The sequence below is a fragment of the Oncorhynchus keta genome, unplaced genomic scaffold (genome assembly GCF_023373465.1).
Source record: "Oncorhynchus keta strain PuntledgeMale-10-30-2019 unplaced genomic scaffold, Oket_V2 Un_contig_9231_pilon_pilon, whole genome shotgun sequence".
Classification (NCBI taxonomy): domain Eukaryota; kingdom Metazoa; phylum Chordata; class Actinopteri; order Salmoniformes; family Salmonidae; genus Oncorhynchus; species Oncorhynchus keta.
The window spans coordinates 1-71785 of NW_026290443.1; the positions used below are offsets into that span (position 1 = coordinate 1).

Sequence of the window (71785 nt, forward strand, 5' to 3'; positions counted from 1 at the left end):
GATAAACATAGTAGAAACCTGAGGGACAGTCAGATGTAGTAGGTAACAGATAAACATAGTAGAAACCTGAGGGACAAACAGGTAAACATAGTAGAAACCTGAGGGACAGTCTGGTAGGAACAGATAAACATAGTAGAAACCTGAGGGACAGGACAGTAAACATGTAGAAACCTGAAGGACAGTCTGGTAGGAACAGATAAACATAGTAGAAACCTGAGGGACAGTCTGGTAGGAACAGATAAACATAGTAGAAACCTGAGGGACAGTCTGGTAGGAACAGATAAACATAGTAGAAACCTGAGGGACAGTCTGGTAGGAACAGATAAACATAGTAGAAACCTGAGGGACAGTCTGGTAGGAACAGATAAACATAGTAGAAACCTGAGGGACAGTCTGGTAGGAACAGATAAACATAGTAGAAACCTGAGGGACAGTCTGGTAGGAACAGATAAACATAGTAGAAACCTGAGGGACAGTCTGGTAGGAACAGATAAACATGCTAGAAACCTGAGGGACAGTCTGGTAGGAACAGATAAACATAGTAGAAACCTGAGGGACAGTCTGGTAGGAACAGATAAACATGCTAGAAACCTGAGGGACAGTCTAGTAGGAACAGATGAATATTTTCCTCCTCAGCATTTCCTATCCACCCTCCCCCCAGATCATTGTGACAACTGTAATGTAATGACAGAGGGGGATTTCTTCCTTCACCCTCATACCGGAAAGAACATGCATGTCAGGGGTAGAATTTCCTGTAAAACAACATTTGTGGTATATTTCCTGGCCATGTGGTTATTATTTTGGAAGGTATAATACTCCTCCCACAGATGAACAACTGGATTGAGATCTGGTGACTCGTCAGGCCACTGCAGTAAACTGAATTCACTGTCATGTTCTTGGAACCATTCCTGGACAAGCCTTGTGGCATAATCCTGCTGAAGAAATCTATTTGCAGATGGATACACTGCTGCAGTGAAGGGAGGCACCTGATATTCTTTAGATATCCTGTAGCATTCAAACATTGTTCATCTTTTATCAAGGGGCCCAATGTGTGGCCTGAAAACACACCCCAACCATCACACCACCAGCCTGCAATGCTGACACACGGCATGGATGCATACAGTGGTGTAAAGTACTTAAGTAAAAAGGATACATAATTAATACACAGAATTGCCCTGCCAACTACTAGTCCTCTAAAAAAAAAAAAAAAAATAAAAATGTTCTTGATTCGTGCAGGTGACTGATCTCCTCAGACCAATTGGCAGCTGCATTAAGTACTGCAGTGCATCTCCTCCTCATGGACTGCACCAGATTTTCCAGTTCTTGCTGTGAGACGTTACCCCACTCTTCCACCAAGGCTCCTGCACGTTCCCGGACATTTCTGGGGGAAATGGCCCTAGCCCTCACCCTCCGATCCAACAGGTCCCAGACGTGCTTAATGGTATTGAGATCCGGGCTCTTCTCTGGCCATGGCAGAACACTGACATTCCTATCTTGTAGGAAATCACGCACAGAACGAGCAGTATAGCTGGTGGCATTGTCATGCTGGAGGGTCATGTCAGGATGAGCCTGCAGGAAGGGTATCACATGAGTGAGGAGGATGTCTTCCCTGTAATGCACAGCGTTGAGATTTCCTGCAATGACAACATGCTCAGTCCGATGATGCCGTGACACACTGCCCCAGACAATGACGGACCCTCCACCTCCAAATCGATCCTTCTCCAGAGTACAGGCCTCATAACGCTCATTCCTTCGACGATAAAGCCGAATCTGACCATCACCCCTAGTGAGACAAAACCGCGACTCGTCAGGGAAGAGCACTTTTTGCCAGTCCTGTCTGGTCCATCAACGGTGGGTTTGTGCCCATAGGCGACGTTGTTACTGGTGATGTCTGGTGAGGACCTGCCTTACAACAGGCATACAAGCCCTCAGTCCAGCCTCTCTCAGCCTATTGCGGACAGTCTGAGCACTGATAAAGGGATTGTCCATTCCTGGTGTAACTCGGGCAGTTGTTGTTGCCATCCTGTACCTGTCCTGCAGGTGTGATGTTCGGATGTACCGATCCTGTACAGGTGTTGTTACACATGGTCTGCCACTGTGAGGATGATCAGCTGTCTGTCCTGTCTCCCTGTAGCGCTGTCTTCGTCTCACAGTACGGACATTGCAATGTATTTCCCTGGCCACATCTGCAGTCCTCATGCCTCCTTGTAGCATGCCTGAGGCACGTTCACGCAGATGGTATTTTTAAAGAGTCCGTAGAAAGGGCTCTTTAGTGTCCTAAGTTTTCATAACTGTGACCTTAATTGCTTAAGCTGTTCGTGTCTTAACGACCGTTCCACAGGTGCATGTTCATTAATTGTTTATGGTTCATTGAACAAGCATGGGAAACAGTATTTAAACCCTTTACAATGAAGATCTGTGAGTTATTTGGATTTTTACGAATTATCTTTGAAAGACAGGGTCCTGAAAGAGGGACGTTTCTTTTGTTGCTGAGTTTTTAAATCGGCGCCATCTTGAACAACCACATGAGTACATGCATCAATCATGCCTCGTGTCAACATTGAAGGCTGGTGGTAATGGTGTGGAGTGTGTTTTCATGGCACACATTGGGCCCCTTGATAAAAGTGGAGCAATGTTTGAATGCCACAGGATGTCTAAAACAACATTACCAATCAGGTGCCTCCCTTCATGGCAGCAGTTTATCCATCTGCAAATAGATTTTCTTCAGCAGGATTATGCCCCAAGTCTTGTCCAGGAATGGTTCCAAGAACATGACAGAGAATTCAGCCAACTTGACACAAGCGTGAGAAGCATTGTAGTCAACAGGGGCCAGCGTCCCTGTAGAACACTTGACACCTTGTAGAGTCCATGCCCCGATGAATTGAGGCTGTTCTGAGGGCAAAGGGGGTCCAACTCAGTATTAAGGTGTTTCTAATGTTTTGTACACTCAGTGTCTATTTACACACATTACAGACAGTAGCCAGCCTACAAGTAGAAAAATAGAACTCACTTGATTGAATATTACATTAAAATAGGCCTATAGCCAACTGATTATACACTACATCACCAAAAGTATGTGGACACACCTTCAAATGAGTGGATTCGGCTATTTTAGTCACACCCGTTTCTGACAGGTGTATACAATTGAGCACACAGCCATGCATTCTCCATAGACAAACTATTAAGGCTCAGGAGAAGACCCAGATGCAGACATTTTCAAAGTAACAAAAGTTTATTACTAAAACAAGGGGGCAGGCAAACGACAGGTGAAGGGCAGGTAGAGGTCAGTAATCCAGGGTGGTGTGACAAGGTACATGACGGCAGGCAGGCAGAATGGTCAAAACCGGGAAAACAGGAACGAGAAAAAAATAGGAGCACCGGGAAAATGGTTTTACGCTTGATGAGACCAATTGAACTGGCAACAGACAGAGAACACAGGTCTAAATACACTGGGGATAATGGTGAAAGATGGGCGACACTTGGAGGGGGTGGAGACAAGCACAACGACAAGTGAAACAGATCAGGGTGTGACACAAACATTGGCAGTAGAATGGCCTTACTGAAGAGCTCAATGACGTTCAAGGTGGCACTGTCATAGGATGCCACCTTTCCAGAAAGATAATTCCAATAGACGCCACCATAGAGAAGGTAATTCGTTATCACCTTTGTGCCAAACAAATCCATCGATTTTTTTTTTCATGAATTGTCTTCGAGCCTGATTTTTCCCCCACCAATCACAGCCAAAGTTATTAAAATGTTCTATTCATGCTATTACATGGAAGAGCTTGTGACACATGCAGAAGGAAAAACAATGGAATTCACTCATGTGCTCTCATCCAGGACCTGCTCCTTCAATGTGATTGATTCCTGACATTGGAAGATGAGACAGACTGACTGAAGTAAATGGATAGTCCAGGATCTGCTGTTTGTATGTGGCTGCTTTGAAAGTGAACTGTGTTTGTGTGTGATCAGGGGTGTATTTATTCCACCGATTCTGTAGAAAAACATTTCTTAAACGGAAGCAAACGGAATGAAACAGGGATAAACATACTGGAATTTGTCCAAAAGAAACTCTTTGTTTGCAACTGTTGGACTAATGATTACACCCTAGATCAGCTAGATACATGCAAGAGTGTGCAAGGCGGTATTGAATATGTCAATGTCTGTCTCACATTTCTCTCGACCCGTGCACCTACGTTGTAAACTTCCATTCATAGGCTAAGTTGTAACAAGCACAGGATGGGTATGGAGAAAATTAGAGTACCATGTAGTAGCCTAAACCTATTGATGTTACATTGAGCTGGTTGAATGGCAGTCATCCAACATACTCTTATAGAAATAAGGCCGTGGTCATGAAAAAAAGAACGGACCTCCCTCTCTTAAACTCCACCGACCTCCACTGGCATTTACTAATGGGCTCATGAAACCGGAACTAGCAAGATGTCAGCCTCCATGAACAGGCATATGCAACCGTGAGTAGATAAAGTTCAAAACAACGGTCGGCCATCTTGGAGGCTGTCTCTAGTTCTTATTATAACTTAATGCATTGTGGACTTCCACCATTTTAATGTAGTCAACTGTGGTGGGACTTCCAAATTCATTGGCTGATCCCTCCTGGTGACTCCGTTGGAGTCATGTCCAACTGGGTCATCAGTAGGGATAAACCAATCGTGAAGAAGAAAATGTACCACTTCAAATGGTGAATTGGCAGATTTGATTATGCTGAGCCACAGGGCATTGTTTTATGGCCTGTGATGTAAACGGTAAACAGGCAAATGCGGCAAGGGAGGAATCGCTCTTCTCCAATAGAACAGTAATCTGTGCCTTTCTGTCATTTAGTCAACAAGGTGCATCATCCAGAAACATACATCTCTTTCCATTAAATATTTGTTAGAATTTTTTTCATGTGAAAACACAGAATGCTACTCATTGCGCCAAGTGCTTAATTACATCACTTTTGTTTTGAGGAGACTTCTCTGTGGGCTTTGAATGTGGCATCTGGAAGGCAAAACAGTTCCAAAACGAATTACATCAATTTTCACCTCCTTGCAAAAACACGCCTATCCGGGAGCCCAGGCCAGATTAATTGAATCCCCTCAATGCCGCTGCGTATTGTCACAGACGCTATAATTACACAGATACAAAAATGAGTCCTCTATCCATCTCTATGGACATGCACCATTGTTCAGAATAAAGAAAGCAGCAGATGTGAAGACGATAATTTTTGTTTCCGTTTCTATGTATTACTACAGGTTGGTAATAGCACGTTTACACTTCCTAATATCGACAGAACGTGTCATAACATGATAGGTAACAAATCCGTCAAGGGATTACCAGATTTTGTGTTATTTTTGTGTCGTGATGAAAACGATTTTACAAGTCATATAATTTGAGATTTGGGGGTTGTCTGCGTTAATGTACACAATTTCGTCAAGGTAATTTAAAAATAATCTATTTATTTGAGATTTCTGAGTTCATTTTACATGGTTCTTGGTTGTGTAAAAAATAACTATCACGAGCTGGTAAAATGGCGGCGACCGCTGTCTGCGTTTTAAAGTCCAGATAGAAGACACTGGACCCGTTCATATATTTATTTAGTTGGTACAGTATATTAACTGATATACATTGGTTCTAACTTATACCATTATGTATTCGTTTACAATTGTACAATTTATGCTCCCTTCATATATAAACCACGTACAGAAGATGGTCATTTTGATGACGTGGGGAGTTGTGCACCAAATTGTAGTTCACATTTTGGTATATCAAACGGCTGTGAGGATTTTTCTTCAATATTAATCAGATATGAACATAATTACAGTCTTTAGAGAATGCAAATCTCATTTAATGTATGGAAAAACGTATTTGAGTGAACATTATCAAGCCAGCAGAAAGAAGGTGAAACAGAACCTGAATTATCTCCCCGGTTTTATCTTGCTGCTATCACTGTCTAGGTTTAGGATAATTAGTAGTAGAGATGAGTCGGTAGGTAGTAGAGATGAGTTGGTAGGTAGTAGAGATGAGTCGGTAGGTAGTAGAGATGACTCGGTAGGTAGTAGAGATGAGTCGGTAGGTAGTAGAGATGAGTCGGTAGGTAGTAGAGATGAGTCGGTAGGTAGTAGAGATGAGTAGGTAGTAGAGATGAGTCGAGTAGGTAGTAGAGATGAGTCGGTAGGTAGTAGAGATGAGTCGGTAGGTAGTAGAGATGAGTCGGTAGGTAGTAGAGATGAGGTAGTAGAGATGAGTCGGTAGGTAGTAGAGATGAGTCGGTAGGTAGTAGAGTCGGTAGGTGAGTCGGTAGTAGATGAGTAGGTAGTAGTAGGTAGTAGTAGAGATGAGTCAGTAGGTAGTAGAGATGAGTCGGTAGTAGAGATAGGTAGGTAGAGATGAGAGTAGAGATGAGTCGGTAGGTAATAGAGTAGGTAGTAGAGATGAGTCAGGTAGTAGAGATGAGTCGGTAGGTAGTAGAGATGAGTCGGTAGTAGAGATGAGTCGGTAGGTAGTAGAGATGAGTAGGTAGTAGAGATGAGTCGGTAGGTAGTAGAGATGAGTAGGTAGTAGAGATGAGGTAGTAGAGATGAGTCAGGTAGTAGAGATGAGTAGGTAGTAGAGATGAGTCGGTAGGTAGTAGAGATGAGTAGGTAGTAGAGATGAGTCGGTAGTAGAGATGAGTGAGTAGGTAGTAGAGATGAGTCGGTAGGTAGTAGAGATGAGTAGGTAGGTAGTAGAGATGAGTAGGTAGTAGAGATGAGTCGGTAGGTAGTAGAGATGAGTAGGTAGTAGAGATGAGTCGGTAGGTAGTAGAGATGAGTAGGTAGTAGAGATGAGTAGGTAGTAGAGATGAGTAGGTAGTAGAGATGAGTAGGTAGTAGAGATGAGTCGGTAGGTAGAGATGAGTCGGTAGTAGAGATGAGTTGGTAGGTAGTAGAGATGAGTCGGTAGGTAGTAGAGATGAGTAGGTAGTAGAGATGAGTCGGTAGGTAGTAGAGATGAGTCGGTAGGTAGTAGAGATGAGTCGGTAGGTAGTAGTAGAGATGAGTCGTGTAGTAGTGAGTAGAGATGAGTCGGTAGTAGAGATGAGTCGGTAGGTAGTAGAGAGAGAGTAGAGATGAGTAGGTAGTAGAGATGAGTCGGTAGGTAGTAGAGATAGAGATGAGTAGGTAGTAGAGATGAGTAGAGATAGGTAGTAGAGATGAGTCGGTAGGTAGAGTAGAGATGAGTAGTAGGTAGGTAGTAGAGATGAGTAGGTAGTAGAGATGAGTCGGTAGTAGAGATGGTAGGTAGTAGAGATGAGTAGGTAGGTAGTAGAGATGAGTAGGTAGTAGAGATGAGATAGAGATGAGTTGGTAGTAGAGATGAGTAGGTAGTAGAGATGAGAGATAGAGATGAGTCGGTAGGTAGTAGAGATGAGTCGGTAGGTAGAGATGAGAGATAGTAGAGATGAGTAGTAGAGATGATGAGTAGGTAGTAGAGATGAGTCGGTAGTAGAGATGAGGTAGAGATGAGGTAGGTAGTAGAGATGAGTAGGTAGTAGAGATGAGTCGGTAGGTAGTAGAGATGAGTCGGTAGGTAGTAGAGATGAGTCGGTAGGTAGTAGAGATGAGTCGGTAGTAGAGATGAGTAGGTAGTAGAGATGAGTAGGTAGTAGAGATGAGTACGGGTCAGCTGACAGAGGAATGGATGAGACTGAGGCAGGAATTCCTTTAACCATAAAGTGGTGTATTTACTGGGTAGTCTGTGTTGCATCACAAAGGAAACAGAATAACATGTATCCAATCAAATTCATAATCACAAAGACCCAATCATAACAATAATTCATTATTAACACAATTAGGTCATTCAGCAATTCAGTTCAATAAGAAGTCAATAGGAATAATCCTTGAGTCATTTAGGCTCGTCACTATTCATCATAATCATGAGAAGAATATAAATAATTCAGTCTATAATCCCCATCAGTTTGATATCAGAATTGATCAGTTCAGCAAACAATGACGTTTCATATTTCATCCTTTCAAGTTTGTCCTCTGATGTACATGTAATTTCATTACATATTAACATACATATATCGATGGCATAACTGGCCTGTGATGATCTGTAGGGCCGTGATCATTGACCATTTACATTACACTATAGGTTTGAAGCGTGCGCTCCAAGCCGCGTTCCGCGGTAATAACTATAAACAATAACTGATGGCCCGCTCTCCCGATCGCAACGGATAGTTCAGATGAAAGGTAACAGATTCGGTGGATTTACGGACGCACAGAACGTCTGGATTAGACGGAGTTAAAGAAAAGAAAGCAGCGAGCTCGGTTGATGGCGATTTCCTCCTTTTAATGAGTTGAGATCTGTCGGAGATTTCCACCTGACCTAATTAAAGTGCCCCTGGCCCAGCTGAGCAAGTGGCCATGAATGAAAGGATTCTTCCAACTCCATGGGCCTTTTGTACAGTCATTGATCAACAATCAAGACGTGCAACGTTTTGGTTCTGAAGCATGGATGAGAATGTATAAAAGACTTGCGGGCAGTGGGCTCAGAACAACATAATTATATATATATATATAAAACACACACCACCGCCGAAAATGGCATATTGGACACTGGAAGGGCAAAGGGGAATGTGCTCTGCAGAGGGAGAGCCCTTTCTGTGCACGTACCTGTCTTTATGCGTAAACATTAATCTCCATCGTGACCAAAACTACTATTTTGTCCCGTATGTTTGCACGATTTATAGTATGACAGCGCCAGAAGTTAGCTACCAATATCTAACAGACATGTTACTTTAGCGTTAACCAGTGTGGTTAAGGTTAGGTTTAAAAGTCACATTTTAAGAAGAGATGGCAAAGTTGATTTAGATGGAAAACGTGAGCTGAATGCGGTAGCTCTGTAGCTAGCGAGCCTTAGCATAGTAAACTAGCACTGCCACTTACCCGGTGAAACTATAATGATCGGTCTCTGCTGCTGCTGGCTGTTTGTGATACTTTCTAACCACGTTGTTGGTATGGACAGCATCCAATTTGAAAAGTAACGTTTTGCTGAAGCCCTCCTTCCATTGTTGATAGCCATGAAAGTTAAATGTCCCCCGCAGATTGACGAGTAGATGTGAAATTCGCCCGCATTGTGGCCACAAATGTATCCCACTTTTTAAAGCGTTTCATTTGCGTGGCCATTGAGAAAATCACATTTGCACAGCAAGTGTTGCTACAACCTGCTACCACACAAAGCTTGGTCATCTTGATGAATAAAAATGCAATTGCTAGCTAGCTCTATCCATAATACTAACCCACAAGGTTGTTTTGTTTACCCACGAGGACAGTGCATTCGAAAAGTATTCAGACCCTTTTTCTTTTTCCACATTGTTACGTTGCAGCATTATTCTAAAATGGATTCAATAAAATGTTTTCAATCTACACACAATACCCCATAATGACAAAGCGAAACAGGTTTTTAAGGATTTTTTTGCAAATGTAAAATCAATAAATAACAGAAATACCTTATTTGGGTACATATTCAGACCCTTTGCTATGAGACTCGACATTGAGCTCAGGTGCATCCTGTTTCCATTGATCATCCTTGACATGTTTCTACAACTTGATTGGAGTCCACCTGGGGTCAATTCAATGCATTGGACATGATTTGGAAAGGCATATGCCTATTTATATAAGGTCCCACAGTTGACAGTGCATGTCAGAGCAAAAGACAAGCCATTTGGTAGAAGGAACTGTCCGTAGAGCGCCGAGACAGTAGATTGTATAGTCATAATTTAGGCTAATAATATAACTCAATCTCTGCTTGCAAAAAAGACTGTTCAATGCATGGCTGAGCACGTAGAATAGAATAGTCGAGCTATATCAGATACGTTTCTTGGCCTTTTAGAAAGATATTTAATGCTATTCTAGTACACTCTATATGACTGGACACATTAGCAGAATATTTGTCAAATCGAACAAAATCCAGGGTAGCCTAGTCTACTCTGCTAACAATGACAAATAGATCAATACATATCACGTATCCATAAAATAGGCCTACGAGAAGGGGAGACGCACAACGTTGTCAATTATGTCTGAGTGTTGGAGTGTGCCCCTTGCCGTCTGTAAATAAATACATAACAAACTAGAAAATCATCAGCTTAATATTAGGAATTTGATGTGTGACATTTACTTTAACTTTTTACTTTCACTCAAGTATGAATATTTAGTACTTTTTCCACCACTGACTAATGGTTTTGAGTGAAACAATACAGTGTAGACAAGGTTATTCAGTAAAATAGTACATAGTGCTCCTTACAACATACTGCAACCTTGTACTAGATGGTTTGTGATTCATTTATGCATTATTTGAATGTAGGAAAGCTACTATAGGTTAAGTGCACTTACATTGTGTAACTTGAGCTGTTGAAATGAGATCATTGAAAAATGAAATATATATTTTTTAGAATAAGAAAGTGCCAGAACTGTCAAGAAAATAACTTTTGTGTCCGTTTCTCTTTAATATTACTGGCCAACTCAGATTAAGTCTGAGGCTGGTAACATCAACAGTGAGGACAAACCCAGTCACTGGGTCTTGATTGTGAGAGTGGAGCCCAGTTTGCTCTGCAGGATCCAGAGATGGCATCAGTGAAACTGGAAGACTGCAGTCAAACACTGGAGCTGAAAGTCAACATTAAAGATGAAGAAGAGGAGGAGAAGATTGGGACATGTGTTAGTCATGGTAAGAGCAGGTTCTATCTATCTATAAGTTATCTTCATAAGCTAGACCTCGGTATGCTATCACCCAGTCTATTGCTAGGTAGTATTCTGTAATTCTGACATCACACATGACCCCTGACATTCTATTGCTTGTGTTGTTCATTCCAACTTCCCACTGTGCATGAAATGTTACAGTAGAACTGTTTCATGATGAACTGTTTCAGTGAGAAGGTAGATGTTACTTCATTCTACTGAGACTTGCATGGTTTGACACTAGTATTGTCAGAATTTGTTTGATTAAATTCCAGTTATTTCAGGAAGATCACTGAAATTACAATTCTCTTCAATGCCTTTCAAAGAGGAACATTTGAAATAGAAATGTGGTTTATTGGAATTGACTGTAATTAAAAATAGAATTGACCTCAACCCTGGTAGTTACGAACCCTTGTGATAATGAGTGGATGATATGGCATGTATACATTTGACATGTATATCACACCAACTGACTGGTTCTTCTGATGTTTTTCACACAGGAGACCATGTTGAGACATTATCTACATCCAGAGAGCAACAGCAGGAAGATCACAGAGCTAAGAGGTCTCACCACTGCCCACATTGTGAGGAGATTTTCCCATTTCTATCAAAGCTAAAAATACACCTACAAATACACACAGGAGAGAAGCCTTATTCCTGCACTGACTGTGGAACGCACTTCACAACATCAAAGGCTCTGACCGTTCATCAGAGAGTGCACACTGGAGAGAAGCCTTACTCCTGCTCTGACTGTGGGAAGAGTTTCTCAGGATTGGGTCACTTAAAAAGACACCAACGTATACACACAGGAGAGAAGCCTTACTCCTGCTCTGACTGTGGGAAGAGTTTCTCGCAACAGAGCAGCTTAAACTCGCACAAACATATACACACAGGAGAGAAGCCTTACTACTGCTCTGACTGTGGAAAATGCTTCAGAGCAGCATTTGAGTTAAAAGTTCATCAGAGGACACACACAGGAGAGAAGCCTTACTACTGCTCTGACTGTGGGATGAGTTTCTCTCAACAGAGCAGCTTAAAGTCACACCAGCGTATACACACAGGAGAGAAGCCTTACTCCTGCTCTGATTGTGGGAAGAGTTTCTCTCATCAAAGCAGCTTAAAATCACACCAACATATACATAAAGCAGAGAAGCCTTACTCCTGCTCTGACTGTGGGAAGTACTTCACAACATCAGCTGAGCTAAAAGTTCACCAGAGAACACACACAGGAGAGAAGCCTTATTGCTGCTCTGACTGTGGGAAGAGTTTCTCTCAACAGAGCAACTTAAAAACACACCAACTTATACATACAGGAGAGAAGCCTTTCTCATGCTCTGACTGTGTGAAGTGCTTCACAACATCATCTGAGCTAAAAGTTCACCAGAGAACACACACAGGAGAGAAGCCTTACTCCTGCTCTGACTGTGGGAAGAGTTTCTCTCAACAGAGCAACTTAATAACACACCAACGTATACATAAAGGAAAGAAGCCTCATCAGTTCTCTCAGGCCAGTTAAGATTAGTCACTCCATCACTTAATTCTCATCTCATAAAGGAAGTGGTAACAGTGAATTTGATAACATTACCAGAGAGTAACACTATTGTAATCCTATTGTTTCTGATTGTGAGAGAACTGTGCAGAGAAAAGGGAGCATTATAGAACATTAGCTTCTCTTTACTTTACTGATCAGTGTGCACCTTGTCAGTTCTGGTGTGTTTTGTTTGCTTCTACTGTAAAGATATTGAGATTACCTTGGATTTGCCCTTATCATTGAAAACCCTCAGAGATCTCTTGTTAAAACAATGGAGGGAGGTACTGCTTCCCTCTGCAGTTTTCTGTGGGAATGAGTTAAGACACAACATGAGTCAGATAGAGATGGTGTGATGATCAGTTTTCTGTGGGAATGAGTTAGTAGACACATGTCAGATAGAGATGATGTGATGATCAGTTTTCACCTTTAGTTTGCGTGGATACTTTTATTCCTACTAAATGTTTTTTGTTTAATGATACACAGGTTATAAAACAAATGGGTTTATTCAATTGTCTTTTAAAACTAGATTCACTATGTTAGTCATTGATGATTCATGTATTTGGATAACTGCAATGAATTTAATTGAATTACTAATGAAAAATAAATGTTCTACATTCATTTTTGCTGGTCAACCTCTGGGTTATCTTTACAGAAAATACAATGTTTTTGTTGGCATTCAAAAAATATATTTACATTCATCTACTCAAAAACATGTCAATACACCTTTACACATCACCACGGGGACAAGCCACTTTGCTAGCCACCAGTATTTTTCTACAATGCATACAAATATATGGTAATCAGTATAAAGGACTTACATGTTTTCTTATGTAAAACCAGTTAAATAAAATGAAAAATGTATTTGTCTATTTTCATTTTCAATAGTTTTATAAAGGTGCCACAGTCCAGGGACAGCATTACCACAACAATTCAAGAATGGCCCACTTACTATTGGGGAATTAGAATTCAAGAATTCTATTTAGCATTTTGGGACAAAGTAGCTCCCTTGTTTACACATGACAACACATATGTCACTTAAATCAGTGCTTCCTAGTTTCATGTATCAAACAGTTATTTCAGTTATGCTAAAATCTGTCAAATCTGTAGGATCCCCTGCTGTTTACAAGGTGCAACTGTGTAATGATGATGCTGTTTAAATCAGCTTCTTGATATGTCTCACCTGTCAGGTGGATGGATTATCTTGACAAAGGAGAAATGCTCACTAACAGGGTTGTAACCAAATTTGTGCACAAAAGTTGAGAGAAATAAGCTTTTTGTGCATGTAGAACATTTCTTTACATTTTTACAATTGGGTTCTTGGTCACCTCCCTGACCATGGCCCTTCTCCCCCGATTGCTCAGTTTGGCCGGGTGGCCAGCTCTAGGAAGAATCTTGGTGGTTCTAAACTTCCATTTAAGAATGATGGAAGCCACTGTGTTACTGGGGACCTTCAATGCTGCAGAAATGTTTTGGCACACTTCCCCAGATCTGTGCAGACACAATCCTGTCTCGGGGGGTCTATAAGGACAATTCATTCGACCTCATGTCTTGGTTTTTGTCCAAGGAATTGAATTTACCACAGGTGGACTCCAATCAAGTTGTAGAATGATCTCAAGGATGATCAATGGAACAGGATGCACCTGAGCTCAATTTCGAGTCTCATAGCAAAGGGTCTGAATAATTATCTACATAAGGTATTTCTGTTTTACATTTTTTTATACATTTGGAAAAAGGTCTAAAAACCTGTTTTCGCTTTGTCATTATGGGGTATTGTCTGCATATTTTATCAATTTTAGAATAAGGCTGTCAAGTAACAAAATGTGTAAAAAAAAAGTCAAGGGGTCTGAATATTTTAAGAATACTATGAAAGACATGGCAGAGCCAGGGTGAACTTCCCCTCTCACCTGTAGTTGTTGGCTTTTCAGGAAGCTCCGCGCATGCGCGCATCATTCTTCAGGATAAAGGATACGCCAGAATTGTGCAGTCGAGACGAAACTTCTGTATCCGTTTCAAATGTATTACTACTGGTATGTAATAGCACGTTATAATATCGAAATAACATGTCATAACATGCTAGGTAACAAATACGTCAAGGTATTATCACGTTTTTTAAAGTGTTTTTTGTGCTATTTTTGGGTCAAACCGCGTGAGTGAACTTGATCACTTTTTTACAAGTCACATAGTTAGATACTTTGTGTTAGTCTGAGTGGATGTATATCATTTCCTCAAGGCAATTTCATAAAGGATACATTTATTTGAGATTTCTGGGTTCGTTTTTACATGTCGATTTTGGTTTTGTGTAAAATGGAGGCTCCTATCAGGTCTGCGTCAACACACTTCAGTGTCGGCACAGAGGGTGGAGCAGAGAGACAATTTCACGGTTGCACTACTGTTTTGAAGCTAAATGTAATGATTATCAGTTTTCTACATGTGTACTAATATTCAGAGACATTCAGTTGTTTCTGTCTATCTGTAAATGTTACTATGGTGTGAATGGAAATACTATTGGTTTTTGATTTGAAAAATACAGTGAAGAAAAGGTTATTCAGGAAAATAGTACATAGTGCTGCCTACAACATACTGCAACCTTGTACTAAATGTTTTTATGTTGTTGTAATTTATGCATTTATGTGAATTCAGAAATCTACTATAGATTAAGTGCATTTAAGTTCTATAGCCTAATTTAAAGTGTATACTTTGTCTAATGTGAATTAATTCATGTTTCATGATCTCATGAATTCATAATTCATGAAATCAGTGCTTGACTTGGACAGGAGCTCACCGGGGCTGAGTACCAGCACCTCTAATTTCTACTGTTTGAGCTCATGTTCCTCTTATAGAATATTAGCTCAACGGTGTTGTGGAGCTCCTGCACCTAAATATAAACAATATTTTTAAAGAAAGTGCCAGAACTGTCAAGAGTAACTTTTGTGTCAGTTTCTCTTTATTACTACAGACCGACTCAGATTAAGTCTGGGGCTGGTAACATCAACAGTGAGGACAGACCCAGCCTGCCTCTTATTGGGAATTTTCCAGTAAATGTGTGCACATTATACATCTTAGAGTAGTCAGCAGAATAAGTGCACTCTATATGTGTGTCTAGGTCATTAGGCACCATTAAACATGCACCTGTCTTGAGAGTGGGTGTGTCTGTTTATTTTTGTACCATTGCTATGGCCTAATATTTACTGTTGCTATGGTTACACCACAAATGCCCTACATGCAACTGTCTTGGGAGTGGGCATGTCTGTTTATTTTTGTACCAATGCTATGGCCTAATATTTACTGTTGCTATGGTTACACCACAAATGGAATCTATGCCCTAATGTGAAACCAAGCTAAAATTAGTGCAAGGCAATAAGATAAGGGTGGGTAAATGCCAGCGGGGATGAAACATTAACATAAAGAGGAGTTACTATGTGTGAGGTAAGGAGGAAAACTATAAAAGTTTGTGCCAAGGCTGGAAAGACATTGACTGAATAGTTCCATTACACTCTCTCCTTTCACACTGAGTCCAAACCTACAGTCACTGGGTCCTGATTGTGACAGTGGAGCCCATTTTGCACTGCAGGATCCAGAGATGACTTCAGTGAAGCTGGAAGACTGCAGTCAAACACTGGAGCTGAATGTCAACATTAAAGATGAAGAAGAGGAGGAGAAGATTGGGAAATCTGTTTCTCATGGTAAGAACAGGTTCTATCTAACTAAGTTTGTTGTTCATTCCAACTTCCCACTGTGTATGAAAAGTTGCTGTAGAACTGTTTCATGATGAACTGTTTCTATGAGAAGGTAGATGTTGTTTCATGCTACTGCCTAGGGATGTATGATATATCAGTGAACATATCGGATGTGTAGTTTAACGCTGATGTGCAAAACCGATGTCAAAGCTGACGTGCCTACAAATGTATTTATAAAGCCCTCCTTACATCAGCTAATATATCAAAGTACTGTACAGAAACCCAGCCTAAAACCCCAAACAGCAAGCAATGCAGGTGTAGAAGCACAGTGGCGAGGAAAAACTCCCTAGAAAGGCCATTACCAAGGAAGATACCTCGAGAGGAACCAGGCTATGAGGGGTGGCCAGTCCTCTTCTGGCTGTGCCGGGTGGAGATTATAACAGAACATGGCCAAGATGTTCAAATGTTCATAAATGACCAGCATGGTCAAATAATAATGATCACAGTAGTTGTTTTCATAGTCGATAATTGAATGTATCTCTACCGCTCCTGTTGTCTCTAGAGAGTTGAAAACAGCAGGTCTGAGAAGGTAGCATGTCCGGTGAACAGGTTAGGGTTCCATAGCCGCAGACAGTTGAAACTAAACTGGAGCAGCAGCACAGCCAGGTGGACCGGGGACAGCAAGAAGTCATCATGCCAGGTAGTCCCGAGGCATGGTCCTCTGAGAGAGAATTAGAGAGAGCATACTTAAGTTCACACAGGACACCGGATAAGACAGGAGAAATACTCCAGATATAACAGACTGACCCTAGACCCCCGACACATAAACTACTGCAGCATAAATACTGGAGGCTGAGACAGGAGGGGTCAGGAGACACTGTGGCCCCACCCGATGATACCCCCGGACAGGGCCAAAGAGGCAGGATATAACCCCACCCACTTTGCCAAAGCACAGCCCCCACACCCCTAGAGGGATATAAACCACTTACCATCCTGAGACAAGGCAGGAAGACCACGTCAGCGACTCAACCCACTCAAGTGATGCACCCCTCCTAGGGATGGCATGGAAGAGCACCAGTAAGCCAGTGACTCAGCCCCTGTAATTAGAGTTAGAGGTTAGAGGCAGAGAATCCCAGTGGAGAGAGGGGAACTGGCCAGGCAGAGACAGCAAGGGCGGTTCGTTGCTCCAGAGCCATTCCGTTCACATGACCCACTGAAGAGATGAGTCTTCAGTAAAGACTTAAAGGTTGAGACAGAGTCTGCAAGTCTCTCACGTGGGTAGGCAGACCATTCCATAAAAATGGAGATCTATAGGAGAAAGCCCTGCCTCCAACCTATATAACGTAGGTACAGGAGGTAATGAACTCAAGTGAAATTTTGCGCTACACGTGCAACATAGCATCCCCATCCTAGCCCACCATGTCTGCTGTGTGAATCCAGCAGTCATTTGAAAGAGTAAGAACATTTCAGTGAAACAAAGGCGAAATCTATTAAAGCCAAGATAACGGTTGATTGTCAAGGGCAATGAATTCCATTATCTGTCGTGGGTGATGTTGGCTTTCGCCGACTGGTCGAGCACTGGTACACACAACCAAGTGCGCTATTTTTCCGATGTGGCCCTACCGGAGTTACACAGTAATATTGTCACTGCTATTAGCTTCACGACATACATACTATGGAACGCCGTTTGGGTCTTTGCGTGTCAAAAAAGATACAGTAGCACTGTCAAAGCTGTACAAAAAAAGTCTGCAAACAAGCAAACACCGGCCACGAACTATGTGTTTACAATACCACGTTGGTAATAAAGCATTATTTGTTCGAACGCAACTTTTGGGGTTGATAGCTTTAACTTGGTACCTTAGCTAGCACCAATACAACCAGCCAATGACCAGTATAAACTGCAGTCATTTTCATTATTCTTAGCAATGATTTAGGAATCATTGTGAGTAAAGTATTAGCTAGGTTGCCACTTGATGTTCGCCTATTGAAAATGAACTTCAGTTCATGAAAAGAAATAGCGAGCCAGCTACTTAACCCTGTTGCCGAAAGTTTCCGTTATATGCAGCCAGCTAGCTTCATCTGTTGTGAAGCTAGCCACAATAAGGATTAGGCACAAAAGTGGAATTTTCCGTTGGTCTTCAAAATAAAAGTCTGTCATTGACAGTGATGCCAATGAATACAAATAGTATAATTATGCCATACTTTTATTTTGAAGGTTACCCGCAAAATCCACTATTGTGGCTAGCAACTGAAACAGATTATGTTGGTTTGCTATGTTTCTGGGGAAGAACATTGTTTGCATCCATTACCAAACAGCACAGCAAGTAAGTGAAATAACTAGGTTTTGATTATGTTGTACTGGTAATGGGGACATATGTACATGTGAACAAAATAACTTTTTGGTGTGTGTGTGTGTGTCCGTAACCTTTATTTAACTAGGCAAGTCGGTTAAGAACAAATTATTTTTTTACAATAACGGCCCGGACTACGCTGGGCCAATTGTGCGCCGCCCTATGGGACTCCCAATCACGGCCGGTTGTGATACAGCCGAGAATCAAACCAGGGTCTGTAGTGAAGCCTCTTGCACTGAGATGCAGTGCCTTAGACCGCTGCGCCACTCGGGAGCTCCTTGAAGTGTTGAATGTCCCCAAGAACACAGTGGCCTCTATCATTCATTATTTACATTTTTATTTTTATTTGTTCCTAGTAGGACAATCAACAATTACAGAAATACAATTGACCCCCCCCCAACACAAAGACAGACAAAAACATATAACAACCAGACAAATAAATAACAAGTTAACGTTGATGTCAACGTTGTGAACAGAGTGCCCCATGGTGGCGGTGGGGGTATGGGCAGGCATAAGCTGCAGACATCTGCACTTTATCGATGGCAATTTGAATGCACGGAGATACCATGACACGATCCTGAGGCCCATTGTCCTGTCATTCATCCGCCACCGTCACCTCATGTTTCAGCATGACAACGCACAGCCCCATGTCACAAGAAAGACTCTGTACACAATTGAAAATGCTGAAAATGTCCCAGTTCTTCCATGGCCTGCATACTCAGACCCTTTGAGCATGTTCGGGATGGTCCGGATCGAAGTTGTTCCAGCTTGTTCCAGTTCCCTCCTATATCCAGGAAGCCTTTGAAGAGTGGGATAGGATTCCAGATGCCACAATCAACAGCCCGATGAACTCTATGCAAAGGAGACGGGGCCCGGAGGAGGGGGCAGCAGCTATCCACTTCTCCGGTGCTTCATTTGTAAATTGGGAGGTGTCGGTACAAAAAGGGAGCGCGAGAAGGGGTAACCTGGAAGTCTCTGACGTATCAGAACGCATAAAAAAACACCTTTATAATAAAGCATTGCATTTATTATCATGGCTTTTGTGTACTGGCATATTATTCTTTTTTAATATGATTTATTTCATCTTTATTTAACTAGGCAAGTCAGATAAGAGCAAATTCTTATTTACAGTTATGGCCTACCCCTTGGCCAAACTGGGACGATGCTGGGCCAATTGTGCACTGCCCTATGGCACTCCCTATCACGTCAGGATGTGATACATCTGGACTGGATTCGAACCAGGGACTGTCGTGACGCCTCTTACACTGAGATGCGGCGCCTTAGACCGCTGTGCCACTAGGGAGCAGTGATGTTGAGCCGCTTACAGAAGTTACACACATGAAGTACATTTATTGTAGCCTGGAGTCCTGGAAAAATGTGGCCTTTTATAAACAGATTTCATGCAGTTCTACATCATTTTAGATGACTGGGGACGTTCGCAGAATCATTTTTAATAACTCACAAATGACCAAAATGACAGACTACTTTGACACTGACAAACTGAGAATCTGAGGTCAATATAAACGACCGTGTCTCTAATCCATCAATAGCCTAGGCCAAGTGTGAGGAGAAACACATTGTACTATATGAGGGGGAAGTTATAGTCCTAAACAAGCTTTCCAGTTTCACTGACTCACCCAATGATGTGCAGCTCACTCACCTGTATTTTCTTTTCAGTAGGAACCATTTGCTTTACAACCTGTGTTTTCCAGTGATTGTATTAGAAATATTGCTAAAGGCCTGTTTTGGATGTCAAAATCAAAAGTGACCACCAGCTGCATTAAGTACTGCAGTGTATCTCCTCCTCATGGACTGCACCTGATTTCTAGGACACATCTGCATATTTCTCGAGCTCTGAAGTGCTTGTGTGCAATAACTCAATTCACCTTTGAATTCCTCCTAAACAATGCAATTTAAAAAAAAACTTCTGCAAAGGGTAATGTCTACAAATATTAGTCCACTCTGTTCATAAAATATTTTAGTTTTGGGAACAGAAAACTGTTTTGAGTCATTTATTAATTTATGTAAATTCAAGAAATCTACTATATGTTAAGTTTAGTTACGTTGTGTAGCGTGTACTTTTGTCTAATTTGAATTAATTCATGTTTTGTTGTCAATGCTTACCTACCTGATCTATTGAAATGAGATGGACAGGAGCTCACTGGAGCTGAGTACCAGGAGCTGAGTACTGGCACCTCAATGTTCTACTGCTTGAGCTCATGTCCCTCTTATAGGAAAATAGCTCAACAGTATTGTGGAGGTCCTGTATCTAAATAATAACAGTACTGGCACCCACAATGAGTACATACACCTATTTCAGTCTAAGTCAAGCACTGAATTTGATAATTGAACAAGAAGAAATATAATATATTTTAATTGAGAATAAAGAAAGTGCCAGAACTGTCAAGACAATTAACTTCTTGTGTCTGTTTCACATTGTTACTACAGGACGACTAGAATTAAGTCTGAGGCCGGTAACATCAATTGTGAGGACAAACCCAGCCTGCCTCTCTCCTTCCACACTGAGTCCAAACCTACATTCACTGGGTCTTGATTGTGACAGTGGAGCCCAGTTTGCACTGCAGGATCCAGAGATGGCATCAGTGAAGCTGGAAGACTGCAGTCAAACACTGGAGCTGAATGTCAACATTAAAGATGAAGAAGAGGAGGAGAAGATTGGGAAATCTGTTAATCATGGTAAGAACAGGTTCTATCTAAGTTTGTTATTCATTCCAACTTCCCACTGTGTATGAACAGTTGCATTAGAACTGTTTCATGATGAACTGTTTCAATGAGAAGGTAGATATTATTTAATGCTACTGAGACTTGCCTGGTTTGACACCAGTAAAGGGAATGTTTTATTCACTGGGCTGTCTGGAGTGATCAGAGAGGAGACTAAAGAAGTGAAGTAGACAAACTGCCAGTGTTTTAAAGTTCTATGATTGAATTTTTTAATTAAAAAAAATGTACCTTTATTTATTATTTACATTGACATCCTACACCCTGCCAAACCCGGACGACGCTGGGCCAATTGTGCACCGCCCTATGGGACTTCCAATCATGTGATACAGCCTTGTTACCAACCATTGTGATAGTGAGTGGAAGATGATATGACTCATAATTTTAACGACTTTAAGAAAGGTTTTATTCTCTTTTGTTTTGTACAGCCTACTGATATGAATAAATATGTCAAAGAGGACTGGCCACCTCTTTTAGCATGGTTCTTCTCTACGTTTCTTCCGAGGTTCCTGCTTGCTAGGGAGTTTTTTGTGTGACCACTTTGCATCTACATCTGCATTGCTTGCTCTTTGGGGATTGAGGCTGGGTTTCTGTGAAGCACTTTGTGACAGCTTCTGATGTAATAAGGGCTACATAAAATACATGTGATTGACATGTATATCACACCAACTGACTGGTTGTTCTGATGTTGTTCACACAGGAGACCATGTTGAGACATTCTCTACATCCAGAGAGCAACAGCAGGAAGATCACAGAGCTAAGAGGTCTCACCACTGCCCACATTGTGAGGAGATTTTCCCATTTCTATCAAAGCTAAAAATACACCTAAAAATACACACAATAGAGAATCGGTATTCCTGTACTGACAGTAGGAAGAATTTCACAACATCAAAGGCTCTGACAGTTCATCAGAGAGTGCATACAGGAGAGAAGCCGTATTCCTGCTCTGACTGTGTAAAATGCTTCACAACATCAACTGAGCTAAAAGTTCACCAGAGAACACACACAGGAGAGAAGCCTTACTCCTGCTCTGATTGTGGAAAGAGTTTCTCTCAACTAGGCACCTTAAAACACCATGAACGTATACACACGGGAGAGAAGCCTTACTCCTGCTCTGACTGTGGAAAGAGTTTCTCTGTACTGGAACACTTGAAAGCACATGAACGTATACATACAGGTGAGAAGCCTTACTCCTGCTCTGACTGTGTTAAATGCTTCACAACATCAACTGGGCTAAAAGTTCATCAGAGAACACATACAGGAGAGAAGCCTTACTCCTGCTCTGATTGTGTAAAATGCTTCACAACATCATCTAGGCTAAAAGTTCATCGGAGAACCCATACAGGAGAGAAGCCTTACTTCTGCTCTGACTGTGCTGTGAGTTTCTCTCTACTGAGCCACTTAAAACGACATACACATATACACACAGGAGAAAAACCTTACTCCTGCTCTGACTGTGGGACGAGTTTCTCTCTACTGAGCCACTTAAAACGACATACACATATACACACAGGAGAGAAGCCTTACTCCTGCTCTGACTGTGGAAAGAGTTTCTCTGTACTGGGTCACTTAAAAAGACACCGACATGTACATACGGGAGAGAAGCCTTATTCCTGCTCTGACTGTGTAAAATGCTTTACAACATCAACTGAGCTAAAAGTTCATCAGAGAACACACACAGGAGAGAAGCCTTACTCTTGCTCTGATTGTGAAAAATGCTTCACAACATCAACTGGGCTAAAAGTTCATCAGAGAAAACACACAGGAGAGAAGCCTTACTTCTGCTCTGATTGTGTAAAATTCTTCACAACATCAACTGGGCTAAAAGTTCATCTGAGAACACACACAGGAGAGAAGCCTTACTCCTGCTCTGACTGTGGAAAGGGTCTCTCTCGAATGGGTCAGTTAAGAAGACACCAACGTAAACATAAAGGAAATAGACCCCAAAACTACTAAAGTAGTTCTTTAAAGCTTTTTTTGCTTTAGTGCTTTACACCACTGTATGCATCCATGCCGTGTGTCAGCATTGCAGGCTGGTGGTGTGATGGCTGGGGTGTGTTTTCAGGCCACACATTGGGCCCCTTGATAAAAGATGAACAACATTTGAATGCCACAGGATATCTAAACATCATTGCCAATCAGGTGCCTCCCTTCATGGCAGCAGTATATCCATCTGCAAAAATAGATTTCTTCAGCAGGATTATGCCACAAGGCTTGTCCAGGATTGGTTCCAAGAACATGACAGTGAATTCAGTTTACTGCAGTGGCCTGACGAGTCACCAGATCTCAATCCAATTGTGCATCTCTGGGAGGAGATGGAACGAGCTATTCGGAGTAGATATAATTTCCCAGCCAACTTGACACAATTGTGGGAAGCATTGGAGTCAACATGGGCCAGCATCCCTGTGGAACGCTTTCAACACCTTGGACAGTCTATGTCCTGATGCATTGAGGCTGTTCTGAGGACAAAGGGGGGTGCAACTCAATATTATGAAGGTGTTCGTAATGTCAGAAAAGATGGTGTGATGATAAGTTTTTAGCATTAATTTGAGTGGATTGTTTTATATTACTAAACAACTTTTGTTGAATGATAAACAGTAATCAACTACTTGTGTTTCTTAAATTGTATTTTAATATTGTATTCATTATTGTAGTCATTGATGATGAATGTATTTGAATAACTGTGTTGAAGTTAATTGATCCGGCGGCAGGTAGAAATGAGTAAAAATAAAGAAAAACCCTTGACTGAGTGGGTGTGTCTCATAACATACCCCAATACACTGTACATATTCAGAAGTGGACCTAGAAGTTTGTCCTTAATTATCTTCTAAATATCTATTGGGAGCCCGTCTGGACCTGCCTCTTTACCTCCCTTCCTATTGAAAATAGCATCAGATATTTCAACACCATCCAATTCCTTTTCCAGATCCAATTTAATGTCTTCTGACATAGAGGGAAAATCAAGACCTGATTAGTTAAGTTCTAAGGAGATTAAAAGTTGTAAAATGTATAATTGGACAATAATACATGCTTTGAAAGCCTCCCATCTGGTACTTGCTGACGTTTGGTCAGTGTTCAATGTAAAATAAACATCTATATGCACTCCAACGTAATGTAAGAAGTCCTGGTCCTGTAACCATCTGGGATGCAAACACCATCTAGAGGATCTTTTACCAGTTTTGTATCCATATAGAATAATGACACAGGGGAATGGTCACTCAGAACAATAATATCATATCCACTTCCTGCTACATTGGGAAGCAATGAACAAGAAACTAAAAAGTAATCTATAGTAGAATGATTTAAATGTCGATGAGTAACGTGATTACTCCCTTTTCCTCGGGTTCTGAATCCTCCAAGGTTCACATAGATTAAAGTCCTTAAAGAAATGCTGTAATTTCTTTCTACTTTGCGAATGGAAAGTGTCTAACCAGAGGAGCGATCTAGAGGAGGACCAATTAAAAGAGAGGTTATCAATAGAAATGGGATCATCATCATTAGGACCATAAACATTAACCAGATGAATATGCTCATTCAAAGAGGTTCCTGTATCAAAATGTATCTACCAGATGAATCAGTTATAATATTATCCACTTGAAACAGAACTGATTGGTGAATTAAAACCATAACAGAATGAGAATGAGAGGAGAAACAGGATGCTATTACTTGCCCTTGCCATCTCCTGTGTACTTTAAGTATCTCATCCTTCAACAAGTGGATTTCTTGTAGGAACACAATAGACAAATGAAGTTGTTTAAGCCCAGTAGTCACCTGTTTAAGCTTGGATAGTTTACAAACTCCACAGACATTCCATAAAAGTACATTTCAGTTTTGCATTTGAAGTCATTTAACCAAAGATGTAAACATGGAATAAGCTATAGCATAAAGACATATCTAAAATATGTTTAGTAACCACAAGGACCGCATTAATATTTTGTAGTGAGGAAAAATATGTAAAGATCTGTTGGAACAAACAAACCATAAATCTATCCTAACAGTAGAACACTGAACCCCATTCCACTGTCTCCCTAACCGAGACTCCCAACGCTTCCCCTCCCACCTCCCCCTAATCGTAGCCTGGTGGACGACTGATCCATTAAAGGGAGCAGTCTAACCTAACGACGCTAAACAAAACAAAGTGTCTCCTGCCTTCTCTCGGCCATTACTCCTCACGAGCAAAACAAAAGGCATATCTAGCAAGATGATATGTGATATATCACAACAAAAGGTATATCTGGCAAGATGATATGTGATATATCACAACAAAAGGTATATCTGGCAAGATGATATGTGATATATCACAACAAAAGGTATATCTGGCAATGATATGTGAAATATCACAACAAAAGGCATATCTGGCAAGATGATATGTGATATATCACAACAAAAGGCATATCTGGCAAGATGATATGTGATATATCACAACAAAAGGTGTATCTGGCAAGATATGTGAAATATCAAATCAAATCAAATGTATTTATAAAGCCCTTCGTACATCAGCTGATATCTCAAAGTGCTGTACAGAAACCCAGCCTAAAACCCCAAACAGCAAGCAATGCAGGTGTTGAAGCACATTGGCTAGGAAAAACTCCCTAGAAAGGCCAAAACCTAGGAAGAAACCTAGAGAGGAACCAGGCTATGAGGGGTGGCCAGTCCTCTTCTGGCTGTGCCGGGTGGAGATTATAACAGAACATGGCCAAGATGTTCAAATGTTTATAGATGACCAGCAGGGTCAAATAATAGGTCTGGGACAGGTAGCACGTCCGGTGAACAGGTCAGGATTCCATAGCTGCAGGTAGAACAGTTGAAACTGGAGCAGTAGCATGTCCAGGTGGACTGGGGACAGCAAGGAGTCATCATGCCAGGTAGTCCTGAGGCATGGTCCTATAGCTCAGGTCCTCCTCCGAGAGAGAAAGAGAGAGAGAATTATAGAGAGCATACTTAAATTCACACAGGACACCGGATAAGACAGGACAAATACTCCAGATATAACAGACTGACCCTAGCCCCCCGACACATAAACTACTGCAGCATAAATGCTGGAGGCTGAGACAGGAGGGGTAAGGACACACTGTGGCCCCATCTGATGACACCCTCGGACAGGGCCAAACAGGAAGGATATAACCCCACCCACTTTGCCAAAGCACAGCCCCACCAACTTACCATCCTGAGACAAGGCAGAGTATAGTATATCACAACAAAAGGCATATCCCAAGAAACAAAGAGATCTTCTGTTGAATCTGACAATTCATCTTAATGGTTGTACAGTCGTCTCAAATAAAACTGTGAAGGACCTCGGCGTTACTCTGGACCCTGATCTCTCTTTTGAACAACATATCAAGACTGTTTCAAGGACAGCTTTTTTCCATCTACGTAACATTGCAAAAATCAGAAACTTTGTGTACAAAAATGATGCAGAAAAATTAATCCATGCTTTTGTCACTTCTAGGTTAGACTACTGCAATGCTCTACTTTCCGGCTACCCGGATAAAGCACTAAATAAACTTCAGTTAGTGCTAAATACGGCTGATAGAATCCTGACTAGAACCCCCAAAAATATAATATTACTCCAGTGCTAGCCTCTCTACACTGGCTTCCTGTCAAGGCAAGGGATGATTTCAAGGTTTTACTGCTAACCTACAAAGCATTACATGGGCTTGCTCCTACCTATCTCTCTGATTTGGTCCTGCCGTACATACCTACACGTACGCTACGGTCACAAGACGCAGGCCTCCTAATTGTCCCTAGAACTTCTAAGCAAACAGCTGGAGGCAGGGCTTTCTCCTATAGAGCTCCATTTTTATGGAATGGTCTGCCTAACAATGTGAGAGACGCAAACTCGGTCTCAACCTTTAAGTCTTTACTGAAGACTCATCTCTTCAGTGGGTCATATGATTGAGTGTCGTCTGGCCCAGGAGTGTGAAGTTGAACGGAAAGGCTCAACTCGTTGTGTTTGGAGGACAAAGAATGCTGAGTTGCATCCAAAGAACACCATACCTACTGTGAAGCATGGGGGTGGAAACATCATGCTTTGGGGCTGTTTTTCTGCAAAGGGACCAGGACGATTGATCCGTGTAAAGGAAAGAATGAATGGGGCCATGTATCGTGAGATTTTGAGTTAAAACCTCCTTCCATCAGCAAGGGCATTGAAGATGAAATGTGGCTGGGTCTTTCAGCATGACAATGATCCCAAACACACCGCCCGGGCAATGAAGGAGTGGCTTCGTAAGAAGCATTTCAAGGTCCTGGAGTGGCCTAGCCAGTCTCCAGATCTCAACCCCATAGAAAATCTTTGAAGGGAGTTGAAAGTCCTTGTTGCCCAGCAACAGCCCCAAAACATCACTGTTCTAGAGAAGATCTGCATGGAGGAATAGGCCAAAATACCAGCAACAGTGTGTGAAAACCTTGTGAAGACTTACAGAAAACGTTTGACCTCTGTCATTGCCAACAAAGGGTATATAACAAAGTATTGAGATAAACTTTTGTTATTGACCAAATACTTATTTTCCACCATCATTTGCAAATAAAGTCATAAAAAACCCTACAATGTGATTTTCTGGATTTTTCCCCCTCATTTTGTCTGTCATAGTTGAAGTGTACCTATGATGAAAATTACAGGCCTCTCTCGTCTTTTTAAGTGGGAGAACTTGCACAATTGGTGGCTGACTAATTACTTTTTTGCCCCACTGTATGCACAAACTCTTCCGAACTGTTTCGGCTGTTTTTATTTAACTAGGCAGTTCTTATCAACTTACACTGTAGAAGCACTGGTCCTCTTATAGTTTAATTCCAGGTTGCATATTACAATATTTAAGGGCATATCAGATGGTCTGCTCTGACCATAACAGTCACACCAAGCATAGGGTTGGTTGGTATAACATTGAAATGGGTGAATAATGTAACCATGAAAACCCTATGAAATAGTTCCCCAATACCATCACGGTTGACAACTCCATTGTGTCCTCCTCCCAGAGCGCTAAGAACCTTGGCGTGATCCTGACAACAGTTCTCAACTAACAGAAGGTTCATGCCTACAACATTACGACCCTGCCTCACACAGGAATTGGTGGTCCTAAATCCAGGCACTTGTCATCCCCCTGTCTGGATTATGCCATTAAACCCATACAACTCATCCAGAACTGCAGCCCTGTCTGGTTTAGTTTCAACCCCCGCTCCTTCTCCACTGGCTTCCAGTTCTCGCATCCGCTACAAGACCATGGTGCTTGCCTACGAGCTGTGAGGGGAACTGGCACCTCAGTACCTCCAGGCTCTGATCAGGCCCTTCGTTCATCCACCTCTGGCCTGCTCGCTCCCTACCACTGAGGAAGTACAGTTCCCGCTCAGCCCAGTCAAAATATCAATGGTCTCACGATGCCAGGACAGCGGAGTCAATCACCACCTTCCGGAGACACAGTCTTTAAGGAATACCTAGGAAGGATAGTAATCCTTTCACCCCCCTTAAAAGATTTAGATGCACTATTGTAAAGTGGCTGTTCCACTGGATGTCATAAGGTGAATGCACCAATTTGTAAGTCGCTCTGGATAAGAGCGTCTGCTAAATAACTTAAATGTAAATGTAAATACCATCTGATGTATATATTTAATGTATTACATGAATGGTGACCACAGCCCTTCCAACAATACATTTAAATCATGTTTTACTGTGATTGTTCCACCCTGCTGAATGTATTCAATGTATTCCATTTCAAATGTGTCTCCCAGTGCAGCTTTACTTCCAGGCTATTATGACACATCTGGCAGTTTCTTCTATGTTCCTGGGCTCAGTACAATGGAAAACATATTGTTTTTTGGTCACAACCATTGCAGGAAAATACCATGATACTGGTGCAACTAGCAAACCAAAAACAACATAATAGTAGTTAGTAATAATAGTGATAACACATCACTCCCGACAGACACAGGCAAAAATGTAGCAGCCTGTACACCTAATCATTAGCGATCTGACATGCTGTATTGCCTGGAAACTGTAGGCTACTAACTTACTATGGCCCTGTCCCTCTGGCCAGGGTAGGCAAAGCTGTAATGTTGTGTATTGTATATACAGTGTATATACAGTATTTAACTTCAAACAGTTTATTTCATTGAATTATACACAAGAGAGAAAAACATGTATGTACAAACATTATTTTTCATTACATTCTTGTCAGTTAGCGGATGCTCTTATCCAGAACAACTTATAGGACAAATAAGGGTTAATTGCCTTGCTCAAGGGCACAATGACAGATTTTTCACTTAGTCAGCTCGGGATTCAAACCATCAACTTTTCAGTTACTGGCCCAACACTCTTAACCGCTAGGCTACCTGCCAGATCAATTAACTTCAAAACAGTTATTCAAATACATTCATCATCAATGACTAAAATAATAAATCTAGTATTAAAATACAATTTATTAAACACAAGTTTGTCCTCAGAACAGCCTCAATGCATCAGGACATAGACTGTCCAAGGTGTTGAGAGCGTGCCACAGGGATGCTGGTCCATGTTGACTCCAATGCTTTATTGTGTCAAGTTGGCTGGGAGTGGATCTACTCTGAATAGCCCGTTCCTTCTCCTCCCACAGATGCACAATTACAGTGAATTCAGTGTAATGTTATTGGAACCATTAATTCAGCTGAATTCACTGTAATGTTCTTGGAACCATTACTGAACAAGCTGGGTGGCACAAGGCATAATCCTGCTGAAAAAGTCTATTTGCAGATGCATACAGTGCTGCCATGAAGGGACGCATCTGATTGGCAATGATGTTTAGATCTTTTTTGTTGTTGTGCACTCTCCTCAAACAATAGCATGATATTTTTTCACTTTCATAGCTACTGTTAATTGAACACTGCAGTTAGATTAACAAGAATTTAAGCTTTATGTCGATATAAAGAAATGTCTATGTCCCAGAAAGTCATCTGTTGTTTACAACGTCATTCTAGTCACATTAGCGCACGTTAGCAACAACCGCCCCGGTTTAGGGACACCCATCCCATTGTGCAGGGGTGGGCAACTCCAGTCCTCGGGCCTGATTGCTAGGGATGGAGAAAAGTGTGACACCAAACACAACAGATTAATCAAATTACATTCTAAACTGAAGATCATGTTTAGGTGATAATTGGAGTCAGGTGTGTTAGCTGGGGCTGGGGCAAAACTGTGACACCAATCAGGCCCTCGAGGACTGGAAATGCCCACCCCTGACGGAGAGGATAATTTAAGGAATTTGAAATGATTATTTCTTTTACTTTTGATACTTAAGTCCAAATACTTAGACTTTAACTCAAGTAGTATTTTACTTGGTGACTTTCACTTGAGTTACTCTTGCTACATTAAGAGCAGAATTAAGGCTTCTCTCCTGTGTCTGTTCTCTGATGACCTTTTAGGTCAGCTGTTGTTTTAAACAATTTTCTACAGTCAGATCAGTGCTAAGGCTTCTCTCTTTTGTTTACCTTGGTGTCTTTTTAACTGACACATTCAAGAGAAACTCTTTCAACAGTCAGAGCAGGAGTAAGGCTTCTCTTCTGTATGTATACGTTCATGTGTTTTTAAGTGGCCCAGTTGAGAGAAAATCTTTCCACAGTCAAAGCAGGAGTAAGGCTTCTCTCCTGTGTGTGTTCTCTGATGAACTTTTAGCTCAGCTGATGTCGTGAAACGTTTGACACAGTCAGAGCAGAAGTAAGGCTTCACTCCTGTATGTCTACGTTCATGTGTTTTTAAGAGGTCCAGTCGAGAAAAACTCTTCCCACAGTCAGAGCAGGAGCAAGGCTTCTCTGATGTGTGTGTTCTCTGATGAACTTTTAGCTCAGCTGATGTTTTGAAGCATTTTACACAGTCACAACAGGAGTAGGGCTTCTCCCCTGTATGTATACGTTCATGTGTTTTTAAGTGGCCCAGTTGAGAAAAACTCTTTCCACAATTAGAGCAGGAATAAGGCTTCACTACCGTATGTATATGTTCATGTGTTTTTAAGGTTCTCAGTAGAGGGAAACTCTTTCCACAGTCAGAGCAGGAGTAAGGTTTCACTCCTGTATGTATACTTTCATGTGTTTTTAACATGTCCAGTCGAGAGAAACTCTTTCCACAGTCAGAGCAGGAGTAAGGCTTCACTCCTGTATGTATACTTTCATGTGTTTTTAACATGTCCAGTCGAGAGAAACTCTTTCCACAGTCAGAGCAGGAGTAAGGCTTCACTCCTGTATGTATACGTTCATGTGTTTTTAAGTTGCACAGTACAGAGTAACTCTTTCCACAGTCAGAGCAGAAGAAAGGCTTCTCTCCTGTGTGTGTTCTCTGGTGAACTTTTAGCTCAGCTGATGTTGTGAAGCATTTTACACAGTCAGAGCAGGTGTAAGGCTTCTCTCCTGTATGTATACGTTCATGTGTTTTTAAGTGGGAAAGTTGAGAGAAACTCTTTCCACAGTCAGAGCAGAAGAAAGGCTTCTCTCCTGTGTGTGTTCTCTGATGAACTTTTAGCTCAGCTGATGTTGTGAAGCATTTTACACAGTCAGAGCAGGAGTAAGGCTTCACTCCTGTATGTATATGTCCATGTGTTTTTAAGTGGCCCAGTCGAGAGAAACTCGCCCCACAGTCAGAGCAGGAGTAAGGCTTCTCTCCAGTGTGCAGTCTCTGATGAACCGTCAGATTCCCTGATGTTGTGAATCTCTTCCCACAGTCAGTACAGGAATACGGATTCTGTCCTGTGTGTATTTTTTGGTGAATTTTTAGCTTTGATAGAATTGGGAAAATCTCTTCACAATGTGGGCAGTGGTGAGACCTTTTAGCTCTGTGATCTTCCTGCTGTTGCTCTCTGGATGTAGAGAATGTCTCAACATGGTCTCCTGTGTGAACAACATCAGAAGAACCAGTCAGTTGGTGTGATATACATGTCAATCAAATGTATATTATGAAGCCCTTTTTACATCAGCAGTTGTCAGAAAGTGCTTCACAGAAACCCAGCTTAAAATCCCGAAAGAGCAAGCAATGCAGATGTAGCAGCATAGTGGCCAGGAAAAACTCCCTAGAAAGCAGGAACCTTAGAAGAAATGTAGAGAGGAAACAGGCTCAAAGGGGTGGCCAGTCCGCTTCCGGCTGTACCGGGCGACATATGTATTCATATCAGTAGGCTGTACAATACAGACTCATTTCATAGGACTTTAAAACACTGGCAGTTTGTCTACTTCACTTCTTTAGTCTACACTCTGATCACTCCAGATAACCCAGTGAATAAAACAAATGCTGGCAATACTGGTGTCAAACCATGCAAGTCTCAGTAGCATGAAAAAACAGCTACTTTTTCATTGAAACAGTTCTCCTGCAACTCTTCATGCACAGTGGAACTTTGGAATGAAAAACAAACTTAGACAGAACCTCCTCTTACCATGACTAACAGATGTCCCAATCTTCTCCTCCTCTTCTTCATCTTTAATGTTGACATTCAGCTCCAGTGTTTGACTGCAGTCCTCCAGCTTCACCGATGCCATCTCTGGATCCTGCAGTGCAAACTGGGCTCCACTGTCACAATCAGGACCCAGTGACTGTAGGTTTGGACTCAGTGTGGAAGGAGAGAGACAGGCTGGGTTTGTTGTCACTGTTGATGTTACCGGCCTCAGACTTAATTCTAGTCGTCCTGTAGTAACAATGAGAAACAGACACAAAAGTTAGTCTTGACAGTTCTGGCACTTTTTATTCTCTAAAAATATATTATATTTTTTCCTGTTCAATTGTCTAATTCAGTGCTTGACTTAGACTGAAATAGGTGCCGGTAATGTTGGTATTTAGCTGCAGGAGCTCCACAATACTGTTGAGCTAATATTCTATAAGAGGAACATGAGCTCAAACACTAGAAATTTGAGGTGACTGTACTCAGCTCCAGTGAGCTCCTGTCCAAGTCGAGCACTGATCTCATTTCAATAGATTTGGTAACTAAGCATTGACAAAACATTAATTAATAAATATTAGACAAATTATACACTTTAAAATTAGGCTACACAACTGTAAATGCACTTAATCTATAGTAGATATCCCCTATACACAAATGCAGAAATGACTCAAAAAAACATTTAGTACAAGGTTGTAGTATGTGTTAGGCAGCACTATGTACTATTTTCCTGAATAACTTTGTCTTCACTGTATTACTCCAATCAAAAACCAATAGTATTTCCTTTCACACCATAGTAACATTTATAGATAGACAGAAACAACTGAATGTCTCTGAATATTAGTACACGTGCAAAAAAATGATAATAATTACATTTAGCTCCAAAACAGTAGTGCAATCACAAAATTGTCTCTCTGTTGCACCCTCAGTGCCTGAACTGAAGTACGTCGATGCAGACGGAGTGGAATCCGCCATTTTACCAGCTCGTGAATTTTGCACAAAACCAAAAAGGACATGTAAAACGAACCCAGAAATCTAAAAAAATGTATCCTTTATGAAATTACCTTGACGAAATGATAAACATCCACTCAGACTAACTCAAAGTTTCTACGTGACTTGTAAAAAAAAGTGATCACGTTCACTCACGCGGTTTGACATAAAAATAGCACATAAAACCTTTATCAAAACGTCATAATAACTTGACGTATTTGTTACCTAGCCTGTTATGACATGTTATTTATATATTATAACGTGCTATTACATACCAGTAGTAATATATTTGAAACGTACACAAGTTGTCGTCTTGACTACACAATTCTGGCGTATTCTTTATTCCGAAGAATGATGTGCGCCTGCGCGGAACTTCCTTTTCCCCCACAACCAGTTTCTCAACCCAGAGACGTAACAACGCGAGACTTCAGAGAACGATTGCGAAGCAGACCAAGCCGGGGTTTGACAAGTCAATGAGAGAAGTGAAGAATTCTGATACTTTTGCAGCGGCAAACGGGGATCCTAATAAATACCAAAAAGATTCCGTCGGCACACACTTGAAACATGACCATTATTTTATAAATGTCATAACTCAGTGGTTTATTCACAATAGCTCTCACTGCGTATCTTACATATCACCAGATTCACATGAGTAGGCAGACACTCTTCACTCTCCCAACGAAACTCCAGATATAACACCTTTTATTCGTGCCCTGCTCCGAAAAACAATGCTCTCTCCTTCTGCTCTTCTGAGTTGCATGAACTCAAACAAAACCACTACTGGTCACTCTGACTGACTCTACCTTTCCTAATGCCTCATTTACCATCTTCCTGGCCTCAAATGATCTCCCAAAAATACATAATTGTTGATGATTGTTGATGAATCCCACTCCAAAAGAACCCGATGTTAGTTTACAACTTTTTGGTCTTTTTGCTCAATTTTTCGTTGTCCCCGTCTTCCATTCATTCTTACCAACTTTACTAAACTGGAGGATATCAGACTCGAACAAGCACCTCCGCTTCGCCATATTTCCCTACAAAAAACAAGACACACCCCGCTACGGACTAACTCCTGCACTGCAAAAACAGCCGAAGATCAGCCTGATCCGCTTGTACTCATAGAAATGCCCGAGATACACGAATATAACTATACAATATTGCATATAGTATAAGTTTGATTATTTGTTGATATACACCATTTTTTAAAATTTTATTTAACCTTTATTTAACCAGGTAGGCAAGTTGAGAACAAGTTCTCATTTACAATTGCGACCTGGCCAAGATAAAGCAAAGCAGTTCGACAGATACAACGACACAGAGTTACACATGGAGTAAAACAAACATACAGTCAATAATACAGTATAAACAAGTCTATATACAATGTGAGCAAATTAGGTGAGAAGGGAGGTAAAGGCAAAAAAGGCCATGGTGGCAAAGTAAATACAATATAGCAAGTAAAACACTGGAATGGTAGTTTTGCAATGGAAGAAAGTGCAAAGTAGAAATAAAAATAATGGGGTGCAAAGGAGCAAAATAAATAAATAAATTAAATACAGTTGGGAAAGAGGTAGTTGTTTGGGCTAAATTATAGGTGGGCTATGTACAGGTTCAGTAATCTGTAAGATGCTCTGACAGTTGGTGCTTAAAGCTAGTGAGGGAGATAAGTGTTTCCAGTTTCAGAGATTTTTGTAGTTCGTTCCAGTCATTGGCAGCAGAGAACTGGAAGGAGAGGCGGCCAAAGAAATAATTTTTGGGGGTGACTAGAGAGATATACCTGCTGGAGCGTGTGCTACAGGTGGGAGATGCTATGGTGACCAGCGAGCTGAGATAAGGGGGGACTTTACCTAGCAGGGTCTTGTAGATGACATGGAGTCAGTGGGTTTGGCGACGAGTATGAAGCGAGGGCACGCCAACGAGAGCGTACAGGTCGCAATGGTGGGTAGTATATGGGGCTTTGGTGACAAAACGGATTGCACTGTGATAGACTGCATCCAATTTGTTGAGTAGGGTATTGGAGGCTATTTTGTAAATGACATCGCCAAAGTCGAGGATTGGTAGGATGGTCAGTTTTACAAGGGTATGTTTGGCAGCATGAGTGAAGGATGCTTTGTTGCGAAATAGGAAGCCAATTCTAGATTTAACTTTGGATTGGAGATGTTTGATATGGGTCTGGAAGGAGAGTTTACAGTCTAACCAGACACCTAAGTATTTGTAGTTGTCCACGTATTCTAAGTCAGAGCCGTCCAGAGTAGTGATGTTGGACAGGCGGGCAGGTGCAGGTAGCGATCGGTTGAAGAGCATGCATTTAGTTTTACTTGTATTTAAGAGCAATTGGAGGCCACGGAAGGAGAGTTGTATGGCATTGAAGCTTGCCTGGAGGGTTGTTAACACAGTGTCCAAAGAAGGGCCGGAAGTATACAGAATGGTGTCGTCTACAATGTAATGAAATATATTGATTTAAAATAAAATCGAATAGCTTGTTTGATGTTCTGATATAGACAGAATGACTGAAAATGACCTGTAATTTCAAATCATTAGTTTACAATATCACAATGGAATTTATTACAATTTATAAAGAAGCAGAACGAGCAAGTCATTCACCCAACATTTGTTCATCAGGACGGTAACACAACGACACGAGGATAATTGTAAGCATCAACATTTCTGAAAACGTTTCTAATTTGATAGAGTTGTTATATTAACTATCAGTTTCTGTTGATGTCGCAAACTATTATGTTCTCTAGGCTAACTCTCTGCCTGGATACTTGCATGCTAACTTAACTAGCTAACGTAAACTCGTACATCGCCCTGGTCCGTACAATTGCCCTTATTTTAGCGCCCAAAAACGTAATACTTCCAGATCAACTCTAATGTCAATACCATTGTAAGCACAATTTCTCCACTTTCCAACTGAATCAATTGCATGGCCTAAACGCTGCCAGTTTCTGCATAATTCAATCAGGCAATGAGCCCCGTTGAATCTTTTTAAAAATTGCGGGTGGTGAAGCGAAACTAATGCGTGATAGTGAGAAGGAGAGATGTCTTGTGGGAAAATTGCTTTTTTTTCACTCGATCTGTCCAACTTATCACCTCTAAAATGTAAATAAAATACTATAAAGAGTTTATATAAATGTTTTATTTACATTCCTAATTTAAGGTTTGTGTCGAATTTGAATCGGGTTTTTAGGGCAGTGCTAAAGTGATCTTAGAAGTAAACAGCGGCTTTGAGAATGATGATCTCATGCAATGATGACGCAAAAAATGACGAGGTATCCCCTCCTTACCCCCATCACTGTCCATTTCTTGTTTTTAAACGATAAGAGAGGTCCTACACCTGGTGGAGAAAGATTGTAAAGACATAAATAGTTGCTTTATGCGTACTGTAAGTTACGACATGACGGAGGGTCCGTTTGTTCAACTTTTCTCCAATACTACAGAGCCATTACCATGTCGATCAACGCTTAAATAGAAACCTAGTTCACACCCCCGATTTTGAAGTCAACACAGTGCCATTAGTTTTCTTTGTAGCCTCGTTTGAATGTTGCGGTTGCGCACATTTGTACGGAATGGGGTGAGTTTACGTTAGCTAACGTTAGATAGTAAGGCGAGAAAGCAGGGCTAACATATTTTATGGTTGTACAAACTGTCAGCTAGCTTACTCTATCGGTCTAGCTAACGACGGTTAGCTATGTTTTCTGGTAACGGGTGTGGAGTCATTGTTTTTTGGCAGACATGTTTTTAAATTGATTAACTAGCTAGAGTCCAACATCAACGTTACTCTCAGGGTACCTACCGTGAAGCTGGTTGGTTTGCTAACTAACTGTAGTATGGGTGAGCTATCTATCTAGCTAAGAACGTTAGCTCACAGGAGAGAGGGCATTAATATGTTACAAATAAGAGGAGAATGAGTGTAAAATGCAGTGACCAAAATTAACTAGCTAAGAAGCCTGTCAAAATGTAGTTCAAACTTGCTCTCAGTGTATTCATTACTACAGTTTGTTTACTATTTACCTTTAACCTTTTTTCAGAAAATGAAAAGAGTGAAGATTATAATTATACATCCACAACTGATCAAGACCAGAGCTGTTTCCCTTGAATAATGCCAGGAAGTGGATTGTTCCACAAAATGTGTCTTTTGATTCCCTCTGATATGTTATGTATAAATTATGGGTTTTGATGTGCATCTAATAACATTGCATGCATGATTTACTGTATGTATGTCATGTGCTTAAATGTTTGTTGCAGGACTATCCAGAAGTTCACCTGGGCAGGCCCAAAAAAGGCAGAAAAGCCAGTCTTGTTCTCTCTCTACCCCAGCCCAGGATGAATTGAATGGGGACACGCCTAGACGTGGTAAGAGAAACTGGAGAGTCAGTGGGAAATGTCAAACCTTAAACAGGGTAGCATGGATGGGATTTTCCTTATTGTATCAGGCATCACTGCCTATCAGGATCATTATTCACACATGATATACAGTACATATACATTTTCCTATCCAAATCCTTGCTTTTAAGTTGTCCTGATCACACCCAAATTGGGTTTTTATTTGTGTTTCAGGGCAATCCAGGGATTCAGCTGGCCGTTCTAGATGCTCTCCTTCCCCATCTCACTTCACACGCGGTGGGTCAAGAGTACAGCTTGCCAGACAAGTCCAGAAATCTTAATCAGGTAACCTGTCGACTACTAAGGAAGGTTTGTTCATTGGTTTTGAATGTTATCGAATCATCCAGGGCTTCTACTAGCCAGTCCCACCTCCAGAGCAGGGAGCACAGACGTTTTCCATATCTCCCCTGTTACTCTACCAGACAAGGTGAGAGAAGTTATGTGGTAACTAAAGTTTGCTCATCAGTGCTAGTTTGTTTACAATGAGCAGAAATTATACACATCTTGTTCAGTCTTGATAACTGAAGATTAAAACTATCCTTAAAATATGTATTGTAGTGTGTAGGTTGACAAAAATCAAGTACTATTTCTTTTTGTTGTTTACCTCTGGGTTGACACTGAGTTGGCTTTGAATTTTTAAGATTCATCCAGGGCTTCTACTTGCCAGGCGCAACAGAGCCAAGAGCATCGAAGCCCTCACCCTCCCATTCCCTCCGCTAAGACCAGAGCTGTTTCCCATGAATAATGCCAGTAAGTGGATTGTTCCACGAGATGTGTGCCTTTTGATTCTCTCTGATATTTTATGTATAAATGATGTACTAATTCAAAAGGCACCTATTTTGTAGAATGACAAAATGGACTACAAAATTTAAACTTGTGTTAAAGTTAAACACTGATCCATTAGAATATATACTATTATTGAAATGTTGAACTATATGTATTATTGCAAGTAAAATTTCACTTTTATTTGCAATCAACTTGTCTGTCAGGATCCTCTTGTGTGTGACAACAATGTCAACACAATGTTCTCATTTCAGAAGTGTGTCCTAACTAAATTGGTAGAGATATTGGAGGTGAAACGTGTTGGGAGATCAGAGCCCCAAGACTCTTTGAGTTCCATGTCAAGAGGATGGAGACTTTGAGCAACTAGAGAAGCAGCGCCAAAGTGTGGATGCACAGAATCTGATGGTGAAATTGACATTTATTTTTGACATTTCATTTACACTGTAGATTTAGTCAGCATCTTTCACACTACCTAAAGCGATACAATTGGTTAATTCCACTCTCACAAGCAATGCCTGTAGAATGTATTTTTTATTAGTCCTACTGAGACAGAGGTTACTGCATAACGTCCAGGGTTTCAAACAGTCTCTTGACACAGATTAAGGTTAAGCAACATTGGTGGTAAGAACACAAAGGACTGTGCCCACAAGGTCATGGACAGGTATGTCATATCTTTAGAATGGATCCAGTAAGTAATTCATTTTAAAGGTATCGTTAGTGATACAAACTGTCTGCAACAAAGACAGTAAATCCAAGAGCCTTCTCTCCTCAGCAGTTTGAAAGTGTTCAATTCACAAAGAACATCTTTATGTGCGCTTGACTTTCAGGCTCTTTACCAATGGCCTGATGTCCTTGTTCAACTTCAACAACCATCACGCAATGCAGGGACTAGGAAACACAACTGTGTAGTCTGTTGTCAGTGGTACCTACAAACATGTAATTATTCTGTAGTATATTTTGTATTAATAACTGGGTGGTTTGAGCCCTGAAAGCTGATTGGCTAACAGCCATGGTATATTTAAGCAATAATACATGAGAGCCCATGTGTTATGATGACATTTATCATGGCTGAGAGTGTCATAGCCATGAAAGCAAAGTCCTCTGGGTTTTGTGGTGCCGTAACCACACAATACATGGTTACAGTCTGTATCCAGCCGCGCTGAGTTGCGTTGTGCATAAGAAAAGCCTTTTACTACACCCTCCCATTGCTTAAAAGGTCACTAAGGTCGCATAATCAAAATGACCTGCTCTGTCTGTTTTAATAGGCTAGATTCTTATTTTGTTTTCTAAACCAATTATTAATTTGCATGGTGGTCATTTATGTGGTCCCTTTTTGAGAAGAATGGCTTTAGGAGCTTGGCAATTTTGAATGAGGTGATCATGTGATGTCAATGGCCTTTTAACCTATTGACTCGGGCAAGTTCTAAAAATGGATAACGGTCTGCCCAACGTGACATTTTCTCAAATTCTCTTTCATTTATTTTGCTATGCTTTAGCCCTAATAAATGCTTCACCATGTTTTGTTCTTTGTTAGACTCTCTAGTATGTCATTATGCTGGTTTTGTTCAGCTTTCTGGCCTGTTATCAATTAGTCCTTATTATTACTTCATTTCATCACACAGCCTACTGGTTCTGCATTTAAATGCAGTCAAGCATTATCTTGAATAATTAGCCTACAGCATACAATGGCTTTAATAATAAAGGCTTTGTACAGATCAATTCTGGTACAGCTAGAATTTATTTTGTGTTTACACTACCAAGCAATCAGAAAAAAAATATACAGTGGGGCAAAAAAGTATTTAGTCAGCCACCAATTGTGCAAGTTCTCCCACTTAAAAAGATGAGAGAGGCCTGTAATTTTCATCATAGGTACACTTCAACTATGACAGACAAAATGAGGGAAGAAAAATCCAGAAAATCACATTGTAGGATTTTTTATGAATTTATTTGCAAATTATGGTGGAAAATAAGTATTATTGGGCCACCTACAAACAAGCAAGATTTCTGGCTCTCACAGACCTGTAACTTCTTCTTTAAGAGGCTCCTCTGTCCTCCACTCGTTACCTGTATTAATGGCACCTGTTTGAACTTGTTATCAGTATAAAAGACACCTGTCCACAACCTTAAACAGTCACACTGCCGGAGCAGAAGGCAGATTACCATTATTGCTTCACGGAGTCGTGGCTGAAGGATGACAATATCAACATACAGCTGGCTGGTTATAGATGCACCAGCAGGATAGAACAGTGGTGTCTGGTAAGACAAAGGGCAGCAGACTATGTATTTTTAAAAAAAAAAATAACAGCTGTTTCACTATGTCTAAGGAAGTCTCGAGCAATGCCCGAGGTTGATTATATCACGATAAAGAAAAAAAAAACATATTGAGAGAGTTCTCATCTGTATTCTTCGTAGCTGTTTTACATACCACCTCAGTCAGAGGTTGGTACTAAGATAGCATTGAATGAGCTGTATTCTGCCATAAGCAAACAAGAAAACGCTCACCTGGAGGATGCAGCTGTACACAGCCCATCTGTAAATAGCCCATCCAACTACCTACCTCATCCCCATATTGTTTTATTCATTTTTTTTTTGCACACTAGTATTTCTACTTGCACATCATCATCATCTGCACATCTCACTCCAGTGTTAATTTGCTAAATTGTAATTTCTTCGCTACTATTGGCCTATTTATTGCCTTATCTCCTTACTCCATCTGCACACACTGTATATAGATTTTTCTATTGTGTTATTGACTGTACTTTTGTTTATCCCATGTGTAACTCTGTTGTTTTTTGTCGCACTGCTTTGCTTTATCTTGGCCAGGTTGCAATTGTAAATGAAAACTTGTTCTCAACTGGCCTACCTGGTTAAATAAAAGGTGATATTTATATATATATTTTAAAGGGGCGCTCCTAGTAGCCAGAGACTTTAATGCAGGGAAACTTAAATCAATTTTACCAAATTTCTAACAGCATGTTAAATGTGCAACCAGAGTGAAAATAACTCTGGACCACCTATACTCCACACACAGAGACGCATACAAAGCTCTCCCTTGCCCTCCATTTGGCAAATCTGACCATAATTCCATCCTCCTGATTCCTGCTTACAAGTGAAAATTAAAGCAGGAAGCACCAGTGACTAGATCAATAAAAAAGTGGTCAGATGAAGCAGATGCTAAGCTACAGGACTGTTTTGCTAGCACAGACTAGAATGTGTTCCGGGATTTCTCCAATGGCATTGAGGGCATTCGGTCATTGGCTTCATCAATAAGTGCATCGATGACGTCGTCCCCAGTGACAGTACGTACATACCCCAACTAGAAACCACGGATTACAGGCAGCATCCGCACTGAGCTAAAGGCTAGAGCTTCCGCTTTTAAGGAGAGAGACTAAGCCGGAAGATTATAAGAAATCCCGCTATGCCCTCCGACGATCCATCAAACAGCCAAAGCCTCAATAAAGGACTAAAATCGAGTCGTACTACACCGGCTCTGATGCTCGTCAGATGTGGCAGGGCTTGCATACCATTACAGACTACAAAGGGAAGCACAGCCGAGAGCTGCCCAGTGACACAAGCCTACCAGATGAGCTAAACTACTCCTATGCTCGCTTCAAGGCAAATAACACTGAAACATGCATAAGAGCACCAGCTGTACTGGAAGACTGTGTGATCACGCTCTCCGCAGCCAATGTGAGTATGACCTTTACACAGGTCAACATTAACAAGGCCGCAGGGCCATACGGATTACCAGGACGTGTACTGTGTGCATGCGCTGACCAACTAATAAGTGTCTTCACTGACATGTTCAACCTCTCCCTGTCTGAGTCTGTAATACCAACATGTTTTAAGCAGACGACCATGGTGCCTGTGCCCAAGAACACTAAGGGAACCTGCCTAAATGACTACCGACCCATGGCACTCACGTCTGTAGCCATGAAGTGCTTTGAAAGGTTGGTCATGGCTCACATCAAAACCATCATCCCAGAAACCCTAGACCAACTCCAATTTGTATACCACTCCAACATATCCACAGATGATGCAATCTCTATTGCACTTCACACTGCCCTTTCCCACTTGGACAACAGGAACACCTACAGTTGAAGTCAGAAGTTTACATACACTTAGGTTGGAGTTTTTCAACCACTCCACAAATTTCTTGTTTAACAAACTATAGTTTTGGCAAGTTGGTTAGGACATCTACTTTGTGCATGACACAAGTAATTTTTCCAACAATTGTTTATAGACAGATTCTTTCACGTATAATTCACTGTATCACAATTCCAGTGGGTCAGAAGTTTACATACACTAAGTTGACTGTGCCTTTAAACAGCTTGGAAAATTCCAGAAAAAAAAAAGCTTCTGATGGGCTAATTGACATAATTTGAGTCAATTGGAGGTGTACCTGAGATGTATTTCAAGGCCTACCTTCAAACACAGTGCATCTTTGCTTGACATCATGGGAAAATCAAATTTCCACCTTATTCATAAAGAGACTTTAAAGTTCAGTGACTGATTTGTCCCCTACCCATTCTGAAACTAACTGCAGCTCTTTGTCAAGTGTTGCAGTCATTTCAGTCGCTGTAGTAGCTGATGTGTATAGTGTTGAGTCATCCTCATACATAGACACACTGGCCTTACTCAAAGCCAGTGGCATTGTTGGAGACGCTCACATTAAAGAACTCCCTCTGTCTTCGGTTACTTGTCTAACTCTTTATCCACATTATAGCTGGGGTGTAAAGCCATTACACATACGTTTTTCCAGCAGCAGACTATGATCGATAATGTGAAAAGCTGCACTGAAGTCTAACAAGACAGCCCCCACAACCATTTTATCATCAATATTTTAGGAATAGCATTACACAATCAACATCTTGATCAATTCTATGCAAAGGAGATGTGTCCCGGAGGAGGCGATGACCCCCTTATCATGTAATGGGGTAGGGCCTTCCCAAGCAGGGTTGCCAACTTAGTGACTTTTTCGCTATATTTAGCGAGTATTCAGACCCCTCTAGCGACACATTTAAAAAAAATTGACTAGTGACAAATCTAGCGACTTTTTCTGGTGTTATTTGAGACTTTTGGAGACTCTGACGTGAAAGCATGTATTGTTCTTAATGGGCCCCACCCCCGTCCCAAAGCACTCCCTTGCAGCCTAGTCCTCGCGCATGCGGGAAGCTGGCTGATCCCGCCCTGGCTTACATTCAGGGTGGGATGTAAATGTGAAATGTTCTTTGTCTAAAATAAATCACTGCATTTGACTCACACAGCCTCAGTCACTTACTCACCTTGTCCCACTGTGTGTGTGCCTCTCTGTGACATAAGATAAACATTTAGCTGGCTAGCTCATCATGTCTCAGTCTACTAAACTGTACACTCAAAAATACAGAAAGGAGTGGGAATCAAACCCTGAATTCAAAGGCTGGTTGAAGCCGTTTATTGGAGATAATACATGGACGGGCATACTGTCTGTATTGTAAGGCTGATTTCTACGCCAAACTTAGTGATGTAAAAAAACACATGACAACTCAAAAAGGCAAAGCCTTGTAACAGTTCCACCCAAAACAAGCTGCAATTTATGGTTAACAAATTTACTCTGCAGAAAAGGCTGAGGCCATCATGGCATTAGCTATCGCTGAACACTGTTCTATGCTGGCATGTGATCACATTGGAGAAGCATGTAGAGCTGCTTTCTCAGACTCCACTGCTGCTTCCCACTTCAAAATGCACAGGTCAAAGTGCACAGAAATGATTAATGGTGTTCTAGCACCATACTTTCTGAAAAAGTTTGTTGCCGATGTGGGTGACCAGCGTTTCAGCCTCCTCGATGAGTCCACAGATGTGGGTGACCAGCGTTTCAGCTTCCTCGATGAGTCCACGGATGTGGGTGACCAGCGTTTCAGCCTCCTCGATGAGTCCACAGATGTGGGTGACCAGCGTTTCAGCTTCCTCGATGAGTCCACGGATGTGGGTGACCAGCGTTTCAGCTTCCTCGATGAGTCCACAGATGTGGGTGACCAGCGTTTCAGCCTCCTCGATGAGTCCACAGATGTGGGTGACCAGCGTTTCAGCCTCCTCCTCGATGAGTCCACGGATGTGGGTGACCAGCGTTTCAGCCTCCTCGATGAGTCCACAGATGTGGGTGAGCAGCGTTTCAGCCTCCTCGATGAGTCCACAGATGTGGGTGACCAGCGTTTCAGCCTCCTCGATGAGTCCACAGATGTGGGTGAGCAGCGTTTCAGCCTCCTCCTCGATGAGTCCACGGATGTAAGTGTTTCTGAGTACCTGGGGGTTGTGATAAGGTACTTTAGTGACACCAAGCAGACAATTGTATCACCATTTCTGGGGCTTGTTGAGTTGGAGGGAGGAGATGCCAAATCTGTAGCCCGTGCTGTTGTGGCTTTCCTCGAGAATTGTTGTCTTAAAATAGAGAAACTCCTGGGGATAGGGACTGACAATGACTCTGTTATGACAGGGATTAACAATGGGGTCCATAAAGTGCTGAAGAAGGAGTATGGCCTCAAATATATGGTTCTTATTCGCTGTGCGCGCCACTCTGCAGCTTGCTCATTTGTAGTTCTAAACATATTGAGGGTGTTTTTTACTCACTTTTTGTCTTTCCCACAAAGTTATTCCTCTCTCCTACAGCGTCCATCACAATTACATGCACATTGTCAATTATGCAAATTAGGCGATAACGTCATTTAGCGACTTCTAGCGAGTTTTAGGACCGCTAATAGCTGAGGAGTTGGCAATCCCAAGGATCCAGGAATGCACGGACGGTGTTAGTGGGGGAACAGGAAGTTCCAGGCAGGCGCCCACCATTATTCAGTATAAAGAAAGCACCAGAACGATGCAGTCAAGAAGATAAGCTAAGTGTCCTTTTCTATTTATTACTACAGGTATGTAATAGCACGTTTAAACATTCTAATATCAAAATAATATGTCATAACATTTTAGGTAATACATCCGTTAAGGTTTTATCACGTTCGGTAAAGGTTTGATGTGTAATTTTTGTGTCAAACCGAGTGAAGCATATAATTAAGTTACATATTTAGAGCCTTTAGGGGTTGTCTGAGTGGATGTACATAATTTTCTCAAGGTCATTTCATAAATAATCTATTTACTTCTGAGATTTCTGAATTCGTGTTGCAAGTAGTTTTTTAAATGTAAAATTCACGAGCTGGTAAAATGGCGGCGCCACTCGGTCTGCGACAACGGACTTAAAACATTTTTTTTATTGCAACAATAATAACATTATTACACATCAATACAGGGACATTACTGTGAATACAGTAACAACATATGTAAAGTCCAGGCAGAGAGACAATTTCACGGTTCCACCACTGTTTTGAAGCTGAATGTAATGATCATCAGTTTTCTACATGTGTAGTAATATTCAGACACATTCGGTTGTTTCTATCTTTATCTATAAATGTTACTATGGTGTGAAAGGGGAATACTATTTGTTTTGATTTAAATAATACAGTGAAGACAAAGTTATTCAGGAAAATTCAGGTTCCTCTTACAGAATATTAGCTCAACAGTATTGTAGCGCTCCTGCACCAAAATATAAACAATATTTTTTGAGAATAAATTAAGTGCCAGAACTGCCAAGACAATAACTTTTGGGTCCGTTTGTCTTTATTACTACAGGCCGACTCAGATGAAGTCTGAGGCTGGTAACATCAACAGTGAGGACAAACCCAGCCTGCCTCTCTCCTTCTACACTGAGTTCAAACCTACAGTCACTGGGTCCTGATTGTGACAGTGGAGCCCAGTTTGCACTGCAGGATCCAGAGATGGCATCAGTGAAGCTGGAAGACTGCAGTCAAACACTGGAGCTGAATGTCAACATTAAAGATGAAGAAGAGGAGGAGACGATTGGGAAATCTGTTAGTCATGGTAAGAGCAGGTTCTATGTGTAATCAATGTGAAATGGCTAGCTAGTTAGCGGTGGTGCGCGCTAATAGCGTTTCAATCGGTGACGTCACTTGCTCTGAGACCTTGAAGTAGTGGTTCCCCTTGCTCTGCAAGGGCCGCGGCTTTTGTGGAGTGATGGGTAACGATGCTTTGTGGGTGACTGTTGATGTGTGCAGATGGTCCCTGGTTCGAGCCCGGGTCGCGGCGAGGGAACGGACTAAAGTTATACTTTTACATATCTAACTAAGTTTGTTGTTCGTTCCAACTTCCCACTGCAAAAACCAAGCCATGAGGTTGAAGGAATTGTCCGTAGAGCTCCATGAAAGGATTATGTTGAGGCACAGGTTTGGGGAAGGGTACCAAAACATTTCCAAATAAAAAGTGTAATATGCAGATACTTCTAAGAACTAGAGCCAATAAAAATAGAGGATTTACAGTTCCAATGCCTCTACAATATCACCGGTTTGTAAAAACTCACAACACTGATCTCAAATATTACGAAACTCTTCTTTTTCACTATATAAGTATATTCAACAAGAACCAGACTTGACGTGAATTATTTTGACCTATGACCAAGTGGGGGGAACTGACATGCATCCAGTCGAGAGCAATTGAACGTCTAGCTTGAAATAGACAGAGGTCAACCATTTTATTTTCTCTCCTATGTAAAGATCTGTTGGAACAAACAAACCATAAATCTATCCTAACAGTAGAACACTGAACCCCATTCCACTGTCTCCCTAACCGAGACTCCCAACGCTTCCCCTCCCACCTCCCCCTAATCGTAGCCTGGTGGACGACTGATCCATTAAAGGGAGCAGTCTAACCTAACAACGCTAAACAAAACAAAGTGTCTCCTGCCTTCTCTCGGCCATTACTCCTCACGAGCAAAACAAAAGGCATATCTAGCAAGATGATATGTGATATATCACGTCCTATTCGTTGTTGAAAAGTAGGAAAGAATAGCTCTACCTAAAACAGTAACGCTAGTTAGTGAAGCCTGAGACTAATATTACAGTATGGACAGTCCAAAATAGTTGTAGATGATCCACAACACAGGGTTTTTTGCTAGTAGCTACCAAGTAACAAAGTGGCCCTCCCACATAGCGTTAACATAGTATACCATGATACGGTTACAAACCAATAAAATATCACAGATCAGAAATGAACAGCCTCCATGAGGAAAAGATGCCATTGAATATGTGCTTCGTTACCCAAAGGCCCTTTGCACAAGATGTTCGTGTGAAAGCCGACCATCCTGTGCAATCATTTTAGTCCAAGGATATGATCAAAACGCCTCCATCATTCTTAAAAAGTTTGGAACCACCAATACTTTTACATTTTTATTTATTTTTATAGATCTGGCCGCCCGGCCAAACTGAGATATCGGGGGAGAAGGGCCTTGGTCAGGGAGTCAAGCACTGAATTAGATAATTGAACAAGAAGAAATAATATATTTTTGGAGAATAAAGAAAGTTCTGGAACTGTCAAGACAATAACTTGTCTGTTTCTCATTGTTACTACAGGCCGACTCAGATCAAGTCTGAGGCCGGTAATATCAGCAGTGAGGACAGACGCAGCCTGCCTCTCTCCTTCCACACTGAGTCCAAACCTACAGTCACGGGGTCCTGGTTGTGACAGTGGAGCCCAGTTTGCACTGCAGGATCCAGAGATGACATCAGTGAAGCTGGAAGACTGCAGTCAAACACTGGAGCTGAATGCCAACATTAAAGATGAAGTGGAGGAGAAGATTGGGACATCTGTTTCTCATGGTAAGCACAGGTTCTATCTAAGTGTGTTGTTCGTTCCAACTTCCCACTGTGTATGAAAAGTTGCAGTAGAGCTGTTTCATGATGAACTGTTTCAGTGAGAAGGTAGATGTTATTTCATGCTACTGACACTTGCATGGTTTGACACCAGTATTGCCAACATTTGTTTTATTCATTGGGCTGTCTGGAGTGTTCAGAGAGGAGACTAATGAAGTGAAATAGACCAACTGCCAGTGTTTTAAAGTTCTATGAAATGAGTCTGTGTCGTTACTAACCCTTGTGATAGTGAGTGGAGGAAGATATGAAATGAGTCTGTGTAGTTACTAACTCTTGTGATAGTGAGTGGAGGATGATATGAAATGAGTCTGTGTAGTTACTAACCCTTGTGATAGTGAGTAGAGGATGACACGCCCCTTTTTAGCTTTCATCTCTTACCCACTTTTAGAATAGTTTTATTTGCCTGTATTGTACAGCCTACTGATATGAATACATATGTCACCCGGTACAGACAGAAGAGGACTGGCCACCCCTTTGAGCCTTGTTCCTCTATGTTTCTTCCAAGGTTCCTGCTTTCTAGGGAGTGTTTCATAACCACTGTGCTTCTGCATCTGCTCTTTTGTGATTTTAGGCTGGATTTCTGTAAAGCACTTTTTCAACGGCTGATGTTTTAAGGGCATTGTCAAATACATTTGATTGACATGTACAGTACCAGTCAAAAGTTTGGATAAACCTACTCATTCAAAGGTTTTTCTTTCTTTCTACATTGTAGAATAATAGTGAAGACATCAAAACTATGAAATAACACACATGGAATCATGTGTTAAACAAATCAATATAGATTTGAGATTTTTCAAAGTAGCCACCCTTTGCCTTGATGACAGCTTTGCACTCTTGGAATTCTCTCAACCAGCTTCATGAGGTAGTCACCCGGGATGCATTTAAATTAACAGAGGTGCCTTAAGTTAATTTGTGGAAAATCTTACCTTAATGCGTTTGCGCCAATCAGTTGTGTTGTGACAAGGTAGGGGGGGTATACAGAAGAGAGCCCTGTTTGGTAAAAGACCAAGTCCATATTATGGCAAGACTAGCTCAAATAAGCAAAGAGAAATTACAGAACATTTCAAGAACTTTGACAGTTTCTTCAAGTGCAGTCGCAAAAACCATCAAGCGCTATGATGAAACTGGCTTTCATGAGGACCACCACAGGAAAGGGAAGACCCAGAGTTACCTCTGCTGCAGGGGATAAGTTCATTAGAGTTACCAGCCTCAAATTGCAGCTCAAATAAATGCTACAGAGTTAAAGAAACAGACAAATCAACTACTCAGAAGAATCAGGCCTTCATGGTCGGATTGCTGCAAAGAAACCACTACTAAAGCACACCAATAAGAAAAGACTTACTTGGGCCAAGAAACACGAGCAATGGACACTAGACCTGTAGAAATCTGTCCTTTGGTCTGATGAGTCCAACTTTCAGATTTTTGCTTCCATCCGCCGTGTCTTTGTGAGACGCAGAGTAGGTGACTGGATGATCTCCGCATGTGTATTTCCTACCGTGAAGCATGGAGGAGGTGTAATGTTGTGGCGGTGCTTTGCTGGTGACACTGTCTGATTTATTTAGAATTCAAGGCACATGTAACCAGCATGGCTACCACAGCATTCTGCAGTGAGACAACATTCCATCTGGTTTGGGCTTAGTGGGACTCATTTGTTTTTCAACAAGACAATGACCCAACACACCCCCAGGCTGTGTAAGGGCTATTTGACCAAGAAGGAGAGTGATGAAGTGCTGCATCAGATGACCTGGCCTCCACAATCACCAGACCTTAACCCAATTGAGATGGTTTGGGATGAGTTGGATTGCAGAGTGAAGGAAAAGCAGCCAACAATTTGCTCAGCATATGTGGGAAGTCCTTCAAACTGTTGGAAAAGCATTCCAGGTGAAGGTAGTTGAGAGAATGCCAAGCGTGTGAAAAGCTGTTAAGGCAAACTACAAGATATTTTGATTTGTTTAACAATTTTTCGGTTACATGATTCTATATATGTTATTTCATAGTTTTGATGTTGTAGAAAATAGCAAAAATAAAGAAACCCTTGAATGAGTAGGTGTGTCAACTTTTGACTGGTACTGTATATTACACCAACTGACTGGTTCTTCTGATGTTCACACAGGAGACCATGTTGAGACATTCTCTACATCTATAGAGCAACAGCAGGAAGATCACAGAGCTAAGAGGTCTCACCGCTGCCCACATTGTGAGGAGATTTTCCCAATTCTATCAAAGCTAAAAATACACCTAAGAATACACAAAGGAGGGAATCTGTATTTCTGCACTGACTGTGGGAAGAATTTCACAACATCAAAGGCTATGACAGTTCATCAGAGAGTACACACAGGAGAGAAGCCTTACTTCTGCTCTGACTGTGGAAAGAGTTTCTCTCGACGGGGCGACCTAAAAACACATGAACGTATACATACAGGAGAGAAGCCTTACTCCTGCTCTAATTGTGTAAAATGCTTCACCACATCAGGTGAGCTAAAAATTCACCAGAGAACACACACAGGAGAGAAGCCATACTCCTGCTCTGACTGTAGGGCGAGGTTCTCTCAACTGAGCCACCTAAAACAGCATGAACGTATACACACAGGAAAGAAGCCGTACTCCTGCTCTGACTGCGTAAAATGCTTCACAACATCATCTGAACTAAAAGTTCATCAGAGAACACACACAGGAGAGAAGCCTTACTTTTGCTCTGACTGTAGGGCGAGTTTCTCTCAACTGGGAAACTTAAAACAACATGAACGTGTACACACAGGCGAGAAGCCTTACTCCTGCTCTGATTGTGGAAAGAGTTTTTCTCGGCGGGGCCACTTTAAAACACATGAGCATATACATACAGGAGATAAGCCTTACTCCTGCTCTGATTGTGGAAAGAGTTTCTCTCGACTGGGCGATCTAAAAATACATGAACGTATACATACAGGAGAGAAACCTTACTCCTGCTTTAATTGTATAAAATGCTTCACAACATCAGGTGAGCTAAAAGTTCACCAGAGAACACACACAGGAGAGAAGCCATACTCCTGCTCTGATTGTAGGGCGAGTTTCTCTCAACTGAGCCACCTAAAACAGCATGAACGTATACACACAGGAGAGAAGCCTTACTCCTGCTCTGACTGTAGGAAGAGTTTCTCTCAATCGAGCCACCTGAAACAGCATGAACGTATACACACAGGAGAGAAATCTTACTCCTGCTCTGACTGTGGAAAATGCTTCACAACATCATCTGAGCTTAAAGTTCATCAGAGAACACACACAGGAGAGAAGCCTTACTTTTGCTCTGACTGTGGGGCGAGGTTCTCTCAACTGGGAAACTTAAAACAACATGAACGTATACACACAGGAGAGAAGCCTTACTCCTGCTCTGACTGTGGGGCGAGTTTCTCTCAACCGTGCAACCTAAAAAATCATAAACGTATACACACAGGAGAGAAGCCTTACTCCTGCTCTGACTGTAGAAAGAGTTTCTCTCAACTGGGCCACTTAAAAAGACACCAAGGTATACATAAAGGAGAGTAGCCTTACTACTGCAATGACAGTTTCCACAGTTTTAAATCATCAGCTGAGCTAAACGATCTTCAAAGAATATACATGGGAGAGTGGCCTTTCTTCTGCTCTTACTGTAGCAAGAGCTTCTCCCGTTGGGCAATGTAAAAACACACCAACGGCTACATACTTGAGAGAAGTTCTCTCAGACCAGCTGAGATTAGTCACTCCACTTAATTCTTCTCATAAAATAATTTGCAATGTTGAATTGGATCAAATGAAGAATGTATAGAACACTTTTAGTCTTATTGTTTCTCACTGTGAAAGAACAATGCAGAGAACAGGGAGCGTTATGGAATGATCAGTGAGCATCTTGTCAATTTTGCAATTTTGCTGACAGTTGTGAATCTGATGCAGCCGAAGAGCTACTGCCCCTTTACCTGGGAAAGCACCGAACAACAGACCGGGATGTTGGACCATCGAAGGGGTGCAAATATGATGAGACCTACATTGATTTGGGGTTCACATTATATTGGGAATAGTGCCTTTCCTCGGCCAAAGTGTGTTTATAGCTCACAACTGAAACCTTCACTCTTGCGCAGACATTTAGAAAAAAGCATGCCAAATTGAAAAATAAGCCACAGGAGTTTTTTCAGCGAGAGTTGAGATGACTTTCGAGTAGTAAGACACCTATTAAAGCAACAGATACCATTAATAAGAAGGGGCTAGAAGCGTCTTATACGGTGAGCTACCGAGTGGCTAGGACAGGCAAGCACCATACTATTGTGGAGGACTTCATTCTTCCTGCTTCCGTGGATATGGCTGGAGGAAAGGCCCAAAAAAACTATACCGCATCGGTGACGTGGCAAGAGATGTTTTGATGCCTCCCGGGTGGCGCAGTGGTTAAGGGCGCTGTACTGCAGCGCCAGCTGTGCCATCAGAGTCCCGGGGTTCGCGCCCAGGCTCTGTCGTGACCGAGAGGTCCGTGGGGCGACGCACAATTGGCCGAGCGTCGTCCGGGTTAGGGAGGGCTTGGTCGGTAGGGATGTCCTTGTCTCATCGCGCACCAGTGACTCCTGTGGCGGGCCGGGCGCAGTGTGCGCTAACCAGGCTTGCCAGGTGCACGGTGTACCCTCCGACACATTGGTGCGGCTGGCTTCCGGGTTGGATGCGCTCTGTGTTAAGAAGCAGTACGGCTGGTTGGGTTGTGTGTCGGAGGACGCATGACTTTCAACCTTCGTCTCTCCCGAGCCCGTACGGGAGTTGTAGCGATGAGACAAAATAGTAGCTACTACAACAATTGGGGAGAAAAAGGGGTGTAAAAAAAAGATGTTTTGACACAATTACTGCTTCGTATATACTAATTAAGGAAGACATCCTCTTCTGCAAACTACTGGAAACCAGGACAACAGGATACCTTTTTAAAGTACTGGACAGCTTTGTGACATCAAATGGACGTTGGTGGTCAAGATGTGTTGGTATCTGTACTGATGGCGCGAAAGCCATGACATGGAGACATAGTGGAGTGGTAACGCTGGTGCAAGCAGTTGCTCCCGACGCTACTTTGGTACACTGCAGCATCCACCAAGAGGCTCTTGCTACCAAGGGAATGCCTGACAGCTTGAAAGATGTTTTGGACACTACAGTGAAAATGATTCACTTTGTTAAAGCAAGGCCCCTGAACTCTCGTGCATTTTCTGCACTATGCAATGATATGGGCAGCGACCATGTAACGCTTTTACAACATACAGAAGTGCGCTGGTCATCAAGGGGCAAAGTATTGACACGTTTTTTAAAATTGAGAGACATACTTAGTTTTTTTTTTTACTGACCATAATTTTCACTTGTCTGACTGCTTGCATGATCAGTTCCTCACATGGCTGGCCTCTCTGGGTGATGTTTTTCTCACCTGAATGATCTGAATCTAGGATTACAGGGACTCTGCAGCTATATTCAATGTGCTGGACAAAATTGAGGCTATGATTAAGAAGTTGGAACTCTTCCCTGTCTGCATTAACAAGGACAACACACAGGTCTTTCCATCATTGTATGATATTTTTTTGTGTGTGAAAATGACCCTACGCTTATTGACAATGTCAGATGTGATCTTGCGAAGCATCTGAGTGAGTTGGGTGCGCAATTACACAGATACTTTCGCAAAACGGATGACACAAACAGCTGGATTCGTTATCCCTTCTATGCCCCGCCTCCAGTCCACTTACCGATATCTGATCAAGAGAGCCTCATCAAAATTACAAAAAGCGGATCTGTGGAAATGGAATTTAATCAGAAGCCACTGCCAGATTTCTGGATTTGGATGCGCTCAGAGTATCCTGCCTTGGCAAATTGCGCTGTAAAGATACTGATGCCCTTTGCGACCACATACTTATGTGAGAGTGAATTCTCGGCCCTCACTAGCATAAAAACTAAATACAGGTACAGACTGTGTGTGGAAAATGATTTAAGACGGAGACTCTCCAATACAAACCAACATTGCTATGTGCATCCTCTCAAGCACAACCTTCTCATTAACCTGTGGTGAGTTATTCAAAAATGTCAATTAACAAGTAAGGTTTAATATGTAAAATGGTTAAATAAAGAACGAAATGTATTATTATTTGTGCCCTGGTCCAATAAGAGCTCTTTGTCACTTCCAACACGCCGGGTTGTGACGACAACTCACACTAATTTCTTATGTTTAATAAATGTATCCTATTGTGTGTGTGGCTTATAATATTTGAGTGTGCTGACCCTGGTGCTAGAGGGGGTACGCAGCTCGAGGTTGAATGTTTGATCCACTGGTCATTTTGTGATCCACTGGTCTAGATAATCCCAGTTCCTGTTGTGTCATGCTGATGGGAAGACTAGGGTATGGAGAAAACCATGAGTACATGCATCCATGCCATGTGTCAGCATTGCAGGCTGGTGGTGTGATGGTTGGGGTGTGTTTTCAGGGCACACATTGGGCCCCTTGATAAAAGTGGAGCAACATTTGAATGCCACAGGATATCTAAACATCATTGTCAATCAGGTGCCTCCCTTCATGGCAGCAGTGTATCCATCTGCAAATAGATTTTTCAGCAGTATTATGCCCCAAGGCTTGTCCAGGGACGCTTCCACGAACATAAGTGAATTCAGCTTACTGCAGTAGCCTGCCGTGTCACCAGATCTCGATCCAATTGAACATCTGTGGGGAGAGATATTCACTCCCAGCCAACTTGGCACAACTGTGGGAAGCATTGGAGTCATCATGGCCCAGCATCCCTGTGGGTTTCTTTCCACATCATGTAGAGTCCATGGCCTGACGAATTGAGGCTGTTCTGAGGACAAAAGGAATTGCAACTCAATATTAGGAAGATGTTCCTAATGTTTTGTACACTCAGTGCAAAAGGAAAGTATTCAGACCCCTGGACTTTTTCCACATTTTGTAATGTTACAGCCTTATCATAAAATTGATTACATTTTTAAAAATGTCCTCAATCTACACACAATAGCCCATAATGACAAATTGAAAACATGTTTTTTGGCAAATAATAAATAAGTATTCATACCATTTGCTATGAGACTCAAAATTGTTCTCAGGTGCATCCTGTTTCAATCTAATATCCTTGTGATGTTTCAACAACTTGATTGGAGTCCACTTGGTAAATTCAATTAAAAAAACAGGCACACACCAGTCTATATAAGGTCCCACAGTTGACAGTGCATGTCAGAGCATAGTGAAGCATGGTGGTGACAGCATCATGCTGTGGGTATGTTTTTCAACGGCAGGAACTGGGAGACTAGTCAGGATCGAGGAAATGAGCAAAGTACAGAGAGATTCTTGATGAGAACCTGCTACCGAGTGCTCAGGACCTGTTGACTAACTGTTGAAGTTAATTGATATAATGTTTGTACAATAATTTGTTCTGGGCAACATCTTCTCTTGTGTATAGTTTTAAATGAAACAAACTGTTTTAAATGATATGGTGTCTATATATGAACCAAATTTGATCCCATTCACATTCTCACAAACAAATGGCCCACTGTGTATATATAATTGTTGATATCCGATGGTCATTCTTATGGTGGGTTGCAAGATGCAGGATCCTTCCAAGTTGAACCCACCAGATGGGGACTGTCATGACGGTCCTGTGAGGATCAGATTACAGTGGATCCCGGTTCTCATGCTCCATAGAGGTATTGAATGACCTCACGCCCATCTTAAATTATAATGCAACAGCCCAACTCCATTCTGTTCTCTAATGTGTGAGACTGGAATGTCTGTGTGCCTTAGGAAGAGTTTACAGCCCAAAACTACAGAGCATCAAATAAATGGACTTTGGGACATGTATATTTGATCAGCCAAATGGTGGAAACAAAATGAAAATTAATGTACATTTTATGTTATTAAAAGTTGAGGATGTTAACAAAAACATTAACTTGAAGAGTTTTCATACTGTATATGCGATGTTTACATACTTTGTGTAGAAAATATCCAGATGAAAGAGAACGTTTTGGTGATATAGACTGATTTTAGTTGTCCAAACGAGATCATAGAAAATCCTAATACTTTGTAACTAGCTATGCCCCAGGGAACCCAGTGTGTGTCATAAAGATGGAAACGCCCCTTTCTACTCCAGGGTAAAAAAACACAAGTTAAGAATTTACATATCAGACTAAGTTGAACACTCACTGCAGCTGAGGTCTACGACTAGTCGTGACCCCGAAACGCAACACGAGGTTGAAGACAAAGTAAATCTCTGAACAATCAAGTTTATGGTGGAGAAGCTATTCTAAGTACTGTATCTAGGAAGTTGAATTTAAGCAGAACCATCCGGCTATTCTTTTCAAGTCACCGGTTGTCTACACGGCCCTCTTACCCACGCCGGGAGCATCGACGCGCCTGATTAGCCTCCTCAGAAGCCCACTCTCACAGAACGAGTGCAAGGAAACTGACAACTATGAGAAAGGACATTGACATCGTTTGGAGAAACGGAGACTTGCACCTGAAGACGAATGAACAAGGCGTTGGCCAAACCTTTCCCACTAAGCGGAACTCGGCCCACAAAGAGACACCCAACAGAGACTTTCAACACATAAATACATGCATTACACTTTTAACCCATAACAGGGGCAGTTCAGGGCAAGGTGTTAGGGCTGAAACTAAGCATAGTTTACAAATGTATCCAAGTGTTGAATTTCTCTCTTACTCTTTCTGTCTATGTAAATCTCTATCTTGTGTTGGTCCACTAGGGATCTGTTGCCATTGTATGAAGTTCTAACCAATAACCTAGACTGTTTGTGTATATGTATCTTATGTTATCGTTTAGCTTGTTAATAAATAATCAAATCATTGTGTGGTACGGAATTATTAGTGATACCTGGGTTTGTGCAGATTTCCGAATTATGCGATGTTCAGAATGAGACTGATGAAATGAATGAATTGGTGACTATGAAATCGATATATTCTGGAAATGGTAACTCATTAAACAAAATTTTCCTGTGGCTGCTCCAGGTTACGGAGTTAATTGTTACAGGATTAATTTAATCACGTAATAATAAACAGTTAATTATTCAGTAAATAGAATGTCATCACATTAACGATAACGTCACGCCATATTGATGACCCCCGTAGAATGTATGCACACATGACTGTAGAAACCTAAAGATAAACTAGGCCTCACTGTTGAATTCAGTCCATAGGAATTGTGTAGCAAGTTACTCATACACCAATCATGATTATTGTTGAGAGTGGCGTGTTTGTGGTTTTTCTTTTTCACCCAGATACTAGTGTAGCGAGATTAACTCGTGTTGTATATCTGACACACATCAGTGTGTAGAGGATTTACTGAATGCTATGAGCTGGGGCATATGTACCAGCCGATGCAGGCATTCTGAGAAAAATACTTGTTGGGCCCAATGTAGTGTTATTTTTGTCTATCGCATTCAGGAGCGAGTAGACTTGGTCACCAAGTCTATTCGACCTTCTCACCAAGCTGCTTGCCTATTGTCCTGTAGCCCATACCAGCCTTGTGCAGGTCTACAATTTTATCCCTGATGTCCTTACACCCTCTCTGGTCTTGGCCATTGTGCAGAGGTTGGAGTCTGTTTGTTTGAGTGTGTGGTAAGGTGTCTTTTATACAGGTAACGAGTTCAAACAGGTGCAGTTAATACAGGTAATGAGTGGAGAACAGGAGGACTTCTTAAAGAAAAACTAACATGTCTGTGAGAGCCGGAATTCTTACTGGTTGGTAAGTGATCAAATACTTATGTCATGCAATAAAATGCAAATTAATTACTTAAAAATCATACAATGTGATTTTCTGGATTTTTGTTTTAGATTCCGTCTCTCACAGTTGAAGTGTACCTATGATAAAAAAAATTACAGACCTCTACATGCTTTGTAAGTAGGAAAACCTGCAAAATCGGCAGTGTATCAATACTTGTTCTCCCCACTGTATATGGGGCATACAACAATCTCAGCTCTGTGGATTTTGTTGCGAAGAGACAGAATCAATAGATCACTTATTCTTGTATTGCCCCTATGTAGCTTGTTTCTAGTCACAGGTTCAGGAATGGTTAAAAAAATCACAACATGCACTTAAAATTAACCTTACAAATAGCAGTGTTGGGCGACCTGGAAAGCCAATCAATAAATAATACAATAATACTCGTAGGAAAGGTTTTCATCTTTAGCTCACAATCTGTGAATAACATAGGATTAGAAAGATTCAAACCGTTTGTAAAACATCACAACACAATTGAAAAATATACGGCACATGGAAACCAAACAAGGGCAGTCTATGGTGTTAGGTGGGATGGGCTGAGGGCGGCTGAGGGTGGCTGAGGGTGGCTGAGGGCGGCTGAGGGCGGCTGAGGGTGGCTGAGGGCGGCTGAGGGTGGCTGAGGGATTAAATACTTTGTTTGGTAATGTATTGTTATACACTGCTCAAAAAAATAAAGGGAACACTAAAATAACACATCCTAGATCTGAATGAATGAAATATTCTTATTAAATACTTTTTTCTTTACATAGTTGAATGTGCTGACAACAAAATCACACAAAAATGATCAATGGAAATCAAATTTATCAACCCATGGAGGTCTGGATTTGGAGTCACACTCAAAATTAAAGTGGAAAACCACACTACAGGCTGATCCAACTTTGATGTAATGTCCTTAAAACAAGTCAAAGTGAGGCTCAGTAGTGTGTGTGGCCTCCACGTGCCTGTATGACCTCCCTACAACGCCTGGGCATGCTCCTGATGAGGTGGCGGATGGTCTCCTGAGGGATCTCCTCCCAGACCTGGACCAAAGCATCCGCCAACTCCTGGACAGTCTGTGGTGCAACGTGGCGTTGGTGGATGGAGCGAGACATGATGTTCCAGATGTGCTCAATTGGATTCAGTGTGAACCTGCTTTCATCTGTGAAGAGCACAGGGCGCCAGTGGCAAATGTGCCAATCTTGGTGCTCTCTGGCAAATGAAAAACGTCCTGCACGGTGTTGGGCTGTAAGCACAACCCCCACCTGTGGACGTCGGGACCTCATACCACCCTCATGGAGTCTGTTTCTGACCATTTGAGCAGACATGCACATTTGTGGCCTGCTGGAAGGCATTTTGCAGGGTTCTGGCAGTGCTCCTCCTGCTCCTCCTTGCACAAAGGCGGAGGTAGCGGTCCTGCTGCTGGGTTGTTGCCCTCCTACGGCCTCCTCCACATCTCCTGATGTACTGGCCTGTCTCCTGGTAGCGCCTCCATGCTCTGGACACTACACTGACAGACACAGCAAACCTTCTTGCCACAGCTCGCATTGATGTCCCATCCTGGATGAGCTGCACTACCTGAGCCACTTGTGTGGGTTGTAGACTCCGTCTCATGCTACCACTAGCGTGAAAGCACCGCCAGCATTCAAATGTGACCAAAACATCAGCCAGGAAGCATAGGAACTGAGAAGTGGTCTGTGGTCCCCACCTGCAGAACCACTCCTTTATTGGGGGTGTCTTGCTAATTGCCTATAATTTCCACCTGTTGTCTATTCCATTTGCACAACAGCATGTGAAATGTATTGTCAATCAGTGTTACTTCCTAAGTGGACAGTTTGATTTCACAGAAGTGTGATTGACTTGGAGTTACATTGTGTTGTTTAAGTGTTCCCTTTTTTTTGCGCAGTGTATATAAAAGTAGCATGTATGTTAAATAGAGAAGTCAAATGTATGTATATTTATCAAAAAAAAGCTGTAAAAGAAAAGAGGACAAATAGGGATTAAAGAATCATGGAAATTACTCAAATATGGCTTACTGAGAGGTCAATAACAAAACAAACAATTAAACGTTGTTTTTATTCAAATCAATTTTTAGCCATAGCTCTAGTTTTCCTCATCTTCTCAAACTGAACAGGACAGTAGACTTAGTCCACGCACACAGATATTTTGTATTTTTGCAGCCTCGCCTCCTGAAGTGCCATCGTACACAAAAAACTATGGAAAGAAAGTACATTTTTTCATAAATATAACTTTGCACTGTTCTTTTCCGAGCATGGTCTTGGTATAGCCTGGGCCTGCTAGTATAGGCTATGGAACATGTTGGAAGAGAGAAGAAACCTCTGGGAGGAGGGGTCCACCCCAACGACACTAACAGTCCTATCTCCCACACCACTCCGCTCACGCTGCTCTGGACTCAGGCAGGGCCATGACAATACCAGTAAAAAGAACAGACCTAGGTCCTCTGAGAAATAGACTGATTGTTTATCTTAGAGGTGGTGAGTGGTGCAACGTATAACTATGTCCGTGTGTGACTTGTATGTTGTATTTGCAGCTGACGTATCTAGTAGGTTGAATGAATCTGGTGTGTGCTTTTACTAGTTGTCCATTTGAGTTTCTACTCTGTTCGTTCAGAACTTAATCATTTTATTGAGACCACACTTGATATTGCGGACCCGGCAGAGAATCAGGGAGGGGCATCATGAGATATAATAAGCAAATAATTCTCAAACCCTGAGCAATGTGACATTTGATTGATTGCAAATTACATGACACTCCCTGAACTAAATTGAAAAAAAAATACTAAACCCTCCCCTTGACTGAAATCTAAAAAGCATGACACTCCCTCATTTCCCTCCGGGTAACAATTGTGTAAATTTCACCTTTCCCTAAACGACTTTTGTTTAATGATATACATACGTTGAAACTACTACATATGTTTACTACATTGTCTTTTAAAGCTAGATGTATTATTTTCATCCTTGATGAAGAATGTGTTTGGATAACTGCATGGAACTTGATTGATCCGCTAATGAAAAATAAATATTCTACATTCTACTGCTCATCCTATGGGTTATATATACAGAACATGTGTTTGTTTAATTGATAGCATGCTAAATAATTTAAATGTCTATGTATCCACTCAATACATATCACTACACTTCTACATGCCAATTAACACCCACTACAATACATACTAATAATGTTATACAGTTTAAAGGACATTTTCATATTTAAATGTGAAATTAAACAAAAGTATTTGGGTTTAAAAAAAATCATTTTTAAGTGTTTTCTATGGTGTCAGAGTCCAGGGACAATATTACTACCACAATTCAAGTATGATCCACTTACTATTGGGGAATGGAACCAGAGAGGAAGCTGCACTACCCTTTCCATCCCCATTGTTCAGAGTGGAAGAGCTGTGAACTCGTCTGTGATGGAACACGTCTACCACAACCTTTCCTATTGTGTTAGTCAACACCACAGCATTTTAGGAAGCCATTGTTCAAAATGTGTTCATACACACAGTAACAATGGGAGGGGTCTGGCTTCCACAGGGGAGGACCAGAAAGTTGATCTCGGACTTCAAACAATCAAATTTATCAAATGTATTTATAAAGCCCTTTTTACATCAGCCGATGTCACAAAGTGCTGTACAGAAACAGTCTATGTTATGGAAAGAGCAGGTGTCCTTAATGTTTTGTGCACTCAGTATATGTTGTGTATACAAGCTTATTCCCACAGAAAACTGCAGAGGGAAGCAGCACCAGCCAGTCAACCATCAGACTCCATAGTGAGACGCCTCATGGAGGATATTCCATCATAATTGCAATCCAAGGTCTCAATATCTTTACAGTAGAAGCTAACAAAACATACAACCTGACAAGGTGCACACTGATCAGTAAAGAGAAGAGAGGCTACCATTATATAATGCTCCCTTCTTTCTGCATAGTTCTCACAGTGAGAAACAATAGGATTACAAGAGTGTTCTACGCTTTTTTCATTTGATCCAATTCAAAGTTGCCAATTATTTTATGGGATGAGAATTAAGTGGAGTGACTAATCTTAGCTGGTCTGAGAAAACTGATGAGACTTCTCTCCTTTATGTATACATTGGGCCATTTAAAAAGACACCAATCTGTATAATCTCTTCTCACAGTCAGTGCAGTGATAAGGCTTCTCTCAAGTGTGTATCTGTTGGTGTGTTTTTACATTGCCCAATCGGGAGAAACTCTTGCCACATTAAGAGAAGAAGTAAGGCTTCTCTCCTCTGTGTGTTCTCTGATGACCCTTTTAGCTCAGCTGTTGATAAAAAAATAAATAAATCTACAGTCAGATCAGTGATAAGGCTTCTCTCCTTTATGATTAACTTGGTGTCTTTTTAACTGGCCCAGTCGAGAGAAACTCTTTCCACAGCCAGAGCAGGAGTAAGGCTTCTCTCCCGTGTGTGTTCTCTTATGAACTTTTAGGTCAGTTGATGTTGTGAAGCATTTTACACAATCAGAGCAGGAGTAAGGCTTCTCTCCCGTGTGTGTTCTCTGATGAACTTTTAGGTCAGTTGATGTTGTGAAGCATTTTACACAATCAGAGCAGGAGTAAGGCTTTACTCCTGTATGTATACGTTCATGTCTTTTTAAGTTTTCCAGCAGAGAGAAACTCTTTCCACAGTCAAAGCAGAGGTATGGCTTCACTCCTGTATGTATACGTTCATGTGTTGTTAAGTCGCCCAGTCGAGAGAAACTCTTTCCACAGTCAGAGCAGGAGTAAGGCCTCTCTCCTGTATGTATACGTTAATGTGTTTTTAAGTGGCCCAGTCGAGAGAAACTCTTTCCACAGTCAGAGCAGGAGTAAGGCCCTGTATGTATACGTCATGTGTTTTTAAGTGGCCCAGAGAGAAACTCTTTCCACAGTCAGAGCAGGAGTAAGGCTTCACTCCAGTATGTATAAGTTCATGTGTTTTTAAGTCACCCAGTCGAGAGAAACTCTTTCCACAGTCAGAGCAGGAGTAAGGTTTCACTCCTGTATGTATACATCCATGTGTTTTTAAGTCACCCAGTCGAGAGAAACTCTTTCCACAGTCAGAGCAGGAGTAAGGCTTCTCTCCTGTGTGTATTCTCTGATGAACTGTCAGAGACCTTGATGTAGTGAATCTCTTCCCACAGTCAGTACAGGGATACAGATTCTCTCCAGTGTGTGATTTAAGGTGTATTTTTAGCTTTGATAGAATTGGGAAAATCTCCTCACAATGTGGGCAGTGGTGAGACCTGTTAGCTCTGTGATCTTCCTGCTGTTGCTCTCTGGATGTAGAGAATGTCTCAACATTGTCTCCTGTGTGAACAACATCAGAAGAACCAGTCAGTTGGTGTGTTATACATATGACTTCACAACAGTAGGCTGTACAATACAGGGAATAAAGCTATTAGGGCTGTCCCGACAAAAAATATATATATCCTGGTCAACCGATTATTTTCTTTCGACCAATCGTTCCCTTGTCCAATTTTTTACATTTTAAAACATGTATATTTCCATATATATGTGTTTGAATCAAATCAACTATATGTAGGCTACTGAGCTTGTCTGATGCTTTAAGCACTGCGACTTAAAAATGAAGACACACAAAATACTCACGAGGGAGCCAGAGATCAATATAGCGTAACCAGAATAAAATACATCTGTTCTCGACTCTCCTCCTCCCGCTGCTGCGTTATGATTTTCATTTCATTTATAATAAAGTCTTTATATCTCAAATCAATGTCATGTGGTTAATCAAAATTATATCTAAATTAAAATTATACAAATCTAAAAGTAACTTCTATTGCCAAAACTAGCTTACATAAAGCGAACAAATAAAAACAATCTCAGCCTGCAGATAGAAAATATCCTGATGAAATAAATATCATATGAATCAAATTGGCTACACATAGCCTGTCTGCAAGAAACTTGAAACATTCTATCAACTATTAATTTGGTCTGGCCTGTGCTAGCAAACTTGCAACATTGTATAAAATATTTTGGGCCCTTAGCATTACCTATGACAGCGAGCTCCAGACAGACAGACACAGGTGTAGGCTATTTTGCGCAAGTGATAAAAAGTCATTAGGTAGGCCTATTTTATGACGTTTCCACCAGATCAGAGCATTACATTTTTGGTGGTTATCAAAAGGGAGAAAGTTGGACATTTTCAAATTGGCTACGTTGAGAAACTATTGTCATTCTCAATGGATGTAGAAACAGACTTTGCTAGACTAGTCCACTCAGGCAGGCAATGGACGAGTCCACTCAGGCAGGCAATGGACGAGTCCACTCAGGCAGGCAATGGACGAGTCCACTCAGGCAGGCAATGGACGAGTCCACTCAGGCAGGCAATGGACGAGTCCACTCAGGCAGGCAATGGACGAGTCCACTCAGGCAGGCAATATAAGGCAGGCAACATCCATCAGGCAGGCAATCCGAGTCCACTCAGGCAGGCAATCAGTCCACTCAGGCAGGCAATCAGTCCACTCAGGCAGGCACAGTACTCAGGCAGGCAATTTCAGGCAGGCAATAGTCCACTCAGGCAGGCAATGGACTAGTCCACTCAGGCAGGCAATGGGAGTTCAGGCAGGCAATAAGTCCACTCAGACAGGCAATGGACGAGTCCACTCAGGCAGGCAATGGACGAGTCCACTCAGGCAGGCAATGGACGAGTCCACTCAGGCAGGCAATGGGAGTCCACTCAGGCAGGCAATGGACGAGTCCACTCAGACAGACAATATAACAGACATATAATCCTCCACTCACAATCAAACTACACAGACTAATTTCATATCCTCCTCTCACTATTACAAGGGTTAGTAACTACACAGACTAATTTCATATCCTCCACTCACTATCACAAGGGTTAGTAACTACACAGACTAATTTCATATCCTCCACTCACTATTACAAGGGTTAGTAACTACACAGACTAATTTCATATCCTCCACTCACTATCACAAGGGTTAGTAACTACACAGACTCATTTCATATCATCCTCCACTCACTATCACAAGGGTTAGTAACTACACAGACTCATTTCATATCATCCTCCACTCACTATCACAAGGGTTATTAACTACACAGACTCATTTCATATCCTCCTCTACTCACTATCACAAGGGTTAGTAAGTACAGACTCATTCCATAGAGCTTTAAAACACTGGCAGTTTGTCTACTTCACTTCTTTAGTCTACACTCTGATCACTCCAGATAACCCAGTTGTTCAGGGATGTGATGTCAGAATTACAGAAGTCAACCTATCGATAGACTGGGGCATAACTTATGGAGGTCTAATTTATGAAGATAACTTATAGATAGATAGAACCTGCTCTTACCAATCTTCTCCTCCTCTTCTTCATCTTTAATGTTAACATTCAGCTCCAGTGTTTGACTGCAGTCTTCCAGCTTCACTGATGCCATCTCTGGATCCTGCAGTGCAAACTGGGCTCCACTGTCACAATCAGGACCCAGTGACTGTAGGTTTGGACTCAGTGTGGAAGGAGAGAGGCAGGCTGGGTTTGTCCTCACTATTGATGTTACCGGCCTCAGACTTAATCTGAGTCGGCCAGTAGTAATAAAGAGAAATGGACACAAAAAGTTATTGTCTTGACAGTTCTGGCCCTTTCTTTATTCTCTAAAAATAGTGTTTATATTTAGGTGCAGGAGCTCCACAATACTGTTGAACTAATATTCTATAAGAAGAACATGAGCTCAAACGATAGAAATTTGAGGTGACGGTACCCAGCTCGGGTGAGCTCCTGACCAAGTCAAGCACTGATCTCATTTCAATAGATCTGGTAGCTAAGTATTGACAACAATTCATGAATTAATTCACATTAGACAAAGTTTACACTTTAAATTAGACTACACAACTTAAATGCACTTAATCTATAGTAGATTTCCTGAATTCACATAAATGCATAAAAGCCTCAAAAACCATTTAGTACAAGGTTGCAGTATGTTGTAGGCAGCACTATGTACTATATTCCTGAATAACCTTGTCTCCACTGTTTTATTTAAATCAAAATCCAATAGTATTTCCGTTCACACCATAGTAACATTTATAGACAAAGATAGAAACAACTGAATGTCTCTGAATATTAGTACACGTGTAGAAAACTGATAATCATTACGTTCAGCTTCAAAACAGTAGTGCAACCGTAAAATGTCTCTTCCTCTGCTGCAAACACACAGCCTGCACAGAAGTCTGTTGACTCAGACCGGGTGGCGCCGCCATTTTACCAGCTCGTGAATTTGACACAAAACCAATAACTTGTGAAACGAATTCAGAAATCTCAAGTAAAATAGATTCTTTATGAAATTACCTTGATGAAATTATGTACATCCACTCAGACAAACCCCAACTGCTCTAACTACGTAACTTGTAAAATAGTTATCACTTTTTTCACTCGGCTTCACGCAAAAATGACGGATATATTACCTAAAATGACATTATTTCGATATTAGAATGTTTAAACGTATTACAGGTATTACATACCTGTAGTAATAAATAGAAACGGACACAACGTTTATCTTATTGACTGCATCGTTCTGGCGCTTTCTATATACTGAAAAATTGTGTGCATCTGTCCGGAACTTCCTGTTCCCCCACTAACACCGTCCATACATTCCGGGATCCTTGGGATGACCCAACCCCATTACATGAGAAGGGGTCGCTACCTCCTCCGTGACACATTTTTATTTTTTACTAAGCAAGTCAGTTAAGAACAAATTCTTATTTTCAATGACGGCCTCGGAACAGTGGATTAACTGCCTTGTTCAGGGGCATAACGACAGATTTGTACCTTAGTAAGGTAAGCACCACAGCATTTTAGGAGGCTGTTGTTCAAAATGTGTTCATACACACAGTAACAATGGGAGGTGGTGTTGCATCCACAGGGAAGAACCAGCTTTATTGCTGACTTCTATATAAGACTGGGATCCCTCTGTGGGCCAGGCTTTTCAGAATATCTCGAGTCTATTTTAATCATGCTAGAAACTAGAGGGACAGTCTGGTAGGAGCAGACTGTCCCTCCCTTCAGATCATTGTGACAACTGTAATAGAATGACCAAGGAGGATTTCTTCCTTCACCATCATACCGGAAAGAAAATGTATGTCAGGGGTTGAATTTCCTGTAAAACAACATTTGTGGTATATTTCCTGGCCATGTGGTTATTATTTTGGAAAGTGTAAGAGAAATTGAACGTTCGTATTACAGAGCACGAGCCACATCAGAACTGGTGACGAGAAGTCGCCTGTAGCCAGAAACTTTAACTGGTCGGACATGATGTGTGCCAACTGAGGTTGGAAAGCCACTTAAGAGAGGAGGTAATAGAAAATAATTGTTGTTTCAGAAAGATACATAATACATGATTTACAAATAGAGAGAGGCATACTATATCTGTCACCAAGATGGCATAGCAGTCAGACGTCTTTTGTCCTCTTCCTGTCGTGTCCCGTATATCTATATATATATATATATATTTACAACTTTCTTCGCATACCTTTTTATATATTTTTTTATTTTCCATAAACTCATCTTCAAAACACTCTCCTGCAACCCGCCTCACCTATTTTTTTTAAAGAAAGTATTATTTACCTCAGATCTGTAATCCACCATAGAAGCCAGCCAGAAGCCAGCCAGAAGCCAGCCAGAAGCCAGCCAGAAAGCCAGCCAGAAGCCAGCCAGAAGCCAGCCAGAAGCCAGCCAGAAGCCAGCCAGAAGCCAGCCAGAAGCTAGCCAGAAGCCAGCCAGAAAGCTAGCCAGAAGCCAGCCAGAAAGCTAGCCAGAAGCCAGCCAGAAGCTAGCCAGAAACCAGCCAGAAGCCAGCCAGAAGCCAGCCAGAAGCTAGCCAGCTTCTTTACTGGCTAATCGTTAGCCAGTAAAGAAAAACATTTGTCCGATAGGTCTATTCAGATAGCAGCCGATAAGACAGCTAACGATTAGCGGACCGCAGATGGGCGTTCAGGTAACGTCGCGACCGAGGAGCCAGCTGGATAACTCCCTCGGGCAGATAACGTCGGTAGTCCAGTTGTGAAGGCGTAAAACGGGTCCGGATAGGTGATTGTAGCCCAGGAGTGACTGATGGAACTCTTCAGCTGGCGAGCTCAGGAATAATTTATGTTTGCTCCGGAATCGACGAAAGCCGATAGTCACACGTATAGTAGCTAGTTAGCTGCGATATTCAGGTATAAATATCCAGAGCTTGCGGTTGAAACATACGTCCGGTATGTTCCGGCACAAAACTGGCGATAGATTTGAGCTAAAGGATAGCTGATGACCACAAACCGTGGTTAGCGGAATACTAACGATTAGCCAGTAAAGAAGCTAACTGGCTTCTGATTAGCTTCTGGCTAGCTTCTTGGAGGATTACAGATTTGAGGTAAATAATACTTTTTTAATATAAATATAAATTGGTGAGGCGGGTTGCAGGAGAGTGTTTTGAAGATGAGTTTATGGAAAATTAAAAAAATATGTGAAAAAAGTTGTAAATATATATATATATATATATGGGACAAGATGAGGACAAAAGACGTCTGAACTGCTATGCCATCTTGGAAGTGAGTGTTGACATTAGAAGCCTCCTCCCTAAGTTTGTTTTATTCACTGCTTTAGCACACTCTCTCAACCCGGATGTTCTAGCTGTGTCTGAATCCTTGGTTTAGGAAGACCACCAAAAATTCTGACATTTTCATCCCAAACTACAACATTTTCAGACAAGATAGAACTGCCAAAGGGGGCGGTGTTGCAATCTACTGCAAAGATAGCCTGCAGAGTTCTGTCCTACTATCCAGGTCTGTACCCAAACAATTTGAACTTCTTCTTTTAAAAATCAACCTCTCTAAAACAAGTCTCTCACCGTTGCCGCCTGCTATAGACCACCCTCTGCCCCCAGCTGTGCTCTGGACACCATATGTGAACTGATTGCCCCCCCATCTATCTTCAGAGCTCGTGCTGCTAGGCGACCTAAACTGGAACATGCTTAACACCCCAGCCATCCTACAATCTAAGCTTGATGCCCTCAATCTCACACAAATTATCAATGAACCTACCAGGTACCTCCCCAAAGCCGTAAACACGGGCACCCTCATAGATATCATCCTAACCAACTTGCCCTCTAAATACAACTCTGCTGTTTTCAACCAAGTTCTCAGCGATCACTGCCTCATTGCCTGCATCCGTAATGGGTCAGCGGTCAAACGACCTCCTCCCTGAAACACACGCCTTTCTAATTGACCTGGCCGGGGTATCCTGGAAGGATATTGATTTCATCCCGTCAGTAGAGGATGCCTGGTTATTTTTTTTAAATGCCTTTCTAACCATCTTAAATAAGCATGCCCCATTCAAGAAATTTAGAACCAGGAACAGATATAGCCCTTGGTTCTCCCCAGACCTGAATGCCCTTAACCAACACAAAAACATTATATGGCGTTCTGCATTAGCATCGAACAGCCCCCGTGATATGGAGATTTTCAGGGAAGCTAGAAACCATTATACACAGGCAGTTAGAAAAGCCAAGGCTAGCTTTTTCAAGCAGAAATTTGCATCCTGCAACACTAACTCAAAAAAGTTCTGGGACACTGTAAAGTCCATGAAGAATAAGAACACCTCCTCCCAGCTGCCCACTGCACTGAAGATAGGAAACACTGTCACCACTGATAAATCCACTATAATTGATAATTTCAAGAAGCATTTTTCTACGGCTGGCCATGCTTTCCACCTGGCTACCCCTACCCCGGTCAACAGCACTGCACCCCCCACAGCAACTCGCCCAAGTCTTCCCCATTTCATTTCCCAAATCCAGCAGCTGATGTTCTGAAACACTGCTACCCTGTGCTCTGACCTCTTTCTCCCCTCTCTCTCCAGATGAAATCTGCGTCTTGTGACGGCCACCCCAACAACCTAGCCTCGACCCTATCCTCCTCTCTTCTCCAGACCATCGGAGATCTCGCTCATCAACTCATCCCTGACCGCTGGCTGCGGTCCCTTCCGTCTTCAAGGGAGAGTTGCACCCCTTCTGACAAAAACCTACAGATCCCTCCGATGTCAACAACTACAGACCAGTATCCCTTCTTTCTTTTCTCTCCAAAACTCTTGAACGTAAACAAACAGCTTACTGACTATCTCTCTCAGAATGACCTTCTTGATCCAAATCAGTCAGTTTTCAAGACTAGTCATTCAACTGAGACTGCTCTTCTCTGTATCACGGAGGCGCTCCGCACTGCTAAAGCTAACTCTCTCTCCTCTGCTCTCATCCTTCTAGACCTGATCGGCTGCCTTTCGATACTGTGAACCATCAGATCCTCCTCTCCACCCTCTCCGAGTTGGTATCTCGGCGATTGCCCACGCCTGGTTCGTCAACTACCTGACAGGTCGCTCCTACCAGGTGGCGTGGCGAGAATCTGTCTCCTCACCACGCGCTCTCACCACTGGTGTCCCCCAGGGCTCTGTTCTAGGTCCTCTCCTATTCTCGCTATACACCAAGTCATTGGCTCTGTCATAACCTCACATGGTCTCTCCTATCATTGCTATGCAGACGACACACAATTAATCTTCTCCTTTCCCCCTTTGATGACCAGGTGTTAACATCTCTGCATGTCTGGCAGACATATCAGTGTGGATGACGGATCACCACCTCAAGCTGGCCTCAAGACGGAGCTGCTCTTCCTTCCGGGGAAGGACTAAATCCATGATCTCGCCATCGCTGCCTGACAACTCCATTGTGTCCTCCTCCCAGAGCGCTAAGAACCTTGGAATCCTGGACAACACCCTGTCGTTCTCAACTAACATCAAGGCGGTGGCCCATTCCAAGGTTCATGCTCTACAACATCCGCAGAGTATGACCCTGCCTCACACAGGAAGCGGCGCAGGTCCTAATCCAGGCACTTGTCATCTCCTGTCTGGATTACTGCATCGCTGTTGGCTGGGCTCCTGCCTGTGCCATTAAACCCTAAAACTCATCCAGAACGCTGCAGCCTTCTGGTGTTCATAGCCTTCCAAGTTCTCTCACGTCAACCGCTCCTCCGCTCTCTCCACTGGCTTCCAGTTGAAGCTCGCATATACTACAAGACCATGGTGCTTGCCTACGGAGCTGTTGGCTGGCACCTCAGTACCTCCAGGCTCTGATCAGGCCCTACACCCAAACAAGGGACACTGCGTTCATCCCCCTTATCTCTGGCCTGCTCGCCTCCCTACCACTGAGGAAGTACAGTTCCCGCTCAGCCCAGTCAAAACTGTTCGCTGTCTGGCTCCCCAATGGTGGAACAAACTCCCTCACGACGCCAGGACAGCGGAGTCAATCACCACCTTCCGGAGACACCTGAAACCCCACCTCTTTAAGGAATACCTAGGATAGGATAAAGTAATCCTTCTCACCCCCCTTAAAAGATTTAGATGCACTATTGTAAAGTGGCTGTTCCACTGGATGTCATAAGGTGAATGCACCAATTTGTAAGTCGCTCTGGATAAGAGCGTCTGCTAAATGACTTAAATGTAAATGTAAATGTAATTTCTCCTCCCAAATCCAGTCAGCTGATGTTCTGAAAGAGCTGCAAAATCTGGACCCCTACAAATCAGCCAGGCTAGACAATCTGGAGCCTTACTTTCTAAAATGATCTGCCAAAATTGTTGCCACCCCTATTACTAGCCTGTTCAACCTTTCTTTTGTGTCATCTGAGATTCCCAAAGATTGGAAAGCAGCTGCGGTCATCCCCCTCTTCAAAGGGGGAGACACTCTAGA

At 41.8% G+C, this 71785-nt stretch overlaps 3 protein-coding genes, 3 long non-coding RNA genes and 2 pseudogenes across 10 annotated transcripts in view; 5 read left to right on the plus strand and 3 right to left on the minus strand.

The window, feature by feature from the left end:
* Positions 1-10498: 10498 nt before the first annotated feature.
* On the minus strand, positions 10499-18007 carry LOC127927057 (uncharacterized). Of its 2 annotated transcripts, none has more exons than XR_008126013.1 (3): positions 16916-17994; positions 12470-12553; positions 10499-10646 (listed from the first exon to the last, which is right to left on the minus strand). It is a non-coding gene; the product is annotated as an uncharacterized LOC127927057 (long non-coding RNA). The 2 variants fall into 2 exon arrangements; XR_008126012.1 differs by lacking the exon at positions 10499-10646 and having other exon boundaries at positions 12486-12553; positions 16916-17023; positions 17962-18007.
* On the plus strand, positions 10573-12865 carry LOC118381396 (gastrula zinc finger protein XlCGF17.1-like). The gene is made up of 2 exons (XM_035768337.2): positions 10573-10707; positions 11219-12865. The coding sequence occupies exons 1-2, from the start codon at positions 10605-10607 to the stop codon at positions 12232-12234; spliced, it is 1119 nt and encodes a 372-aa protein (XP_035624230.2). The 5' UTR covers positions 10573-10604; the 3' UTR covers positions 12235-12865.
* LOC127927052 (zinc finger protein 883-like) lies at positions 13416-22952 on the plus strand (annotated as a pseudogene).
* A 5645-nt stretch (positions 22953-28597) lies between these two features.
* On the minus strand, positions 28598-33800 carry LOC127927053 (gastrula zinc finger protein XlCGF26.1-like). The gene is made up of 3 exons (XM_052512701.1): positions 33660-33800; positions 32395-32643; positions 28598-31855 (listed from the first exon to the last, which is right to left on the minus strand). Exons 2-3 carry the CDS (start codon positions 32495-32497, stop codon positions 30507-30509), a joined length of 1452 nt encoding a protein of 483 aa, XP_052368661.1. The 5' UTR covers positions 32498-32643; positions 33660-33800; the 3' UTR covers positions 28598-30506.
* A 1498-nt stretch (positions 33801-35298) lies between these two features.
* Positions 35299-43812, plus strand: LOC118370529 (uncharacterized). Of its 4 annotated transcripts, XR_008126009.1 has the most exons (7): positions 36778-36955; positions 37630-37737; positions 37942-38004; positions 38115-38194; positions 38409-38517; positions 38805-38955; positions 39378-43812. It is a non-coding gene; the product is annotated as an uncharacterized LOC118370529 (long non-coding RNA). The 4 variants fall into 4 exon arrangements; XR_008126007.1 differs by lacking the exon at positions 36778-36955 and adding an exon at positions 35299-36032 and having other exon boundaries at positions 38805-43812; XR_008126008.1 differs by lacking the exon at positions 36778-36955 and adding an exon at positions 36668-36766 and having other exon boundaries at positions 38805-43812.
* A 1348-nt stretch (positions 43813-45160) lies between these two features.
* LOC118370528 (zinc finger protein 271-like) lies at positions 45161-55944 on the plus strand. Its single transcript, XM_052512700.1, has 4 exons — positions 45161-45449; positions 46204-46452; positions 47997-48242; positions 50410-55944. The coding sequence occupies exons 2-4, from the start codon at positions 46350-46352 to the stop codon at positions 51816-51818; spliced, it is 1758 nt and encodes a 585-aa protein (XP_052368660.1). The 5' UTR covers positions 45161-45449; positions 46204-46349; the 3' UTR covers positions 51819-55944.
* A 4148-nt stretch (positions 55945-60092) lies between these two features.
* Positions 60093-66532, minus strand: LOC127927054 (zinc finger protein 664-like; annotated as a pseudogene).
* Positions 66533-66542: 10 nt separating this feature from the next.
* The window catches only part of LOC127927056 (uncharacterized), a 10630-nt gene continuing 5387 nt past the window's right edge, over positions 66543-71785 (plus strand). The window contains exon 1 of the long non-coding RNA XR_008126011.1: positions 66543-66858. This is a non-coding gene — a long non-coding RNA (uncharacterized LOC127927056). The remainder of the gene's footprint in view (positions 66859-71785) is intronic.

Bases quoted from the DNA above. Each gene is read 5' to 3' on its own strand.
- LOC118381396 (XM_035768337.2), top strand. From the start codon at position 10,605: ATGGCATCAGTGAAACTGGAAGACTGCAGTCAAACACTGGAGCTGAAA. The intron at 10,708-11,218 runs GTAAGAGCAGGT...TTTTTCACACAG, and splicing joins TGGGACATGTGTTAGTCATG to GAGACCATGTTGAGACATTA.
- LOC118370528 (XM_052512700.1), top strand. From the start codon at position 46,350: ATGGCATCAGTGAAGCTGGAAGACTGCAGTCAAACACTGGAGCTGAAT. The intron at 46,453-47,996 runs GTAAGAGCAGGT...TTGTTACTACAG, and splicing joins TGGGAAATCTGTTAGTCATG to GCCGACTCAGATCAAGTCTG. The intron at 48,243-50,409 runs GTAAGCACAGGT...ATGTTCACACAG, and splicing joins TGGGACATCTGTTTCTCATG to GAGACCATGTTGAGACATTC.
- LOC127927053 (XM_052512701.1), bottom strand. From the start codon at position 32,497: ATGGCATCGGTGAAGCTGGAGGACTGCAGTCAAACACTGGAGCTGAAT. The intron at 31,856-32,394 runs GTAAGAGGAGGT...TTGTTCACACAG, and splicing joins TGGGACATCTGTTAGTCATG to GAGACCATGTTGAGACATTC.